This window comes from Oreochromis niloticus, linkage group LG3 (genome assembly GCF_001858045.2).
Source record: "Oreochromis niloticus isolate F11D_XX linkage group LG3, O_niloticus_UMD_NMBU, whole genome shotgun sequence".
In the NCBI taxonomy this organism is placed as follows: domain Eukaryota; kingdom Metazoa; phylum Chordata; class Actinopteri; order Cichliformes; family Cichlidae; genus Oreochromis; species Oreochromis niloticus.
Window position 1 is genome coordinate 31,151,713 of NC_031967.2, and position 72,089 is coordinate 31,223,801.

The 72,089-nt window shown below is 40.9% G+C and overlaps 3 protein-coding genes and 2 long non-coding RNA genes across 5 annotated transcripts; 4 read left to right on the plus strand and 1 right to left on the minus strand.

Annotated features, from left to right (window-relative positions):
* The first annotated feature begins 16,055 nt into the window (after window positions 1–16,055).
* On the plus strand, window positions 16,056–28,764 carry LOC100708410 (serine protease 27-like). The gene is made up of 8 exons (XM_019353330.2): window positions 16,056–16,162; window positions 16,583–16,603; window positions 16,810–16,830; window positions 17,225–17,387; window positions 18,089–18,351; window positions 18,439–18,587; window positions 19,180–19,482; window positions 28,423–28,764. Exons 1-8 carry the CDS (start codon window positions 16,105–16,107, stop codon window positions 28,432–28,434), a joined length of 990 nt encoding a protein of 329 aa, XP_019208875.1. The 5' UTR covers window positions 16,056–16,104; the 3' UTR covers window positions 28,435–28,764.
* LOC102076494 (serine protease 27-like) lies at window positions 24,076–28,764 on the plus strand. The gene is made up of 7 exons (XM_019353326.2): window positions 24,076–24,166; window positions 24,310–24,330; window positions 24,531–24,551; window positions 24,877–25,039; window positions 25,843–26,102; window positions 26,189–26,337; window positions 28,080–28,764. Exons 1-7 carry the CDS (start codon window positions 24,109–24,111, stop codon window positions 28,494–28,496), a joined length of 1,089 nt encoding a protein of 362 aa, XP_019208871.1. The 5' UTR covers window positions 24,076–24,108; the 3' UTR covers window positions 28,497–28,764.
* Window positions 28,765–36,984: 8,220 nt separating this feature from the next.
* On the plus strand, window positions 36,985–48,157 carry LOC100695805 (serine protease 27). Its single transcript, XR_002058781.2, has 6 exons — window positions 36,985–37,139; window positions 37,515–37,535; window positions 44,705–44,867; window positions 45,878–46,140; window positions 46,227–46,375; window positions 47,291–48,157. It is a non-coding gene; the product is annotated as a serine protease 27 (long non-coding RNA).
* On the minus strand, window positions 38,584–42,072 carry LOC109197673 (uncharacterized). The gene is made up of 3 exons (XR_002058782.2): window positions 41,685–42,072; window positions 40,497–40,586; window positions 38,584–40,101 (listed from the first exon to the last, which is right to left on the minus strand). It is a non-coding gene; the product is annotated as an uncharacterized LOC109197673 (long non-coding RNA).
* On the plus strand, window positions 46,178–60,721 carry LOC112846383 (uncharacterized). The gene is made up of 3 exons (XM_025905850.1): window positions 46,178–46,190; window positions 56,367–56,369; window positions 58,986–60,721. Exon 3 carries the CDS (start codon window positions 59,249–59,251, stop codon window positions 60,098–60,100), a length of 852 nt encoding a protein of 283 aa, XP_025761635.1. The 5' UTR covers window positions 46,178–46,190; window positions 56,367–56,369; window positions 58,986–59,248; the 3' UTR covers window positions 60,101–60,721.
* The last annotated feature ends 11,368 nt before the right edge of the window (window positions 60,722–72,089 follow it).

A 72,089-nucleotide genomic window follows, 5' to 3' on the forward strand; every position in this document is an offset into this window, starting at 1 on the left:
TAATATTATTGTGTTCATTTCACTTTTGTTAACGCTACACAACCTGCCAATCCCAACAGTCAACTACACCTGCACGTGTACCTTGCCTGTGTTGCAGTGGAGATGACTGCATAATATGCCCGCACACAATGGAGGCATTTTGATCTCCATTACAAAATAACACTGAACAGACGACATTCCACTCAATGTCAAAGTCAACAGCGGCCCGGGTGAGTGACAGCTCTGAGAATGAAAATGAGCTTCAGAATGTTGCTGAACTGGTTTGTGCCCTTTTTGTTTGTTTTTTCTTCCCACAGCTTCTTATACCTCACACGCATCGAAACACCAAGCCAGCATTTAAAGATTTACAATTTTAATTACCACGCTCATTTCTGAAGGGGCTCTTTTGGAGATCCAATTAAGGCTTACATGTGTCTGCATGGAAGGAGGGGTGCAACAAAGGCAAATGAGACAACGCCGGTAGAACTTACAAAACATATGAAATGTTTAAACCAAGCAATTTTAAATAAAAGTGAATAATTCTGATTTTAATGTCAGCAGCATGTTTTATTTTAACAGCAGTTCATAAATATCTGGGAAATGAGGAGACCAGCTGCCAGACTTTTGGGTGAGGCATGTTGTCTCATATCGGATTCTAGCAGTTCAGCAGTCCTGGCTCCTCTTTGTCCTATTATCAATTTGATAATGGGCCAAATATTTTAGACACTGAAAGGTCTGGACTGCATGCAGGGTCAGTTCAGCACCTGCACTCTATTATTACGAAGCCATGCTGATGTAATAGATGTAGTGTGCATTTATTTATTGAACTGTGTGGTAACAAGCCGGATGGCACATCTTCTCTTTCGTCTGTGCCTGTGCTTTCCAAAAGGAACTCCAAACTGACCACAAATTATTCCACAGTTTGCACACACAGTCTGTGGCCCATCTTTACTTCTGAGAAACTCTCCAAGATGCTCTTATTATACATAATCACATTACTCACCTGTTGCTAGTTACCTACTTAATATCTAATTAGTTGCTAATTAAGGCAACTTTTGTTGTTGTTTGGTGCTATGTAAATAACATGGAACTGAAATGAAAGTGTCCAGCAGCTGATTTATTTTCTTTTTTTATACCACTTTTATAGCCTTTTGTTATCTTTGCAATAAATTTTCTGAGACGTGTTGCTGTTATCAAATTAGGAATTAGCTACTGTTTTTCATGCCAAAATTTCTCAGAAAATAACCTATTAGTTTATACGTTAAAATGTATGGCTAACTATTTTCAGCTACCTAGATGTTTATTCATCATCATCATTGTGCACAGCACAATACAAACACCACAGCACCAATATTTTCTTGTATAAAAAGGCGTAGGCTTGAGCTACAGCCTATTATGCGTCCCCCTCTTATATTGCATAACATTTGTCTTTCAAAGTCAATAAAAGTTGTTTTATTCCACACTAATGCCAATAATTCATTAAGAACTAAATCACTTATTTTAGGTTTGAAGTTGTCCCCAGTTAAAACAACAAACAAAACCTCAATCTGTAATGTGGAGCAATCTAAAAGCGCTTGCAAATTGTAAATGTGGCAGGAAAGCCAGAGAGAGAGACAGAGAAACAAGAGTGAGAGTAAATATTACCAGTGAGAGAAACACAAAATCCCATCCATGTATTACTGGGTCCCCTGTGTAGGAACTTTGTGCAGCTTTTTAGCAGCAACAAGCAGGCAGAGCGGTCTTAAAAGAGATTATTTTGAATATGATTAATTAACCGTGAAAGGTCTCGAATGTCAACATATTCTGCGTGTGTATTTTAGAAAGCCAATGTGTGTGTGCCTTTGTGAGGCTGACAACCAAAAGCAGAATGAAGCAAATGTTTGATCTCTGTCTGGTTGGATTTTAAAGGTCAAAGGATACCTGTGGAGAATTTCTGCACTCTTTGCTAAATCTCACAAAATAAGGAAAATATAACAATTAATAGATCAAATTAAGTATAAAAGTCAAAAACAGAGTTTGGACAATTCTAATGAGCTTAAAAGTTATTATTTGTATGACCACCTTTATTCTCCAACACTTGTCATTTCTTTAAGTAGTCGTCAGGAATAGTTCTCCAGGCTTCTTGAAGGACATTCAAAGTTCCTCTTTGGATGTTGCTGCCCTTTGTTCTGCTCTCTGTCATGATGACCCCACGCTGCCTCAGTATTCCTGAGACCTGTGCTCTGGAGAGACCAATCCATGACTGATAAGGTTTGATTGAGAAATGCTTTCACTGCAGTGGCAGTGTGCTTGAGATCATGGTCATGCTGAAATGGAGCCCCAAACCATGACATTTACTGTTGTACCTCCTCAGTAAATCCTGATCACGATTTGAACCAAAACTTCCACATCTGAATTGATCCCTTTATAGCATCAGTTGACACTGGTCTTATAAGGGGATCAACTGGATTTTGGAGCTTTGTATGATTAATGGCCCCAAATAATCCTAATCACTTTCATGATGGGTCAGAGCTGTTTGTTCACAATCTTTTTGAGGAATTAAATAGTAGAAATGATTCAATTTAATTAACATGCCTAAAAGTGCTTGTTTTTTGTTTTTTTGTTTTTTTTAAGAATTAACCAAACATTCAGATTCTGCTGTGTACATGGACTCTGGCACTCTAACCTCTTCGGGGCTGTAGCTTCAGCTTTTATTGGCTGATTGACACCTCTTTTTAATCGTTTGAGGCAGCAAAATCATGGTAATGATTCTGCATTCTCATCACTTCAACCAATCAGAAGCTGCAAGATCAGACCCCACATGGCCCCAAATTTACAACATGCAGTGTAATCCAGTCACGTGTCTGTAACTGGGCCTAAAATCGTGATTGTTGACAGAAGTGGCTCTAATGCATTGTGTTGGTTCCGCCATTATCAGGAGCTACAGCGGCTGGTATGCAGATTTGTCTTACCGCATTTTCTCCGCTTGTATTGTTGTGGTCTTCTTTTGTGGCTGGTTCAGTGAATTTTAGTCGGAGTGTGGTGAAACTTGGTGTTAGCTTAACAGTTAGCTAACTTAGCTAATTGTTTACATCGGTACATGAAGTCTAGATATTTTTTGTCTCAGTTGTGTGTGTTAAGCGGACTTTTGCGCAATTACGTAATTGCTCTTTTAAGCATTGCTTGTCTTCGCTACATTTGGTGGTTATAGAAATGGTTTATACAAGCATTTAGCTGAGATTCTAAGGTTTCTGTATATACCACAGATGTTGATATTTGCATATTTGCATAAAAGACTTGATGTAATGGAGGGATGCATACCTCCTGAGCCCCATTGCCCCAGCTGGAGGTTCTCTCTCCCTTTAAGGCCAAACTACTGATAGCCACTTTTTGTTTCTGATTGGCTACCTCATTTATGATGTCCTGAGCACCCACATTGAACTACTGGAAAGAAAGGCAGCTCAGTGTTCAGGTGGGAATTTTTTTTAAGTTCAGTTCAATGATCAAAAAGAAGCAATTTTTTTTCTTTGAATCAGTAGATGTAGAATACATTTATTGCTGCTTAAGTAGTAAAATTAGCATTTAAGTGAAGTACCTGAGCATTTTAATACCACCGAGTGACTATGCGTTTGGATAAAAATGCATATGTACTCTGGTCTACATGAGTCATCTGTGCATACCAAGACAGTGAAACAAGAACAGACAGACTTGGCAAACAACAGTTTAACCTTCTGCTTACAAGCTTACCATTGTTTTGTCATGTTTATAGATTCACATACCAACACACACCTCACTTCCAGTGTATTACAGGTACACCCACATCTTTTTACTGCCAATCAAATCACACATTCTTACCTACCAACTCTTTCACTATGTATGTAAATATCTTTTGAAGAAGCCTGTACAAAATGAAGGGAGTTGTTCTTCTGCTAAGCTGATTGCATCTTGCCTCAAAAAGCCAAAAGAAATTGATCCAGAAACTTCCCCCACCAGCTTTTTGGTGACATATGTCGACTTTCTCTTCTCAGAAAAGCTCCCCAAACATCTGAAGCTTTGTGAGTAAGGAGAAAAATAGCTGCATTATGCTACTTATGCTATTGTATGTATGGAAGCCACACACTAATACACACCCTGCAGGGATTATGAGGGTTTACAGATGAAGAGGAGCCAAACGCAAGATACCAGGGAGCAAGACGATTTAGAAAAACACAGTCTAGTGGACAAAGGACAACGGCCCAAAACACAGGTTACATCACTAGAAAACAGTCAACATGAGAACAAAAGCTAAATAAGAAAGGAGGCAAAACTTCTGCAAGGAAAAAGGTTGAAAGCTTGACCTTAGTGGAAAAAGACAAGAGAAAAGAAAGGGTGGCGATAAAAGTAACGTAGATATGTGACAAACAAGGGTTGCAAAATAATGAATACCCCACCTTTTATATTTTTTCTGTATGACAAAGCATTAGTGTCCAGTCCAGCCGTTTGGTGTCCTTTGTTCAGACATCTAAGAGCAACCCTGAGAGGATCTTCTTATAAACCAATAATTCACATTTCAAAATTGTTTTGCCTGTCAGTTTTTACACTAGTCTCTGGTGACCTATCCTGTTTCAGTCATTTGTTGAAATAGCATGATTTATAAATACTTTTATTCTATCTGATTATTAGGCAGGTATATATCTGTCTAAAAAGGATCACCTCTTCATGTCTCCAGCCTCATAAAACAATTTGGGACATTTCATGATTATGTAATTTTTTCATGGCACTTACTGGTTACCAAATGGCGTCGAACATTCATGGACGATCTGAGAACTGTCGACATTGCCTGGGACGAAGCTGAAGCAGTCGCTGCTGACCGACATCGATGGAGATCACTAGCTGCCCGATGCGCCGCCCGGCGTAGGAGGAACTAAGTATAAGTAAGACTACAAGACATCTGGTCTTTGCAGAGTTAAAACTTATAAAGAAACAAAGTGAATGGAAAAAATCTCTTGTGTTGCCTGAAATTACACCTTTACATTAGCTGATGGAGAAATCTATGCTGTAAGGACCTGTGTTGTTTTGAACACAGGTCCTTACCTAAAAAGTGATAAAAAACTTCTTTTTTTTTTATGTAGGAGGAAAAACAGTTATATCTGTTTCCCTTGAAGTCTGCTTCAGTTTGCAAGCTTCTGCTGCTCATGGATGGTGCAGTTTATTTTCTTGGGGCAGAACAAATAACCACCTACTCTCTTCCTCACACCTGTCTCATTCACGCTCTGAGACCGCACTCCGAATACATGTGTTATCCCGAGGATTATCAGCGGGGCTGCTGTTTGCTCGGGTAAAAGGGTTGACAATATATTGACCAGCTAAATTTACATGCTAAGTTAAATGAGCCAAAGCTGCAGAAGTATAATGATGTTTCATGGGGCAATGTAATGGCTGGTTTTATCAGGTCAGAGTAAACAGTTGGAAGTTTTTTGAAAAATTGACCCTACTTCTTACTTGATGTATACCTCAGTAAACATTTACATTGCCTAGGTACCCAACAGTAAAGCAGAATACTGAATAAACAAGTCCTTCTCCTTCCATCACCTTAACATATTTATCCTGTCAATGACAAAAATGTATAGATAGATATTTTATTGACACTACAAGGGAAAATATTGTGTTACAGCAGCATGACAAAGAGTGAAAATAGTCCGCAATAAACAACAACAAAAAACCCCAACACATTAAAATAAAAGTGCCACAGGCATCTGGCGAGTATTATAAGTATTCACGTATTCATAATCAAGTCCTAAGCAGTGAAATCCCAGATGATTTTCAGTCTGACAGAACAACACTGAGATGTTCTGAGTTAATGAAGAGGGAGAAAAATATGGAATGTGGCCGTGGATGTGATTCATCAGCAGAAGAGGCTGATGTGTGGGTCCAGACGAATGGATGGGTTAAAAAAGCATCTGTAATGAATACATTACTGATATTATGATGAGAGCTCTATTAATTTGTGTTGTTTTTGTGGTTTGTAAAGCTGGGAACATACACATTTAAGAAAAAACAATATAAATATAATATAAACAATATAAAGCAACTCATTAAAGTGCGGAGCCACTCCAAGTCACAAGCACAACTTCAAGTTTTCTTATTATGGATTTATAGTCACTCTACAACACATCTGTGCAAATTTTCAGCTGGGCTGAGATCTAACGAACTGTGAATTCCACTGCATATGACTCCCGTCGTTTTTATACTTAGACCATTCATTCCCCCCTCCGTTGTGCTCTGTAGGGGGCATTGTCATCTTTGATTTCTCTCGATTTGCAGGGACCCTTTCCTGTAAGTTTACAAAAGAACACATCATAACAGACCCACCAAAACTGGGTGGGCAACAAAGAAAAAGCCTACATGAATGACCCTTACAGTGCTTCACTGCACAGTTTCCTCCGCTGGTATTTTACAATGATGTAAACTCTTGAAGAAGTTAAAAGCACAGCTAAGAAGTGAGTACGCGCTAAACAAACAAGTGAAAACAAAGTGACCCACAGAGTCCTGATTGGCTGACTTATGATTCCTGAAGTCCTTCGCACCTCCAATCTGGACTACAGCTACTGACCAAAATCTGTGCAGGGATGCTTTGTGCTTGTTTGTGCAATGCCAGTGGCACCTGGATGGGAGTGTTTGATTCTCTGGGATGACTACATGGTGGCAGATCAGTGCTCTGGTTGAGAGACTAAATCCAACATGTTTGTTATGTTAAAATACAGAAGATTAATGATAGCTAAAGTAATATGATTTATTTTTATGGAAACATGTACAGGTTCTTTCTATTGAATTAGACCTGTTCACTCAAAACCACAAATAGGAGGAGGGGGTGTCTGTCAACAAGAGTGGAGTCATGTAAATACATAATATTTGTTGATGAGTTGGTAGGACTGTCATTCACAAGCTTGAACTTCCCACCTAGACCTTTTCTGTCCTCCACTGTGAACAACTTGACAGGTTGAACAATTTAAAAAAAAAAAAAAAAACAGGTTCTAGTATCAGTGAGCTCACATTGTTTTTACGATAGCGTGCCTGGAAACTTATTGTGCAGCATAACTTTAGGTGTTATCCTTCTTTAAACATGACATGACTATTCAGCCAGAGTGACTTGTCGCTTTTACTACAAGGAAAATCACGTGAGCTGAGGCTTTGAGTGAATGCCAATGAAAATTTTGACTGTGAGACAGAAAAAAAAACATGGTGTTGAAATTAGAAAATAGAAAGTTCATTTGGTGAATGAATTATAAATCAAAATTTGTTATACATTTCTTCGATCTCACACACAAACACACATACAGGGAAAAATATTCCTTGTTCATTACTCATTACCAATCAGTGTTGTATCTTCGTGATTGAGAGGGAAGAGAGGGTTTCATGTGTTTACATCAAATAAGCAGAATCACTACTAGTGGTGTGCAGATCGATATTGAAATATCAATTACTATGATTCTAGTCATTTATGTTCTAGAATATTAATATTAAAATCTCATATTAAAATATCAATATTTTAGTAATTTGGGGTAAATATGTAGTTTATCACTAACAGGAACAGAGTGGAAAGAAGCTATATCATTCTGATTGTCTAACCTTAAAGGAACTACTTCCTCTTCCGCCTTTCATAGTCATATGCAAAATATGGCAGTATAAAGGTGTCACAGCCCTTTGGCTTGCACACTTATAACAATGTGCGGATGTATTTTACCTACAAAAACAGCCAAGATGTAGTTGATGTCATGGTCCTGGGCCATGTTGGCCCAGCATTCTTAGTTTTCGTGTGTTTTGTATTTTGGTTCTTTATTTATGCCCTGGTTTCTAGGTTGCTCTGTTAAGATGTTCCTTATTTGATTACCCCCTGTGTGCCCCTCTGTGTATCTGTGAACCCTTGTTTCCCCTCCTTGTGTTTTATTCCATGTTTTCCCCAGCCCGTTATGTTCGTGCGCTCCCCGTGCTCTCTCTCCTCCTGTCTGAACCTCTGTGTACTTCCTGTTTTACTTTGACAGTCTCTCGTCAGTATGCGTCATGTTGTGTTCACTCCTGCCCTGTCTTGTTACGATTATCTGCGTCAGCTGTGTTCCCCATGTGCTCCCACTTCCCTCGTTAACCCTCTGTGTATTTATGTCTCCCTCAGTTCAGTGTCGCGTTCTCCCTCATGACTGTGTGCCCCTCTGTGTGTTTCCTCGTGAGTCGGTTCCTTAGTACTTCCCAGTTTAGTTTCATATTATTTTGTATCGCCTTTATCTTTTTGTCAGCAATAAAGCTGTATTTATTACAGTCCTGTTTTCCTGTGAGTTTGCGTTTGGGTCCTCATCCTGCCTGCACACAGCCCTAATCATGACAGTTTGTGATACATGTAGCAAGACAGTGAGGTGTAGTGGCAACACCACTAACCTCGTCAAACACCTCAGAGTAAATCATATCACAGAATATGACGAGCTTATGTTGAGGTGAACTGAAGAGGAGGAGAGGGACAGGAACAGGTGCTGCTAGGACAGACATCTATCACGGAGTCCTTTAGTGCTGCAGGCGGACAATGTGTTCAAGTAGCGCACAACTTCAGTTTTTTTATTTCTATCTGATAATTCTGCATTTGTAAGCAACAAATATGTAGTTAATTTTATTTAATTTAATAACTGTACAGTACTCTGTTTATAGTAACCATTGACCTTGATGTAAATATGTAAGAAAAAAATTGCGTATGTTTCTGTTCTGTGTCCTGTGTACTGTTTGCAAATGTTTGTATATGTGTCTTTCTGGCTGCTGTTACAACCAGATTTCCCCTTGTGGGACATTTAAAGGATTATTCTATTCTATTCTAATAATAACAAGTAGTCTGATGGCCTGTAATCATTATGAAGCTATAAAACATTTTACTGGGTGGGACCAACTTTGAAAGCAAGGCGGTTCTTCCAGAAGAATAGTGAGAGAACTTTTGCATTTTTGTTGAGGACTTGACTTTTGGCTGTTTGTGAGCTACTTCGTCCTCACATCGAAGGCCAAACAACCACAATGAGCTTACCTGTCAGTGTTTTGAAAAAGTTTCATGCACACTGTTTTATGTAGTATAGAGTTAACATTTGATGTAGCTTTTTTTTCAGCTTGTGTATCAGAAACCAGTGTTGGGTAAGTTAACTTTAAATGAGTAACTTAGTTACATTACTAGTTACTTTTATCAAAAGTAACTCAGTTACTTCAAGTTACTTGTTACTTTCAGAGTAACTAGTTACTAGGGAAAGTAACTTTGGTTTTACTCGGAATTCTCTTGTTTATGTGCTGCTTCCATAACTGGATACCCAGCAAGATTGCCAGTCTTCTAGCTTGCTTACTTGCCACAAGTGCACTGTGCCACCTACCAATAGAAAGAAAAAAATTATGTGCACATTTCCACAAGAGAAATCCCACGCCTGGACCATCGTTACCCATCACCATGATTCTAGCCTACGTCACAGCATCATGTGCGCTTTTTACATCCAACACAAAAACTGCAGTCGTGGTGCTTTCGATTGGACTCAGAGCTCAGAAATTCTGCCTTCTGAATAGGAAGATGTAGGTAACACCAGACTGCAGATGAGCTGCATACAGGGCTGGACTGGGACAAAAAATCAGCCTGGGGATTTTCACTGGAGACTGGCCCACCATTATAGGAAAAATCATAAAGCCTTTGAATGAAAACAAATGCTGTTGTGACAGTGATGTACACTGTTCTGATGGTATATATGTATCAATCTATCAATCATTTGTTGAAAGATTCAGATATTTTTTTATTAAAAGCTAGATATTTTAAATGAGAATAAGAAAGAAAAGTATTTTTTTGTGCCCCCCTTTCCCTGTTAATGCCCTACCTGGCCCCCTGGCAAAACTTTCCTAGATCCGCCCCTGCACAGTTACCAGCTGTCAGCTACTTAGAAAAGGATCCTGGTGTTATTTGTCTCTCAGAAACAGTTCATAACTTCCCTTCAACTCATTCATGTCACCTAAAAGGTAAACCTGTTTCTCCATCACCTGTTCAGCTCTGATGATTCAGTAAGGACATCTCCTGGTTTCATCTGCATGTTTCCCTCTCACCAGATATACAAACCGACATCATGACCAGCAGCTTTTACAGCTGTGGCTCCAGCAAACATCAGCTGATACTAGAAATTAATGTTAAATAAATTATAACAACAGCTGATCAAGCTTAAACGTGCTGCTGTTGTTTAACACGACATCCGCTGGTTTCCTCTTTCTGGCACAAAGTGGGCGATAAACAAACAAGAGAGAAAAGCCGATCAGCTGATCGTTTATCAGTTTTATGATTGAAGTTGCAACAGGAGAGGGAGGGGGAGAGACTGAGAGAAGAAGAGGCAGCTGACAGTTTAAAGATGCAGAATAACTCCAGCTTTGTGTCTTTTTTCATTCTAGCTGAAGTCCGGGACAAACAGCATTCCTTTTCACCTCAATACCATTTTCTTCTCTTTGTCTGTGATGAGATTGCTTTCAGAGCTGTTTCGCAAGCAAGGGGGAGGGTGCATCTGACCTCCTCAGCTTACTTAATAACGCGTTAGTCCCAACACTGTCAGAAACACTGCTATTGTTTCTGATGCAGTGACAGAAGAAAAAAAACAAACTCGATGAAAAAAATGGAAAATGAAATGATGTGTGTATATATACATCCAGTGAAAAGTTTAAAAACACCTTCTCATTTAATGTTTGTTTTTTGCTTTTAATTTTCATGACTATTTAAGTTGTATATTCTCACTGAAGGGATCAAAACTAAGAATGAACACATATGGAATTCTGTAGTAAACAAAAAAGTGTGAAATAACTTAAAACATGTTTTATATTTTAGATTCTTCAGAATAGCCACCCTTTGCTTTGATTACTGTTTTACGCACTCTTGGCATTCTCTCAATGAGCCCCACGATGTAGTCACCTGAATTAGTTTTCAAACAGTTTGAAGGAGATCCCAGAGATGCTGAGCACTGTTTGGCCCTTTTGCCTTCACTGTGCAGTCCATCTCATCCCAAACCATCTTGATTTGGTTTTGATCAGGTGACACTGGAGGCCAGGCCATTGGGTGCAGCACTCCATCACTCCTCTTCTTTGTCAAATAGCCCTCACACATTCTGAAGGTGTGTTTGGTTCAAGGTTCAAGGTTCAAGGTTCTTTATTTGTCACATGCATAGTTATACAAGTATAACACACAGTGAAATGTATCCTGACACGATCCTCGACATGTGCAAAAACATGGGGAGGTGGGGGTAGAGGAATAACATTATAAATATATATATATATAGTATATACATTGGGAGAATGTGCAGTAGAAGCAGCAGCAGGTGAATTCTGTACATTAATATGAATAGACATCTGGCTATTTTACAGAATGGACAATATAAACATATTTAAAGTTAAAGGAAGTTAAAGGAATTGAGTGTCTGGAGGAGAGTCTCAGTCAATTATAGATGATGTGAGATGGCGTGTGTGTGTGTATGGGGGGGGGAGTGTTGGTTTAGGGTCCGGATGGCTTGAGGATAGAAGCTCTTCTTGAGTCTCTCTGTCCTTGCCCGGATGATGCGGAACCTTCTACCAGATTGTAGAAGTTGGAACAGTTTGTTGCCAGGATGGGACGGGTCCTTCAGTATCTGCGTTGCTCTAGTCCGGCATCTCCTGGTGTAGGTGTCCTGAAGTGGGGGGAGAGCAATCCTGCAGCAGCGTTCTGCTGTACGGATCACTCTCTGGAGAGCTTTTTGGTCCTTCACACAGCTGTTCCCGAACCACGCTGTCATGTTCTGTGTGAGGATACTCTCCACAGCGCCTGTATAGAAGATCCTGAGGATCTTTGGAGAGACCCTGAACTTCCTTAGTTGTCGGAGGTGATACAGGCGCTGCCTAGCCTTCTTGGTCTGGACCTGAATGTGAGCAGCCCATGTCAGGTCTGAGGAGATGTGGACACCAAGATATTTGAAGGACTGCACCCTCTCCACTGGAGCTCCATTGATGAAAATGGGTTTGTAGTCTCTGTGCTGACTCCTTCTGAAGTCCACCACCAGCTCCTTGGTCTTGCTGACGTTCAGCTGGAGGTGGTTGTCCTGGCACCATGATGCCAAATTCTTCACTTCGTCCATGTAGGCCGCCTCATCGCTGTTGGAGATGGCACCCAACACCACTGTGTCGTCAGCAAACTTCACAATGGTGTTGGAGCCGTGGGTGGCCACACAGTCCGAAGTGTAGAGGGAGTAGAGCAGTGGCGAGAGGACACACCCCTGTGGTGCTCCTGTGTTGATGGTGATGCTGTCGGAGACACACCCACCCACCCTCACCACCTGAGTTCTGCCGGTGAGGAAGTCCAACACCCATGCACACAGACGGCTGTTGAGTCCCAGGTCCCTCAGCTTTGTGAACAGTCTGCTGGGCACTATTGTGTTAAACACTGAACTGTAATCAACAAACAGCATTCTCACATAGTTACCCTGTTTCTTGTCCACGTGGCTGAGGGTGGTGTGCAGGACATGGGCGATGGCGTCTTCAGTGGATCTGTTGGGTCGGTAGGCGAACTGGAGCGGATCTGTGGAGTCTGGGATGGAGGAGGAGATGATGTTCTTCAGCAGCCTCTCAAACACCTTCATGACTACCGAGGTCAGCGCAACTGGCCGGTAATCGTTCAGGGATGAGGGTTTGCTGTTCTTGGGCACCGGGATGATGGTGGATCTTTTGAAGTATGTGGGGACCACAGACTTCGCCAGGGACTCGTTGAAGATGTAAGTGAACACACCTGCTAGCTGGTCAGCACAGCAGCGCAGCAGACGGCCGGTGATGCCATCTGGCCCCGCCGCTTTCCTTTTGTTCACTCTCCTCAATGCCGCTCGGACGTCATGCTCCGCGAAGCTGGTCACCGGTCTCTCGTTGATGACGTCATTGTCCTCGGTAGTCCAGCGGTAGATGGCATTAGCTGCCTGGCTAACCTCGAAACGGGCGTAGAACTGGTTCAGCTCATTGGTGAATGCAGAGTCGGCGTTGATCGGCGCAGTGTCCCTGGGTTTGTAGTCCGTAATGGTGCGTAGTCCGTGCCACATACTCCGTGTGTCGCCCTGGTGGAAGCGGGACTCCACACGCTCCCGGTACCGGTGTTTGGCATCTCTCACCGCGCGCCGCGCGCCGCACGCCGTATGATGCCGCTTTGTAGGCGCTCATATCGCCAGTGGCGAGACCCGCGTTGTAGGTGGCGGTCCTGGCGTTTACTGCAGCGCGGATCGATCTGTCCATCCACGGTTTCTGGTTAGGGAATGTGGTGACTCTCGCAGTGGGGATAATCTCCTCCGCTAGCATGTTGACGAAGCTTACTGCTACTTCCGTAAACTCGTTGATGTTGACAGTGCATGCTCTGAACATGTCCCAGTCGACGTCGTCGAGTGCGTCCTGTAGCGTAGCTTCTGATTGGGCAGACCACCGTTTCACCTCCCTTGTGGTTACTTCTTCCCTCCATATGTTTTGTTTATACTGGGGGATGAGGAAGATGGCGTTGTGGTCAGACTTCCCAAAAGCCGGGTGTGAGACGGCTTTGTAGCCCTGCTTGTATGGTGTGTAGCAGTGATCCAAAATTCGGTCCCCCCTCGTTGGACACGAGACATGCTGGTAAAAGTTTGGCATGACTTGTCTGAGGTTCGCTTTATTAAAGTCTCCTGCCACAATGAGGGCTGCGCCCGGATCTTTGTTTTGAAGCAAACTCAGCACATCATGTAGTTCGGACAAAGCCATACCTGTGTCCGCTTGGGGTGGGATGTAGACTGCCGTGGCGATGACCGAGTTGAACTCACGGGGCAGATAGAAAGGGCGGCACTTAATGCTCAGGAAATCCAGATGTGGCGAGCAGCTGCTGGAAAGAGTAGAAATGCTCCTGGCATCACACCACTTTCTGTTTACCATGAAGCACACTCCTCCACCTTTTGTTTTGTTCGACTCTGCCGTTCTGTCCGCGCGGAGCACAAAGAATGAATCCGACGGAGTTACGGCCTGGTCCGGCACGGTGGGGGTCAGCCATGTCTCCGTGAAGCACAGAATGTTGCAGTCCCTCATGTCACGTTGGAAGGTGACTCTTGCTCTTAGGTCATCGAGTTTGTTCTCCATGGATTGTACGTTGGCCAGTAGGATACTGGGCAGTGGTGCGCGATGCGCCTGCTGTCTCAGTCTGTTCCTAATGCCAGCGCGTTTCCCCCGGTGCTTCTTTGTTCTACGCCTCGGATGAGCGGCCCGTCCTTTGTTGTTCTCCGCGCCGCGTAGAATCTCTGGCGGCCAGGATGGGTCAGGTTTAAAAGTGTCCAAGATAAGATGTGCAACCTTGTCACCGATGTTTACAAGTGATCTGCCGTCGTATACTATAAGACTAGAGGATTTTGGAATGTAAACCAGTGCAAAAAATAAATAAAAAACAAGAAAAGTGGATAGTCGGAGCGGAGCGGTCAGGAAGCCGTCTGGACGTGACCGCGCCATCTTCATTTGGGGTCATTGTTCTGTTAAAAAATAAATGATGGTCCAACTAAATACAAATAAGATGCTGCAGGGTATGTGGTAGCTATGCTGGTTCAGTACGCCTTCAATTTTGAATAAATACTCAACAGTGTCACCAGCAAAGCACCCTCACACCATCACACCTTCTCCTCCATGATTCAAAGTTGGAACCGTGTAATGTCCATTCCTGTGTTTTTTGGCCCAAATAAATCTCTTCTGCTTGTTACTTTTCCGTACTAATGGATTCTTAGCAGCTATTTGAAGATTATGACCTGAGTCGTGCAGTCTCCTCTGAACAGTTGATGTAGAGATGTGTCTGCTACTGGAACTCTGTGTGGCGTTTATCTGGGCTCTAATCTGAGGTACTGTCAACTGATTCCTGAGGCTGGTAACTGAGATGAATTTATCCTCAGCAGCAGTGGTGACTCTTACTCTTCCTGTCCTGGGGCAGTCCTCATGTGAGCCAGTTTCACAGTTTCAGTGCTTGATGGTTTTTGCAATTTTCCAGACTGACTGACCTTTAGTTCTGAAAGTAGTGATGGACTGTCATTTCTCTTTACTTAGCTGATTGATTCTTTCCATAATATGAATTCTAACAGTTGTCAAATAGGGCTGTCAGCTGTGTAACAACCGGACTTCTTCACAACACAGCTGATGTTCCATGCCCCATTAAGAAGGCAAGAAATTCCAATAATGAATACGTGTGACGTTAAAACAATTTCAGGTGACTAGATCACGAAGCTCATTGAGAGAAGGCCAAGGGTTTGCAGCACTGTCAACAAAGGGTATCTACTTTCAGGAATCTATAATATAAGAAATTATTAGATTTAGATTTGTGGATAAATTGTTAAATAACTCTAAATCCAAAGATGCAGACTCTTTCATCAATATTTTTCTTTGCTAAATAATACCATAAGTCTTGGTTCATATATTTGATGTCTTCAGTATGTAACTAGAATGTAGAAAGTAGTAAAAATTGAGAAAACCCAATAAATAAGGTGTGCCCAAGCTTTTGATTGGTATGGTATCCAAGGCCTTTTGTTAATGCTCGAACCAAAACAGGTAAATGGGGCTTTTTTTTTTTTTTTTTTACCATAATTCAGTCCTTTTTTGAATACAGGGTTTGAAAGAAGTTCACAACAGTATGCTCTTTTCACTTGTGTCATGAATTGACTTTGTTCAGCATTACAATCAAACGTTAACTTAATGAAATTATTTGCCTCAATCACGCAATCGTCAAATGAAAACATTAAAAATTACTTATTTACTAGTTTTATTTAGTTACTAAGCACTTAATTCAATAAAGCCATAAATAATCCATGTTAAGGGGATTTTTATAGTAACGCCAACCTCCAACAACAGACTATTATATACCATAGACATAAAATAGTTTCTTCTCTTACATAATATTTCTGTGAATCCCAGGATGTATTTCAAAGAATATGCTAATCATTCCAGCTTTACTCAAACATAGGAACCAAGGCCAACTTGTTTGACTTCTAGATTTACCTTTTGTCACTTTTGTTATTTCAGTGGTCACTGAGGGGAAGGTCACATCTGGGTGCGACAGGCTCTGGGTGGAGCTGAACATAAGATTTACAGTATTTAATACCTGAAGCCGCATTAAAGCCAGCGTAGTCAACAATGGCCCTCCAACGGTTCCTGTGCTTTTTCTCTGTGATGATCATTCTTTTTGGCAAAGGTGAGAGAGAAGATTGTATTTCTCTTTGAATTAATAAATATTTGTACTAATTACATAGTTCACATGAAGTGTGGGAAGTTTAATTCCAGATGTTAAAGAGTTTTATGCTTAAAATATTTTTTCGATGAAATGTATCCTGCCTTTACATTTCTGTAAGATGTAAAAGATCATTTTTTAAATATAATTAAATTCTGCACTTCTCAGGCTGACATGTCTGTTTCATTCTCTAGTTTCTCTTTTAAATATGTAAGTAATAGTAATTAATAATACTAATTATGTAATTAAGTAAGTACTAATTACTTACATAATTATTTTTCTAAACAGTGAAGTAATGTCACATTAGTTGCATTTAAATAGTGAGTTGTAATGATGTGCAATATCACTGGTTTGATATATCTGTTCTTGTGTTCCAATTTTCAGATGTTCATTCACAGCTGCCTGGTAAGCATCCAAGAACAATTTGACACTTTCCCCACTCTCAGATATACTGTAAATACAGTTAACTACTAAGTACTAATTACTTACATAATTATATTTTTTTAAACAGTGAAGTAATTTCACATTAGTTGCATTTAAATAGTTACTCACAAGTAATGATGTGCAATATCACTGGTTTGATTTGTCTGTTCTTGTGTTCCAATTTTCAGGTGTTCCTTCACAGCAGCCTGGTAAGCATCACAAAACAATGTTGAAAGTTTTCACCCTTAACTTTAAAAAAAAAAATTGCCTTATTTTAGGCAATTGTATTCACTATTTAACTGTTGTGTCTTCTTCAGTCAGCACTATAAAGCACTCTGCATTGAATCCTTCATTCTTATTAACCTCTGGCTCACTTTATGTTCTTTCAACTTTTACTGTTTTGCACTAAAATATCAGGAGAGGCCAGTCCAATCACAAAATCCCTCTTTGTGGTTCATGATGTTACATCTGAAAATATCATCAACATGAAACATCTCTCACCAGAACATCGCATGAGATGTTATTCACTGAACATGTGAATGGTTTTATTGCTGAGGCTCATCAAAATACTCAGAATTTAACTGTTGTGTCTTCTTCTGTCAGCATGTGGCAGGGTTATTAAAAATGGCAGAATCGTAGGAGGGGAAGATGCAGCCCCTGGAAGTTGGCCCTGGCAGGCATCTTTATCCAAAGATGGCTCTTTTTTCTGTGGAGGGTCTCTAATCACCAACCAGTGGGTGCTGACAGCTGCTCACTGCATTACACCGTAAGTCAATGCTACAAGTGTTTCTGTGTGGTGGTGCAGTGCTTAGCACCTCTTAGAGATTTGAACCTCATGGTTGTACAGTTTTCATGTTCTCCCTGTCCCTGTGGGTTGTGTCCATAGACAACACCTTTTTAGGGCAATTAATGGTTTTAAATTGTGTTTATGGAAGTGACAGTGTTTGTCTCTCTGTCGGTCTCTGCATCACAGACTGGTGACCTGTTTGGGATGTAAGAGGATGAATGTTATTTCACAGTTATTTTAATAATTTCTTCATAACCAACTGTTGTTTTCATTTCTGAAAGCAGTGAAAGGAGATTGTTAAAGTCTTACGAAATCGATTGATTAATTTCTCCTCTGATAATTTTGGACTTCATTATTATTGTTACACTTCCAGCTGAAGAAGGCTGTGGTCATTAATGTTTTGTTTGTTTGTTTAAACAAGTTATAGTTAACATTGTTGTAGTTATCACACTGAGCCCATTTCATAGTTGGTAGTAACAGATATCTGGATATTGTAATGTTGTGATCAAACTGTGTCCATACTGAGTAACAGCCAGAGTCAGATGAGAACCTACAATCAGCGGCTTGCTAGTTTAGCATGAAGACTTAAAGTTGGGGGCCTGCTAACTTTGATCAGTCAAAATTTATAGTTATAATGATCAACATGCAATCCCATAAAAATAACTTCTCTTTCTATCAAGTGCTGATCTTCCCACCACAGCGGTGACTCTGGGCCACAACACTGCGTCTGGTCCAAACCCAAATTCAGTGACTGTGACTCTTGCAAACATCATCTGCCATCCCGACTATGACTCTACAACAATGAATAACGACATGTGCCTCCTGCAGCTGTCGGCTCCTGTGAATTTCACAGACTACATTCAGCCAGTCTGCTTAGCCTCAGCAGGCAGCACTTTCAACAATGGGACCAGCAGCTGGGTCACTGGCTTTGGTACCCTATCAAGTAAGTTATAAAATATTTATTTTTCTTTTATATTAGTGATACATGACTCAGTAAAAATCCTCTTACATTTTATAATTTCTCAATTAGGTGGTGGTTCCACCCCAGAGACTCTGCAGGAGGTGAATGTACCAATTGTCGGAAACAATGAGTGCAAATGCGACTTACAAAACTTCGTTGCAATCACAGATAACATGATCTGTGCTGGACTGCAAGAGGGTGGGAAGGATTCATGTCAGGTGACTACCACATTTTCCTTTTTTGTAATGTAGGGCCTTACTGATTATGATTAGTATCAGCTTTTAACCACCCACTGTTTTTCTGTAGTTGTGTTTATAATTATTAATATTATAGCCTTTTTCCATTAGCACCTGCTTGACTCAGTTGTGTTTTCAGTTTTCATTTGGTGATATTAACTAGTATCAGGTACTTTTAGTACCTAGTGAGCCAGGATTTACATACACAAATGTGACGTCAATAGACTGCATGTCCCCAATAGGCTAGTCAGTGGTGTAGCTCGATGAGTCATACATGTGACTCATTAACAACAATCAAAACCGCCAACAAGAGAAATGGCTAAACAGAAACCAATGCCTGGTCCCTTAGTCTGACTCAGTACCAGATGTACCATGTCCATCACCTTTTGTGATTGTGTTGTATCCAAATGACGTCACTTTGAATGATACTACAAATAATAAGCAAAAGTAGTGTGTCTGATTGACGATTAACACAAACAGCTCAGGAACCATTTGATGTATTTCGAAGAAATTACACACCATGAGATGTTCAGCTGATCTTAATCTGTTTTAACAAATTTTACGTTTTTCACAGGGAGACTCGGGGGGACCACTCGTGACAAAAAACAATATGGGCATCTGGATCCAGAGTGGAGTTGTGAGTTTTGGTGAGGCCTGCGCCCTGCCTAATAAACCTGGAGTCTACGCTCGTGTGTCCCAGTACCAAAACTGGATCAGCACCACCGTCACCGGAACACCACCAGGCTTTGTTGACTACACCTCCATGGGCTTTGACTTTGACTTATTCTTCTCCTGCCCCACATCAACACCAACCACTGGTCCCACCGATTACCCACCCCCCACCCCCCATGTGACAGTGAGAGTTTGTTTTGCAGTGGTGAAAACCTGATCCACTTCACTCACTTCACCTCTCTCTGTGTTCTTGTTGTGTTGCTCCAAGTGTTTTTTGGAAGTGGTGGAATGTAACTCAATGCATTTACAAGTCCTGTACTTAAGTACTATCTTGAAATAATTACTATTACTTCAACAGATTTATGGGGCAGCTTAAGTTTCTGAGCACTTCACAAATAGAAGAGAAACAGTTATTAGTACATATTACAACAGTACACATTAGACTAACAGTAGATTCTGAAAGAAATTAAGAAGTGGACTGTTTAAACATTCTGACATGAGATATTATTAAAAAAATATATTATTTCTTGTTTTCAATTATAGTGATTTGCTCATCTTTATCTGATATATTTTCATGACGTCAATGATCATTCAAAAATTCAGCCTGGCAAATTTGAAGACTAAATCAGAAAAATATTTAGTAATTCTCTTTAAATGTTATCATGTTACATATGGGCATATTTCTGTTGTATGGTCAAAATCTGTCATAGTTTGATAAAATTCTGTTCAGATCTTGTTTTGGTATTCTGACACTTTTGATGATTAAAACATGCAATTTTAAAATGCTGTTTAATTTTAAGTATTTTTTTTTTTTTTTTTTTGCATAAAACACTTTCACAGACCAAAATCTGTTGATGAAGTTAGTACAAAACTGCAAATGAGACATCCAGCATACAAACACCAACCTGAGACAGTGTATAAAAGTTAAAAAGAGAATGCAGGTCTGAAAAGTGTGGCCAATGGCTTAAACCTGCATTCTTTATAATGGCCAGCAAGGGCTGATAAAAGTGACTTCTGGAGTCCTTTCCACCTCCTACCTGGACTACAACTACTGTCTACTTTGCTTGTTTGTGCAATGCCAGTGGCACCTGGATGGGAGTGTTTGATTCTCTGGGATGACTACATGGTGGCAGATCAGTGCTGTGGGTGAGAGGTTAGATCCAACATGTTATAGTCAGTTAAAATACAGAAGATTAATGATAACTAAAGTAATATGACTCATTTTGATGGAAACATGTACAGGTTCTTTCTATTGAATTAGACCTGTTCACTCAAAACCACAAATGGGGGAGGGGGTGTCTGTCAACAAGAGTGGAGTCATGTAAAAAAAATCATATTTGTTGATGAGCTGGTAGGACTGTCATTCAATGCTTGAACTTCCCAGCTAGACCTTTTTTTTCTTATTTTGCACTGTGAGCAGCTTGACAGGTTAAACAAGTTTTCTTTTAACAGTTTATCGGTGTACTTACATTATCTTTTACATTGGCGTCCCTGGAAATCTGTTGTACAACATAACTTTTCCTCATAGAGGTGCCATTGCTAAACCAACATCATACATTTAACAGCATTCGTATCATTAGTTTTATCATTTACATTAAAGTGCCAGTGAGCTTCATGTATAATAGGGTCCAACATTTTAAACTTAAATCATATACTTTATTTTATCCTTTTGTATCAGATACAGTCTGTTATTGGTTCTGATGGAATGAGGGAAGAATGAGCAAAATCTAAGAAACTCAAAAGAGAAGATGTTTATATGTAAAATATCAAAGGACAAAAAAATCAGCCAGGGCATTTGGACTAGAGGCCGGCCCAACAGGTTTTATAGGAAAAGCCATAAAACGTTTGAATGAAAACAAACACTGTTGTGACAGAAATGTACGCTGTCTTGTTGGTACATATGTATGAGTTCTATACATTTTACATTGTAGATGACCACTTTGGTTGTAAGATTAAGATAGATATTTATTAAAGCGAGACATTTTAAATGAGAATAAGAAAGAAAAGTATTTCTTTGTGCCCCCCTTTCCCTGTTAATGCCCTACCTGGCCCCCCTTGGCAAAACTTTCCTAGACCCGCCCCTGCACAGTTACCAGCTGTCAGCTACTTAGAAAAGGATCCTGGTGTTATTTGTCTCTCAGAAACAGTTCATAACTTCCCTTCAACTCATTCATGTCACCTAAAAGGTAAACCTGTTTCTCCATCACCTGTTCAGCTCTGATGATTCAGTAAGGACATCTCCTGGTTTCATCTTCATGTTTCCCTCTCACCACATATACAAACCGATATCATGACCAGCAGCTTTACAGCTGTGGCTCCAGCAAACATCAGCTGATACTAGAAATTAATATTAAATAAATTCTAACAACAGCTGATCAAGCTTAAACGTGCTGCTGTTGTTTAGCGCGACATCCGCTGGTTTCTTTTTTCTGGCGCAAAGTGGGTGTCAATGGAAAATTGTACTTATTAGTCAGTATAATCTTTTAATGATATAAGTTTCCATATATGCTTAGAGGTGTATAATCGATTGTGTAGTGATATGATGTGTGATCTTTAGTAGGCTGCAAAAGGCTTTGTGTGCATTCCAGGGTGTTCTGGCATTCACACCCACATCCTGGGAGCATGGGAAAAGGGCATACCTTCTCTTACTGTTTTATGATAGGATAAACGTATCTATGTCTGTTTCACTCTAAGTGCCTTTTGTTTAGATGAACTGTTGGACTTCCAGACCAGCAGGTTTAGGGAAGTCTTTATGGGGTCACACTCTGACCCCCCTCCCCCCCCCCCCACACACACACACACACCCACACCCAATGATGTATAAATAAAGACCAGGGCAGTGGCACGGTGCGAGTCTCGGAGCCCTCACTTCTGTGCGAGTGCTCTGTGACTCCCCTTGCTGCAAGTAAAAACTGTGTGTTTCTCCTCTCTGATTAGAAGCTGAAGAAGTGTCTTAGAATACATCGCTTGACAGTGGGCGATAAACAAACAAGAGAGAAAAGCCGATCAGCTGATCATTGATCAGTTTCATGATTGAAGTAGCAACAGGAGAGGGAGGGGAGAGAATGAGAGAAGAAGAGGCAACTGACAGTTTAAAGATGCAGAATAACTCCAGCTTTGTGTCTTTTTTCATTCTAGCTGAAGTCCGGGACAAACTACATTCCTTTTCACCTTAATACCATTTTCTTCTCTTTGTCTGTGATGAGATTGCTTTCAGAGCTGTTTCGCAAGCAAGGGGGAGGGTGCATCTGACCTCCTCAGCTGTAATTGGTCCAGCGCAGAGTCAATCATGACCAATTGGCCTATCCACCACCTTTCATTGTTTATATTGTCACAAAAAAATGAAAAAAAAAAAACATCGGCCCATAAGAAGAAAAATCACAATTGGCCCACCTGGCAAATGCCCGGTATGCCCGATGGCGAGTCCAGCTGTGATCCAAGGCCTGTTGGTAGAGCCCAAACTAAAAAAGTCTATATGGTGCATTTTTTACCAAAATTCAGTCCTTTTATCAATACAGGTTTTGAAAGCAGTTCACAACATCTGTATATACAGTCCTGATCAAAAGTTTAAGACCACTTAAAAATAGCTAAAAATCACATTTTGCATTTTGGATCTTAATAAGGTTCCAAGTAGAGTTTCAACATGCAACAAGAAGAAATGGGAGTGAGACAAAATATTTTTTGAGCATGCAATTTATTGAAAAGAATGCTTGAACTGAAACTGGCTGTTTTTCAGCTAATCAAAATATCACATGCCTTTAAAAGGCCAAATCTGTGCAAAAATGTGGACCCATTGTCATTTTCTGTCAGGTAGTCACACTGTGATGATGTTCTGCTGACAAAGGTAAAAAAAAACATTCCCTTTTTGAACGTGGTCGGGTTGTTGAACTGCATTTAAAAAAAACTGTCTACAAAACTGGACATGTCCCAGACAGTACGTGCCCTTTGTGCGGCTGTCTTCACCACATGGAAAAACGTTCACACTCACCTAATGGAAACGCTTGCATCAAGCCATGCTGCAATGAATTTTTGAAGTGATCAACAATAAGAGTGGAGCTACACCTTACTGAGTTCATGTTTGGAACTTTGATTTCTGTTTTGGGTGTTGGGTTTTTTTGTAGGTGTGGTCCTAAACTTTTTTAGAAATTGCATGCTTAAAAAATGTTTTGTCTCACTCCCGTTTTTTGTTGTTGTTGTTGTTGTTGTTGTTGTTGTTGCATGTTAAAGCTCTACTTGGAATATTTTTAAGATCCAATCATGCGAAATATGATTTTTTCCCATTTTTCCCATGGTCTTAAAGTTTTGATAAGGACTGTATGTATGTGCAGTATGCTGTTTTCACTTGTGGCACCAATTGAGTTTGTTCAGTATTACAGTCATGCCAAGCCTTAATTAAATTATTTTGCATTAATCTCAAAAACATGAGATGAAAATATCAAAACGTCCTTGCTTACTTATTTTACTTACTACTTAACATTTTGAAGCCATAAATTATGTACGTTAAGTTGATAGATTTTATAGTAACACCAACATCCACCTCCAGGCTGGAGAAAACAACCTTTAGCCATAGCCTTGAGAATAGTTTATTCTCAAAAAAAAAAAATTTCTGTGAATCCCAGTGTGTATTTCAAAGAATATGCAAATCATTCCCTCCAACACAGGCACCAAGACCAACTTGTTTGACCTGTTGCTATATCTTTTGTTACTATTGTTATTTCAGTGGCCAGTGGGGGGAAGGTCAGATCTGGGTGCATCAGGCTGTGGGTGGAGTTTAACATAAGATTTACAGTATTTAACACCTGAAGCCGCATTAAAGCCAGCTTAGTCAACAATGGCCCTCCAACGGTTCCTGTGCTTTTTCTCTGTGATGATCATTCTTTTTGGCAAAGGTGAGAGAGAAGATTGAGTTGTATTTGCGTTGTTAAACATTTTTCTTATCACACTAGTTGCCTTTCAAAAAAAGTTAGTTACAGTAGTAATGATGTGCAATATCACTGGTTTGATATATTTGTCTTTGTTTTCCAATTTTCAGATGTTCATTCACAGCCACCTGGTAAGCATCCAAGAACAATTTGACACTTTCCCCACTCTCAGATTTACTGTAAATACAGTTAACTACTAAGTACTAAATACTTACATAATTATATTTTAAAACAGTGAAGTAATTTCACTTTAGTTGCATTTAAATAGTTACAAGTAATGATGTGCAATATCACTGGTTTGATATGTCTGTTCTTGTGTTCCAATTTTCAGGTGTTCCTCCACAGCAGCCTGGTAAGCATCACAAAACAATGTGGAAAGTTTTCACCCTTAACCTTTTTTTAAAAAATTGCCTTATTTTATTTTATTTTATTTTATTTTATTTTATTTTATTTTATTTTATTTTATTTTATTTTATTTAACCCACACCAGTGGGAGTGCCTGTTGTTGTCTGCGCTGGATATCTGCCAAGATGGCAACTAAAACATTGAAAAGCTTTTTGTCCAGTAGTTTCTCCTTCCCCTCATAATCTGTTGAAATTGTAAATGGTATTAGTAATTTACAGTTCCAGGCTGATCATCGTATTCACTATTTAACTGTTGTGTCTTCCTTCTGTCAGCATGTGGCAGGGTTATTAAAAATGGCAGAATCGTAGGAGGGGAAGCTGCAGCCCCTGGAAGTTGGCCCTGGCAGGCATCTTTATACAATTCTGGCTCTTTTGCGTGTGGAGGGTCCCTAATCACCGACCAGTGGGTGCTGACAGCTGCTCACTGCAGTACGCCGTAAGTCAACACTGCAAGTGTTTCTGTGGTGGTGCAATGGTTAGCACCTCTTGGAGGTTTGAACCTCATGGAGAACAGTTTACAGTTTCTCCCTGTGCCTGTGGGTTTCTTCCACAGACGACACTTTTTTTGGGTAATTAATGGTTTTAAATTGGCTGTGGAAGCGAGAGTGTGTGTCCCTGTCGGTCTCTGTGTAGCCTGTGAGAGACAGGTGACCTGTTTGGTGTGTAAAATTATGGATGTAATTTAACAGTTTTTGTAAATTCTTCACTGATAGCTTTGGACATTATTATTACTGTCACACTTCTAGTTGAAGAATGATGTGATCCTTAATGTTTTGTTTGTTTGTTTGTTTGTTTAAACTAGTTAGAGTTAACATTGTTGCAGTTATCACACTGAGCCCATTTCATAGTTGGTAGTAACAGATATCTGGATATTGTAATGTTGTGATCAAATTGTGTCCACACTGATCAACAGCCAGAGTCAGATGAGAACCTACAATCAGCAGCTTGCTAGTTTAGGATAAAGATTTCAAGTTGGGAGCCTGCTAACTTTTTTCTGTGAAAAGATCAAACACCAGCTATGCACAAATGTAAGCATCACCATTCAACTCACATGCAGGGATAGAGTAAATGTCCATTCATCAAAATTACTCTCTTTGACTACAATGGCTCGTCAGTGTTACAATATGTTCTCATCAAAATCACACAAGCATCTGCTTCCTTGTTGTGACCATAGTTAAATGGTAATGCTAAGCATGCAATGCTATAAAAATAACTATATATTTTTTTCTTTTTATTAAGTGATGAACCCATCACAGATGTGAAGCTGGGCCAAAACACCCAGAATGGTTCAAACCCAAATGAGGTTACTAGGACAGTTGCAGACACCATCTGCCATCCCGACTACAACAATTCAACATATGAGAACGACATATGCCTCCTGAAGCTGTCGGCTCCTGTGAATTTCACAGACTACATTCAGCCAGTCTGCTTAGCCTCAGCAGGCAGCACTTTCAACAATGGGACCAGCAGCTGGGTCACTGGCTTTGGTGCCCTATCAAGTAAGTTATAAAATATTTATTTTTCTTTTATATTAGTGATACATGACTCAGTGAACATGCTCTTTCTTTTAATATTTCCCAATTAGGTGATGGCCCCAGCCCAGACACTCTGCAGGAGGTGAATGTACCAATTGTGGGAAACAATGAGTGCAAATGCGACTTACAAAACTTCAAGGAAATCACAGATAACATGATCTGTGCTGGACTGAAAGAGGGTGGAAAGGATTCATGTCAGGTGACTACCACATTTTGCTTATTTGTAATGTAAGGCCTAATTGTTTGCAATTAGTATCTGCTTTTAACCACCGACTGTTTTTCTGTAGTAGTGTTTATAATTATTAATATTATAGCCTTTTCCATTAGCACTTAGTTGACCCATCTCAGTTTTGAGGGTTTTCATTAGGTGGTAGTACCTGGTACCAGGTTCTTTTTTCATTACTGCTCGGCAAATATTCCAAGCGAGCAAAATCAATATGTATATGTGACGTCAACAGACTACATATCACTGATAGTGACCATAATCATTGGTGTAGCTTGATGACTCATGAGAGTCACTCCTTAACAGTAATCAAAACCACCACTTTTGAAACCCAGCAACAAGAGAAATGGCTACACGGAGACCAAAACCATGGTCCCAGAGTCTCACAAAAAATAGACTGAGCAGCAGATATAGAATCCCATTTAGTACTCCACTGTTACTTTGTAATTGTGGCTCATACAAATGACATTACTAGTCTTTCTGTCATGTTGCTATAATGATCCAACACAGGTGGTGCTCAATTGTACGATAAAGCAACAGAAACTGAGTCAAATAGAGTCGAGTCTAGTAGAGTCAAGCTGAGGAGGTACTTGTGGAAAAGAGGCTTTTGCCTTTCCAAGCTCATTTATTCATAAATCTATTCACTTAGACTTATTTCATTTATTCAATAACACAAATGGCCTCCCAAAAGTTTTGTGATAATTTCATTCAGTGACATAACGGAACTAAATGGAGCAGCAGGTCAAACTGAAGAGATGTAGTGATGTGAGGGTAGGGATGGGTATTGTTTAGGTTTTATCCGATACCGGTGCCAAACCAGTACTTTTGAAACAGTGCCGGTGCTTAAACAGTGCTTGAACCGGTGCTTAAAAAATGGAGAACACAAACTTTGTCCAAAAACCTCTTATGTTTAGCTGTTTTCCACTTTTTCTTTGGTCATTTTAGCCTTTTTGGTTGCTAGTTCACCTTACATGCATTAATGTAATAATGTGGTTAGCCTACTCAACGTAAATTACACACGAACAACATGAAGCTACTCACGCAGAGAAGAACGGCTGCTGCTGCCATCATCATCCGTCATCATTTCTGCTACACTGGCAGGGCTAGGGGCCAGGACTCTACTCTTCGGGTTCTTGGGGGATGTTGCTAACTCGGTACATTTCTCGGCTTTTAAAAAAACGCTATGCGTCGCCAGGTTTGTCGTCAGATTCGAGGTGTTACCTCCTTTGCACAGTATCACAGTATCACCTTAAAGCACTTGTTCCAGGCTGCTGAGTTTGCATCTTGTGCTGTGAAGTACAGCCAGACTTTTGACCGCTTCGCCTTGGGCATTTTTAATCTGTAGCTCTAAAAGAACGTACGTACCTGGGCCTGCCTACTATCCTTGCAAAGGTAAAATGATTGGCTAGAATCCAAAGTGTATGACATCTCAGGAAAAAAAGAAAGCACAGAAATAAAGCACCGAAATGTGCGCTACTTTTCGGTCTGGTTACTACCGTTTATGTCAGAGCTGGTGCCATAATGGCACCGGATACCGGTACCCATCTCTATGTGAGGGTGAGGGTGTTAGATGATACTTTAACTATTGAGTAAAAGTTGTGTGTCTGACTGACGATTAACACAAACAGGTCCGGAATCATTTAATGCATTTAGTAGAAATTAAGCTCCATTTGATATTCAACTGATTTGTTGTAACAACTTTTACACATTTTTCACAGGGAGACTCGGGGGGACCACTCGTGACAAAAAACTATACTGACATCTGGATCCAGAGTGGAGTTGTGAGTTTTGGTGATGGCTGCGCTGAACCTCTGAAACCTGGAGTCTACGCTCGTGTGTCCCAGTACCAAAACTGGATCAAGGAGACTGTCACCGGAAGAGCACCAGGCTTTGTTCGCTACACCTCTTTGGGCCCTGACAGTGATTTAGACTTCATCTGCCCCACACCAGAGATTCTTACTACTTTCCCTACTGATTACCCTCCATTCACTTACCCTACCGGTGACCCTCCTTTCACTTACCCCACCATTGACCCTTTCTGTGGTGATTTGTTTTGCAGTGGTGAAAACCTGATCCACTTCACTCACTTCACCTCACTCTGTGTTCTTGTTGTGTTGCTGAAAGTGTTTGTTTGAAGTGGAGAAATTTAACTCCAAGTCTGAACTGGAAATTAGAGGTAAATGTTGCATTTTTGATTCACGCAATCGAGTTTCTCTTTTTTTTTTTTTTTACAAACTATCTGATAAAATTTTGATATGTGAAACTATCATTTTAATTAACAAATCAAAAAACATAATTAATTCTAAAGAAATGAGATGAAATGTTAATATTTTATTCTTGGGCTTCTTTCCATTGTTTGATCAAAATAAGATACAGCTTAAATAAAACATATCCAAATCTTGATTTGTTTTGGTATTCAACACACTGCTCAGTAGTCCATTTCACACTTTTATTCTTTTACAAAATCACTTCTAGAAGGGAGATGCGTCCTGCATGACACTCTGCCGCGAATCAAGGTCGCCACGAATCAAGGTCGAGGCTCGACCTTGCCCTACTGCCTTCTAGTGGTAGAATGCATTGACGGGGTGATCGCAGCTCAAGAGTTGGCAGTTCGTCTTGTAATTGGAAGGTTGCCCTTTGGAGTCTCGGCTCCAACAGTTTCGGTCATTATGTCCTTGGGCAAGACACTTCACCTGTTGCCTCCCGGTGGTGGTGGCGCCAGTGTCCGGCAGCCTCGCCTCTGTCAGTGCGCCCCAGGGCAGCTGTGGCTACAATGTAGCTTGCATCACCAGTGTGTGAATGGGTGCATGACTGAATGTAGTGCAAAGCGCTTTGGGGTCCTTAGGGGCTAGTAAAGCGCTATACAAATACAGGCCATTTACCATTTTTCTAGTAGATTTCCACTGGCAGATGGTTCCCTGTTATCAACTCCAAGTGTGACAAGACAAGACAAGTGTGGACGAGAGTGTTTCCAGACTATATAACACATCCTTATGGATTTTAAATTAGATCAGGGCTATGATGGTAGGTTGCAGTACCCATTCAGCATGGTGGTCAGTGGACCGAGTAACTGCGGCAAGACTTTTTTTTTGTCAAAAACGTAATAAAAAAGACAAAAAAACCCAATAATCAGACTGATTGCTGACAAAAAGATCAACACTTTGAAAAAGAGAAAGGCTTTTTTCTACCATTATTAGAGGCAGCAATCCCTTTCATAACCAGTCTGATAGCAAACAGGTGAAAATGGAACATGTGCATTAGATGTTTTTGGTGCCCCAACACCAGTTGGACTTATTAAAACAACAGCAGCAGCACACAGATACCATCAGACAACAGGCTCAGAATGAGTTGGACAAGGAGATGCTTCAGGTGTTACAAGAAACTGACACAGATGTGTTTGAGAAAGCTAAAAAATATGGTGACATCCTCCAAAGATACTTCACGCCTGCCAGACAAGGTGCCCGTGAAAAGAATGTGTTGTCTTTATCCCTGCCCGAACAATTTCACTGGTACGCACAACCCCTGCCGGCGGACGCCCAACCTGTTTACGGCAGGTGTGAAGGATTTTGTTGCGGAGAATGTTTTGACGCACATACCTAACAGGAGTAGGAGGAATGCAGAGCTTATTTTATCGCCACTGAACCGTTCGCCAGACTTGGTTTCTTAGAATGACAATGGTGAAATTGTTGTTGAACTTCCAGTGTTGTCTCCCTGGAAGATACCATAAAACAGTGTAAGTTATTCAGGGTAATTCAGCAGTATAATGTAATACAAATCAGTCTAATAAATCTAATAATTGTCACCTTCTTCTAAATCAGTAGTATAATGCAACCTAAAACTACTTAATGATTTCACAATCTTTAATCAGAGGTATAATGTGGCCTATAGCCGTGTAATGATTCAGCACCTGTTGACTAGAGGTATAGCATCGACCGTGGTTCAGGGGGTCGGCCGCCTACTGGTGTTGGCCAGAAGGGCAAAAATATGGCAGCCTCACTTCAGTCAGTCAGTCAGTGGCTACAACTGTGGTTTGCCTCCATCAATGTGTGAATGTGACAGTGAATGAATAGTGGAATTGTAATGCACTTTGAGTGTCTAGAAAAGCGCTATATAAATGCAATCCATTATTATCATTATAAGACAGTGTAATAATCTCACACCGCATTGCACACACACATAATTGCTGCATACGGCTGTATGTTGTTGACAACACGACACACAAAAGCATTATTACAAATTAAATTAGTACCATACATGTTAAGCAGACGTGAATAAGATACACCATTTTGTACATGAATTACAAAAAAATACACAATTTTGTGCGCATGTGACGGAGAAGTCATTTTGCACTTGTCTTCCTAAATAGAAAACAGTGGAACTGTTTTTTTAGAAGAAACCTCTGTAAGTTTAGGGAGTTGTCAAAACCATCAAAAAAATAACCGTGTCTGTCTCTCGAAATATAAACAGCAAGCCAATATTCCCTGGGCATTGTAGAAGGGTGGGTGTTCATAATAGCCATAGTCGGGAATCTTTGAAGCCGTCCAGAGGGTAGCTGATTGTATGCTAACACACCTAGAAAATGTGTGTTTTTATTGGTAATCCTAGTGATCACGGCTGTTAGCTCTATAGTGTTCATGACCGTTTTTGTTGTCTCAATAGTAGTCCAAGAGCACCTGTCTCATATAAGATATTTCAATGACTGAATCAAAAGCAGAGTAGCACACTATGTTCATAGTGCAAAGCAGCGGATTTCTGAAATGGGTTTCCAACCTCACGTTCCCAGTTTTAAATAATGATACATTCCCTGAATGTCTTTCATCAGCTTCCTGATCGAAACAGAAAGTGTAGCCGTTACCAAAGTCGTCACATGTTATGGCCAATGGTCTGTCCTTTAAATGTCTTCCCGTGGTTTGTATCAGCTGGTAGAACTCTCTGGTATAGTGTTTTCTCTGGAAATTTGGCTGGAATGTTTTAGCAGGATATGCATGACCATCAGCGTGTAAAAAAATGAATTCTATATCGCAAATTAAAAATTAATTTTTAATTTGCGATCCAGCGGTCATCGTCTGTTGTATTTATACAAGGTAAAAGAGGCACATGGGCGTCACCCGCAAACTGGTAATCAACGATATCTGTATAAATAAAGATGTTATATTTTCCCCCGTATATGTCTGCAGGATGTGGGGCGAATGTGTTTTTATAATGAAATACAAATGGGTCTTCTGTTTTGAATCCTAATATTTCTGCCAGCCTCCCTCTAAATGTGAGAACGCTAACGCAGTTACTAACTACATTGTATTGTGTTTTAATGTCGCCTGTGGCTTGATGCAGCTGGCATTTAAAATGACAATTTACAGATGTATGATGACCCACAGGCAACGGTTTCATCATTGACTGGGTCATAAATTTCCACTCGCGAATCTGGTTGTGGAAAAGACAACCATACTCTAGGATAATGAAACTTTATAACAACAACCTCATACAGTTGATTCAAACCATTAGGTTTTGCTAGCTTTGTTGTGAAATGAGATCTTCTTGTTAAATCTATCTTGTTGCCTGGATAAACATGCGCTCATGCATTTGAGAAAAGGCTCACATAAAATCTGGCGTTGTTGTTCATTTTATTCATCCTTCCTTCCTCGGTTTCTGCCCAGTTCGGAATGAAAGAATGCAAAGCAGGGTCGTCTGTGTTAATCACATCTCGACGATGTCTTTGTCTGGGATCCACGAATTGAAGCTGGTGGGCCATCCTACCCATTTCACTAGCACCACCTTTTTTCATCTCACTTTTTTTCTAGCCAATATGTTTTCAATTTTAAATGTTTTATATTTATCAACAACCACATGTTGTATCTCAGGATCATAAAATGTCCCTTTCAATACCTCTCCTGTGAGGTCCATTAGTTTCTACACTGGTGGCTGTCTCCCTATCCGTTCCTTCACGGTAAAGATCTCATCGGTATAGGTCTGCTTGTATCCTTTTCAAAACACTTTTCTCAGTTTTGATATTCGTACAGTGTCACCAACATTAAACTTAAAACGCGTTTTCTTCTGAGGCTTCGTCTTGTACAGCATGTTAAAGACCAACTTCTCATTATCCTTATTCACCTTTGCTGGGGCCATTTGGATAGATCTGTGATGAGCATTTGATAGGTTTGTAGCTTGAACCTATTCGCTGGAACGTTAAAGACAATGTAATTGTCATGGTCTCCGTGCCTACCCGGCCGGCCCCACAAGGCTACATAATAATGGATTGGATTGGATTTATATAGCGCTTTTCAAGGCACCCAAAGCGCTTTACAATGCCATTATTCATTCACGCTCACATTCACACACTGGTGGAGGCAAGCTACGGTTGTAGCCACAGCTGCCCTGCTTTGCATTCTTTCATTCCGAACTGGGCAGAAACCGAGGAAAGAAGGATGAATAAAATGAACAACATGTGCTATGTTGGTATGATATGTTTTATACAAGGTGTTTTCCATGATCAGTGCAAGACAGGAATGACTAAGATGTTGATGTTAACATGTCTTTTATTTGATTCACACACAGGCGCACACAGACAATGAATACTGAGCAGTAGCATACATTAAAACATGTTTCTCCCAGCCCAGTAGTTTCCAGACATGCAAGGCAGTGCTGGTTTAACACAAAGGGCATAACAACTTGCTTCTAGCAGGTATGCGATATACTCGTTAATGGCGCATACTATGTGTGGCACTGATCTCAATTCGCACACGAGGCATTCTGCAACACTGTGGATTTGTGCTCTAGTCTCACAGACGGTGTATGAGCATACAAACAGGCGGATGGCTGGGATGAATTGGTCCGTCTGGAGCCTTTGTATCACCTCATCATAGTAGGTCTCGAAGAAATACTCGGGCAATTCAAGCAAGCAGCTGTGCTGCACCTGACTGGGTTGGTCTGTTTAACATCCATAACATGTCTAGTGTAGATACTTATTCAGCTCCAACAACAACAGGTGGAGGGTTGCGAGCTTAATGTTGATTACTGTTTCCTCGCATGGGTCTTATCCTGTAAGGCCCTGCGAGCATTGTGGAGAGGAGGGAGGAGTCAGCGGGGTCTGGATCAGCAGCGCGGGTGGTGGTAACTCTAAGAGGTTCCACGACTGCATGTCGTGCTCTGTCAAATGAAAACCAAAAGGTCTTAATTTGTCACATAGTGTCATGATCCGGGGACATGTTGGCCCAGTATTCTTAGTTTTCGTGTATTTTGTTCTTTATTTATGCCAGGTTCTGTTAAGATGTCCCTTATTTGATTACCCCCTGTGTGCTCCTCTGTGTATCTGTAGACCCTCGTTTCCCCTCCTTGCGTTTTATTTCATGCTTTCCCCAGCCCGTTATGTCGTGCACTCGCTCCTCCTGTCTGAACCTCTGTACTTCCTGTTTTACTTTGACAGTCTCCCGTCAGTGTTGCGTTTACTCCTGCCATGTCTTGTTATGATTATCAGTGTCACCTGTGTTCCCCGTGTGCTCCCACTTCCCTCGTTAACCCTCTGTGTATTTAGGTCTGCATCTCCCTCAGTTCTGTGTCACGTTCTCCCTCATGCTGTGTGGATCTCCCTGTGTCTCCCTGTGAGTTTAGTTTGTCATTTTCCAGTTTAGTTTAGTTTGCTTTTGTATGCTTTTCCCAGCCAGCAAATAAAGCTGTGGTTTTGAGTTCATCCCTTGTGTCTACGAGTTTGCCTTTGGGTCCTCTCCTGCCTGCACACAGCCGAAACATGACACATAGACACACACACACGTGCGTTTAACCTACCATTTGGTTTATTTCGTTGTCAGACGGTCTTATGATTTCAGGATTGCACAGGGTAGAAGTCAAACCAGCCAAATCATCAAAAACAAGGCAGAAATGAAGCAAAACAATTGTGCTTTTAGAGTCCTGTGGTCTCAGCCTCAGATACTTATCAATTCACAAAAAAACTCATAAACAAACTCAGAAATGAACAAAAAGATTTTCTCCTTTATTTCTGTCAAACAATGCTGTATAAAAACGTTTCTAGTGGTGAGTATCAAGGTTGATAGGCAACCTCAGCAGGGCGACGGAGGCTTGACCGTCCCATTTCACAAGCCTTGCACTTCTGGCCTTCTCGGTTTTCGAGTACGCATCCCTTGTAGGCCGTTAAGATAAGATAAGATAAGATAAGATAAGATAAGATGACCTTTATTAGTCCCACAGGTGGGAAATTTGTTGGTAGAACATGGTTGCAGAGTCTAATTACTAATACGTTAGTTATAAAAATTACGAGAAGAAAAAAGATAAGAAAGAAAGAAACAACTCAACTCCTAACTACTGATAGAAACAACAAGAACTTAGCATGTCTTGTGACTTTACGTCTGACAATAACATCAACATCAATAACATCTCCTACCTCAGTGGTTCCCAAACTTTTTTGCCAGGCCCCACTTTTTTACAAGAAAAATGTTCACCCCCCCCCCCCCCCCCCCCCCCAAAAACATCCTCCAAACACACACAACCATTTTTTGCTCCATTGCGGTTTATTTCACACCTCAAACATTTAGTAAACAATTAAGCAAATACAAGTAAAGGGCAATAAATTACAGGTAGTAATAAAATACACTACTAACTCTTTTACGCTACGTCCACACCTACGCGGGTATTTTTGAAAACTCAGCTGTTTCTATGCGTTTGGGCCTTTCATCAACACGTAAACGGCGTTGCGATTCACCGAAAACGGAGATTATTTAAAACTCCTTTTTTGCATTTACGTGTGGACGAGGAATACAGAGTTCGTCACGCAACGTCAAAGGTATGTGCCTCTTTTCACGTCACGCTGTGCGCCACGTTATTGTTTACATGAGATGAATTGCAGAATGGCAGATAGAGACAAAATACTGTTACTGTTAATCTGACTATCTGCAGTTTTTACACGCTTACATATACACACGCAGTTACTGTCCCTCCATTTAGAAAGGCAGAGGCGTCACGGTGTCATTATTTTACGTGTAGTTGTTCTTTTCCTGTGTAATAATATTCAACATTGCTATCAATACATTTTTCAAAAAATGCCTCTCTGTGCAAAATGGGTTTAAACACATAAACAGCTGTGGGATACTGTTTGTCCGTGATTTGAACCGGGGGAACAAATTACGGCAGGATCAGCCTGATATTATTTGTATCCCACTGTAACTTTACTGTATAAAGAGCTAACATGTCCAAAATGTCAGGAGTAGTTAGTTATTACAAGAAGTGTTTGTGAACTAAAAATCAAGAATGTGGGATACTGTTTGTCCGTGATTTGGAGAGCCCAGCGCTGCTCCCGACGCAGGGAAACTAATTTTGCAGGGGAGACCTACGTCGGCACTTGTGCAGGTGAAGCCAAAGGGAAGATATGCTTCACCATATTTTCCTGTCTTTGGCTTGGAAGGAAGTTGGTTTGGAAACATATTTGGCGATGCTTCATCTCCTGCTTTGCGTTTATGTGGGAGCCCCGTCAAAAACCTGTCCACAGTGTCCAAGCGCTCTTTTTTTTTTTCTTTTCATACCGCGCCCCCCTGCAATGGCTCTGCGCCCCCCCTAGGGGGCGGGGCCCACACTTTGGGAACCTCTGTCCTACCAGAACTCTTCATGAGATGTTATTGACGTGTGAACGTGAATAATTTTAATGCTGAGGCGTATCAACACATTCAGTATTTAACTGTTGTGTCTTCTTCTATCAGGATGTGGCAGGGTTAATAAAAATTCCAAAATCATAGGAGGTGAAGCTGCAGCCCCTGGAAGTTGGCCCTGGCAGTCATCTTTATCCAATAATGGCTCTTTTTCCTGTGGAGGGTCTCTAATCACCGACCAGTGGGTGCTGACAGCTGCTCACTGTATTACGCCGTAAGTCAATGCTCCAAGTGTTTCTGTGTGGTGGTGCAGTGGTTAGAACCTCTTAGAGATTTGAACCTCATGGAGTACAGTTTTCATGTTCTCCCTGTGCCTGTGGGTTGCTTCCACAGACAACACTTTTTAGGGTAATTAACATTTTTAAATTGGCCGTGGAAGCGAGAGTGTGTGTCGCTGTCGCGCTCTGTGTAGCCTGTGATAGACAGGTGACCTGTTTGGGATGTAAGATGATGGATGTTATTTCACAGTTTTTCTACATTCTTGCCAATAGCTTTAGACATTATTATTACTGTTACAATTCCAGTTGAAGAATGCTGTGGTCATTAATGTTTTGCTTGTTTGTTTATACTGGTTATAGTTAACATTGTATTGATCATCACACTGAGACCCACAAAGAGGTGAGAAAAAAAGGTCTTTCTATTGAACTGGACTTCTTTACTCAAAACCACAAATGGGGGGAGGGGGTGTTTGTCAATAAGAATTGCAGTCATGTAAATAAATAGTATTTGTACTATTTATACTAGCACTATCATTCACGAGCTTGAACTTGCCAGCTAGACCTTCTTTTTTGCACTGTGAGCAACTTGACAGGTTAAACAAGTTTTTTAACAGTGCCTAAGTCAGTGCTTACATTACCTTTACATTAGCATGCCTCCAAACTTATCGTGCAACATAACTTTTCCTCATAGAGATTGCATTACTAATACCAACATCATACATTTAACAGCATTCATACCATCTGTTCAAACATTAACATTGAAGCGTCAGTGAGTCAGGCTGGGGGTGGAGCTGAACACAAGATTTACAGTATTTAACACCTAAAGCGAAATTATAGCCAGCGTAGTCAACAATGGCCCTCCAATGGTTCCTGTGCTTTTTCTCTGTGATGATCATTCTTTTTGGCAAAGGTGAGAGAGAAGAATGTATTTCTATTTGACTATTAAACACTTTTATTTTTACACATGAAATGTGGAATGTTTAACTACAAATACTAAATAATTAAAAAAAAAATCTATCTGCCTGTATTGTTCTGCAACACGGGAGATAATGTTTTGACATCATTCAATTCTGCTCTTCTCATCTCTGTTTCTTTCTTTATTTTCTCTTTAAAATTTCTAAGCAATATACTAATTATGTAATTAAGTCAATTATATGAGTACTTAGTAGTTATTTTTTAAACCGGTAAAGTAATTTCACATAAGTTGCAATTGAATAAAAATACCTACTCACTATGGACTAATCATGATGTTTTGATATATTTGTCTTTGTGTTCCAATTTTCAGATGTTCATTCACAGCAGCCTGGTAAGCATCCAAGAACAATTCTGAAAGTTTTTCATACTTAAAATAAGGTACTTTAAAAAAAAAAAGGTTATTTTGTTTTATTTTATTTTATTTAAACGTACACCAGTGGGAATGCCAGTTAATGTCTGACGTGGATATGTGCCAAGGTAGTCAAGGCAACTAAAACGATGAAAATCCCTTTTGTCTAGTAATCTGTTGAAATTTACAGTATAAATGGTATTAGTAATTTACTGTAAGGTTGAAAATGCTCAGTTCCAATGTCAACAAAACAAAATTTGCCATCTTATACAAAGTGAGAACAAAGTGCTGCAGAGGGGGTACAGCACTTTCTCCTCAGACTGCAGGCTTACTTGTGTCTTCTAGAGTATTTAAAAGCAAAGTGGGTGGCAGAGCCTTCTTTTATAGTACCTGCTCCTAGTTTTGATTGAGGAGAATGACATTCTCTCTAATTTTAAGATTAGTCTTCACACTTCCCTTTTTGACAAACTGTTTCTTCTTCCTTAACCGTTTATAAAGCACCTTGCATTTAATCCTTCGTTATTATTAACCAGTGTTGGGTAAGTTACTTTAAATTCAGAATCAGAATCAGAAAGGGTTTTATTGCCAAATGTTGAGCAGGTTTACAACATTAGGAAATTGCTGCGGTACTTAGTGCAAACATACTGTCAGTTAGTAACTTAGTAGTAACTTAGTTACATTAACTTAGTAACTTAGTTACATTACTAGTTACTTCTATCAAAAGTAACTCAGTTACTTCAAGCTACTCGTTACTTTCAAAGTAACTAGTTACTAGGGAAAGTAACTTTGGTTTTACTCAGAATTCTCTTGGTGATGTGCTGCTTGCATAACCCGGATACCCAGCCAGACTGCCAGTCTTCTAGCTTGCTTACTTGCCACAAGTGCACTGTGCCACCTACCAATAGAAAGAAAAAAATTATGTGCATATTTCCACGAGAGAAATCCCACGCCTGGACCATCGTCGACTGCCGCCATGATTCTAACCTACGTCACAGCATCATGTGCGCTTTTTACATCCAACACAAAAACTGCACTCTAAAAAAAGATCTGCTGGCTTAACGTAAAAAAATTAAGGTAACAATTTGCATGGATCTTTTTAAGTTACTTCAGCTTAGCCACTATAGCGTAAATGCCACAAGAGTTCTCTAGTTAGGTAAACTCTATTCCTTACGTACAAACAACATGATTTGCTTTGTCCTCTACAAGCTTAATTAAGTTGAACCAACTTATTTTTAATTGTTTAAAAATTACTCCATTTAGTTATTAAAACTTATTTTTTTACTTTTATTCTACTCAGAAATATCCATGCAAATTGTTACCTTAATTTTTTTGAGTACTAATAACTTACAATAACTTATAACTTACAATTATACAATAAATTACACATTGAAATTCCAGTTTTATGATCAAACTGTTTATTAGAACACCAGTCCACCATTCCAGAGTCATTGACATTTCAATAGCAGACAAAATTGTTGCCTCCATAAAATAAATGACACAAAACACCCCTGTAAATCTGTCTCAAAAAGACTGAACATTTTGACAGTCATGCTCTGATTCAAGTTTGTTTGTGTTAAAGTGATAGTTTAGGTTTTTTTAAGTATGAAGTACATTGTGAGTGTATTACACACAGTAGACAGCAGTCAGCACATTCCTGCCACCGACACGCACGATAGGTTCAGTTTGTTTGTGTGACTTTGGTAAATCTGAACTAACCCGAACTAACACCAAAGTCACCAAATAACACAATTACACTTACTGATCAAGGCAGCAGGAGACCAGCAACTCCTGTGTGCTGTCAGGTAAAATTGCTGTTTTTGTCCATGGACGCTGGTGGGCCAGAGCGATTGAAACAACAAGCAGTAGAACTTCTCTTTCCTCACAGAAAAGGCTGTCTGATAGCAAAATAAAGCAGTAAACATATTCTTGATATAATGTACATTTAAACTGACATCAGTTTTATTAGGATGGAGGCTCATCTTGCGTGCCGGTGGCCCCCGTCTGCTTCTCCGTAGGTGGAGCTTACTGCCTGCCATCTACTGTGTGTAATACACTCACTATACATATGTACCTCATACAGCCTCACTTCAAAAGACCCGAGCTATCCTTTTAAAGTGCATTATTTTGAACTAGGTGTACTTAATGCTCAACGCTCAACTTTACACCTACTGCCTACTGTACAGTATGTAACACAACACATTGCAAACAACAGTGGAACATTTCCCGTTTAATTTGAGGATAGCCTCACTCTTCACATTTTTTAGTACAACAGTTTACTTTTTAGTGACATTACCTTAGGACTGGCTTTCAGATCATCCAGCTCGAGGAATATCTTTTGAAACACTTCAAAAGTGTTTTTCAGTTCTTTTGGGTAGCTGAGGTTGAGTGCATATATCAGCCCCATTAGCAAGGCACAGGCTCTGGGTACATCCAGGTCTGCTAGGACTTCTGTTCCTTCAAGTATGATCCTTGCGCTGGCTGGATCAGACGTTGTGGCACCTCTGGTTACAATCTTCATCACTTCATTGGTAATATCCCCGCCACCATCCTGGTAGGTCAGAATCAATATAAATGTTTTAAGTAATCATACTTATACATGAGAGTAACATAAAATAGGGCTGCAACTAACAATTTTCTCGATTATCTGATTAGTTGTTTGGTCCAGAAAATGTCAGAAAATGGTGAAAAATGTCAATGTTTCTCAGAGCCCAATATGATGACCTCAAATGTCAAACATATTCAGTTTGCTGTCATAGAGGAGTAAAGAAACCAGAAACCATTCACATTTATGAAGCTGAAACCAGAGAATTTGGACTTCTTTTTCTAAAATAATTACTCAAACCGATCAATCAATTATCAAAATAGTTGCCGATTAATTTAGAAATCAATTAATAATAGATTAGATCGTAGCTCTAATACAAAGTATAGTCATGTCTGATATACCTGCTCTTTGAAGAGATCCTCCTCCTTTTCCCTGAGATACACCACTAAGCCACGGATAGCGACCTCTCGCCTTCTCTCCACAGAATCGTCCTGTGAATAAGAAAAAGAATGTCGAACTGCTCTTCGAGGAGGATGGGTTTTTGATAATTACATCCAAAAAAAAAAAAAAAAAAGGATTGACTTTATATGGCCTGAACGGTACCAGTTTAAATTACTTTAACTTGGGTGATTCAGAAGGCTGTAGTACAAACAACTTGTGCTACATCAGCATTACAGTAAATTTTAATTCATTGTTTTTGAATATTCAAGATGAAAAACAAGAAAAATGCTTGTAAACTACTGCAAAGAAATGGGCAAACTACACGCAATCAATATTCACGCTTTTTTAACTATAGTCTTTAGTCTAATCATTATCTCACAGGAAATCCTTATGACATTAAAAGTTGAAACTATGTATATTATTTTTAGTGTTGAGTTTCTCCTAAAAGTTGCTTTATGTTTCCAAATCAAAGATATTTTTTCTTAAGTGATACAACTGCGCTTATGTATCTGCAGTTAACACCCAAAAGAGCAAAATTATATTTTATGTGCTAATGCACACTCAATGTAATGTCATTAAAACAACTAGTTTATGAATGTTACTTGAGATCTTTCCTGTGGCGTTTCTACAACATGGCGTTCGCTTCCTCGCCCGCGTTTTTTGACTGAACTTTGACACAGGCTGTTCTTCAGCTAGGGCTCAATTAACAAACTTCAATCTCACATAAAAATAACTCTAGGACTTAAACATCAAAATGCATCGATGTTAAACCGAATGTATACTCAGTAACCTACATTTGTTTAGTCATGAATGTAAAACGGCCCAGCCTTTTGCTGGTCAAACCTTCATCAACGCTACAACGATTTCAAAGTAGAAAGAAGAAAAACGTGTATTACCCTGTCTTTGCAGAGTTAAAACTACTGCTACAGAAGCTCAGTGTCAATTAACACCATTTGGCTGCCACCGTAAAACAAAACTTAACAAAGACTAATGTTACGGTCGAATTACTTCACAAGTTAGCCAGAAGTGTAACGTTACTAGCTTATCACCACCACTCGCCGAGGAAGAGTTTAGTGTTGTGTAAAAAGGATTTTCTTGTTAGAGTTATTAGCTGCTGTGAATAAAACAAGGCAAAAAATTGTACTCACCACAAAGCTTTAACGTTTGATAACGTTCCGTACAAAATGGCGCTTCTCCGCTTTCTCTCTTTGCCTCCGTTTCTTTCGATCAGTAGTCTGAGAGCACAACATGTCCGGGCGAGTCAGCCTTGTACTCAGCTTTTAAAGGACGCTTACGAGATTTTTAAGTTGTGTTAACTGAATACACTTTCATGTTAAGTTAACACAGAAATGTCTGTTCAAAATCGATATATTACTGAACTAAGACTGTTTTCTTTATTTTCATTTCGACCAACTCATTAAATTAAGTTATCAACTGATTACAATGTGTACATGCAACAAACTTAATTTTTTATGCAGAAAAAGCTATTGATTTTAAGCTTTACTTACTAACCCCATGAATCATTTTTTAGAGTGTGCAGTCATGGTGCTTTCAATTGTACTCAGAACTCGGAAATTCTGCCTTCCGAATAGGAAAATGTAGGTAACACCAGACTGCAGATGAGCAGCATACAGAGCTGGACTGGGACAAAAAATCAGCCTGGGCGTTTTGACGAGAGACCGGCCCACCATTATAGGAAAAATCATAAAGCCTTTGAATGAAAACAAACGTTGTTGTGACAGTGATGTACACTAGTGATGTTCAATTCGTGAACGAATCGTTCAATACTCGAGAATCACTTTACTGACTCGTGAATCATGATTCACAAGCGCAACTGACTCACTGACTCATCAATGTTGCTGTTAGCAAACTAATTCCATTACTAGAAATATATCTAGCTTATAATTAAAATTGTGGGGGAAAAAACAACAGCCAGTTTATTAACAAAAAACATTTCTGCTCTGAACTGGAAGGAAAAACCCTGAGAAGAAGCTCACATCAAGACAATAGCTCCTCGGTTCACAGTAGCATCGTTCAGCTAGCATGCTAACAACACATTTGAGTTACTCACCCCCTCCCTTGCTGTGCTGAATCATAGCATAAGCGAATCACTCAGGACTCACTAACCCCCTCCCTCCTGGCTCACAGCTCAAACGAGTTGAACAAATCACTGACTCGCTCACCCCCTCCCTTCCTGCTACGAATCACTCACTCACTCACCCCCTCCCTCCTGGCTCACAGCTTCTTCTTCTTGGTTGGCAACCAATGTTAAGGCGCTTTACCGCCCCCTGGCTCACAGCTCAGTGGACATTTAGATGAGAAAATATATATTTGACACATTTGAGGAAAATACCAATAAAATAAAATAAAAATAAATAAATGTTCCCTTTAGAATTTTTTTTGCTCTTTTTTGCACTAAAAAACTAGTTGTTTTCTTTTACAATCATTCATCTTAGCAGTAGGATTTACATTAAAAGAGAAACAAATTAAGTTTGAGTGAAAATATACATTTTTGCACTCTCTGGTCAACTGACTGAGTGACTCAAATAACTCAAGAAACCCGATTCACTTTGGTGAGTGACTCATTAAAACTCGATTCAGTAAAAAGAATCGAATTTACCATCACTAATGTACACTGTTTTGATTGATGTATATGTATCAGTCTATCAATCGTTTGTTGTAAGATTCAGATAATTATTTTTTTAAAGCTATACATTTTTAATGAGATTAAGAAAGAAAAGTATTTCTTTGTGCCCCCCTTTCCCTGTTAATGCCCTACCTGCCCCCTGGCAAAACTTTGCACAGTTACCAGCTGTCAGCTACGTAAAAAAAAGGATGCTGGTGTTATTTGTCTCTCAGAAACAGCTCATAACTTCCCTTCAACTCATCCATGTCACCTAAAAGGTAAACCTGTTTCTCCATCACCTGTTCAGCTCTGATGATTTAGTAAGGACATCTCCTGGTTTCATCTTCATGTTTCCCTCTCACCACATATCCAAACTGATATCATGACCAGCAGCTTTTACAGCTGTGGCTCCAGCAAACATCAGCTGATACTAGAAAGTAATATTAAATAAATTCTAACAACAGCTAATCAAGGTTAAACGTGCTGCCATTGTTTAACGCGACCTCCGCTGGTTTCTTCTTTCTGACGCAAAGTGGGCGATAAACAAACGAGAGAGAAAAGCCGATCACTGATCACTGATCAGTTTCATTCTTGAAGTAGAAACAGGAGAGAGAGGGGAGAGAAGAAGAGAAGAAGAGACGCAGAATAACTCCAGCTTTGTGTCTTTTTCATTGTAGCTGAAGTCCGGGACAAACTGTTCCTTTTCACCTCAGTACGAAATGCGCAATATTTTCTCTGAATACGAGACGATTCCGTTTTTTACGGGACGGTTGGCAACTCTAATAATTAACCTTATGAACAAAATAAAGTTGAACATCAGTAACATCATAGCACCCACCCAGCAGCATATAAACTCTGCCATACTAGCTAGTACGCAGCACGAGTTATTGTAACTGACTGTAAAAACTCAGCACAAAGAAAATAAACTCCACCTAAACTTGGTTTATATCTGACTCAGATAGACTGCAGGTCATAACTTCTTACCTAAAGTTCAGTTCACCTGACACTCGGACCGGCGGCCACCTCGGGTCTCTTCTCCTCCTGCCTCCCCTTTCCTTCATCCACCTGCTGGCCTCCACCACTTGCTAATGTTACTGTGGAAGCTCCGCGATAGCCACCACAAGAAGTAACGAATAACGAGCCTATCTAAATCCCAGTAACAATTAACGCGTTCCTGATTTTGGCATAATAACTAGTTACCGTGCTCGTTACCACAATAATAACGTAGTTACTGTAACCCGTTACTTAATAACCCGTTAGTCCCAACACTGTTATTAACCTCTGGTTCTCTTATGTTCTTTCAACTTAACCTGAACAATTTTGCACTGAAATATCAGGAGAGGCCAGTCCAATCACAAAATACCTCTTTGTGGTTCATATGCAACAAAGTTTTTTTGAATTTACGTCTGAAAATAACATCAACGTGAAACATCACCTATCAGAACTCTTCATGAGATGTTATTCATGTGTGAATGTGTATAGTTTTAATGCTCAGGCTTATGAACACATTCAGTATTTAACTGCTGTGTTTTCTTCTGTCAGAATGTGGCAGGGTTAATAAAAATGGCAGAATCGTAGGAGGTGAAGCTGCAACCCCTGGAAGTTGGCCCTGGCAGGCATCTTTATCCAATAATGGCTTTTTTTTCTGTGGAGGGTCTCTAATCTCCAACCAGTGGGTGCTGACAGCTGCTCACTGCATTACACCGTAAGTCAATGCTCCAAGTGTTTCTGTGTGGTGGTGCAGTGCTTAACGCCTGTTGGAGGTTTCAACCTCTTTGAGTAGAATTTTCATATTCTTCCTGTGCCTGTGGGTTTCTTCTACAGGCAACACTTTTTTAGGCTAAATAATGTTTTTTTCTAAATTGGCCTTGGAAGCCAGATTTATGACCGTGTGTCGTTCTCTGTGTAGCCTGTGACAGACAGGTGACCTGTTCGGGATGTAAGACGATGGATGTAATTTCACAGTGATTTTAATAGTTTTTCTTCATAACAAAATGTTGTTTTCTTTTTCTGAAAGTAGTGAAAGGACATTTTTAAAGTCCCACAAAATTCATTGCATACATTTACTTAAAATAAGCCCCAACAGTGTAAAGTAATTTCTCCACTTAATTTTTGACTTTATTATTATTGTTATTAATATTATTACTGTTACATTTCCAGTTGAAAAATGCTGTGGAAGTTAATGTGTCATTTGGTTATTTAAACTAGTTATAGTTAACATTGTTGTGATAATCACAGTGAGACCCATTTCACAATTGGTAGTAACACATATCTGAATAATGAAATTTGATCAAACTGTGACCACACTGAGTAACAGCCAGAGTCAGGTGAGAAACTTAATACCAGTTACGTCTTTCTGTCAGATGTGAACCTACAATCAGCAGCTTGCTAGTTTAGGATAAAGGTGTAAAGTTGGGAGCCTACTAACTTTGTTCTGCGAAATTATATCAAACACCAGCGATGCACAAATGTAAGCATCACCATTCAACTCACATGCACACTCTCATGCAGGGATAGAGGAAATGCCTATCCATGAAAATTGTGTTCTTTGACTAAAACATGTTTTCAGTGTTTCAATAAAATGATTCAATTACAATATGTTCATTATCAAAATCACACAAGCATCTGTGACTACCTTGTTGTGCCCATAGTTCAATGATAATGATCACTATGCAATGCTATAAAAATAACTATATATTTTTTCTTTCACTCAAGTGCTGATCTTTCCACCACAGCCGTGACTCTGGGCCACAACACTGCGTCTGGTCCAAATCCAAATAAAGTGACTGTGGACCTTGCAGACATCATCTGCCATCCCGACTACAACAATTCAACATATGAGAACGACATGTGCCTCCTGAAGCTGTCGGCTCCTGTGAATTTCACAGACTACATTCAGCCAGTCTGCTTAGCCTCAGCAGGCAGCACTTTCAACAATGGGACCAGCAGCTGGGTCACTGGCTTTGGTACCCTATATAGTAAGTTATAAAATATTTATTTTTCTTTTATATTGGTGATACATGATTCAGTAAACGTGCCCTTTCTTTTAAAATTTCCCAATTAGGTGGTGGCCCCACCTCAGACACTCTGCAGGAGGTGAATGTACCAATTGTGGGAAACAATGAGTGCAAATGTGACTTACAAAACTTCAAGCAAATCACAGATAACATGATCTGTGCTGGACTGAAAGAGGGCGGGAAGGATTCATGTCAGGTGACTAATTTGTAATGTGGGCACTAATTGATTGCGATGAGTATCAGCTTTTAACCACTCACTGTTTTTCTGTAGTAGTGTTTATGATTATTAACATTATAGCCCTTTTCCACTAGCACCTAATTGACTCATCTCAGTTTTCAGGGTTTTCATTAGGTGGTATCACCTGGCACCAGATTCCTTTTTTTAATACCATGCCAGTACTCCAAGTGAACAAAATCAATACTAAAATGTGACATCAAGAGACTCCATGTCACTTATAGGCCAGTCAGTGGTGTAGCTTGATGACTCATGACAGTCACTCCTTAACAGTAATCGAAGTGCCATTTTTGAAACCCTGCAACAACGGATATGGATACACAGAAACCAACACCATGGTCCCAGAGTATGACAAAACACCATAGACCAAGTAGCAGGTAGAGAATCCTCTTGAAGCCTTCCATGGTTAGTTTGTGTTCAGGTCACTGGACTTTCTGCCATGTTGCTATAATGATCCAATGCAGATGATGCTCTATTGTAAGACAAAATGACAGAAACCGAGTAGAGACAAGGTAAGGAGGTACTGGTGGAAAAGAGGCTTTGCAATGAAGTTCATTTATTCGCAATTCTTTTCACTTAGATTTATTGAATTTATTCTATAACATAAAAACCTTCCCAAAAGTTTTATGATAATTTCTGTCAGTGACATCACAATACTAAATGCTCCGTGGAGCAGCAGGTCAAACTGAAGAGATGTAGTGATGTGTGGGTTAGAGTGTTGGGTGACACTGTAACTAATCAGCAAAAGTTGTGTGTCTGATTGACAATTAACACAAACAGCTCTGGAAACATTTTATACATTTAGTAGAAATTAAGCTCCATGAGATGTTCAACTTATCTTAATCTGTTTTAACAACTTTTACACTTTTTTCACAGGGAGACTCGGGGGGACCACTCGTGACAAAAAACGATATGGGCATCTGGATCCAGAGTGGAGTTGTGAGTTTTGGTGATGGCTGCGCCCTGCCTAATAAACCTGGAGTCTACGCTCGTGTGTCCCAGTACCAAAACTGGATCAGCACCACCGTCACCGGAACACCACCAGGCTTTGTTACCTACACCTCCATGGGCTTTGACTTTGACTTATTCTTCAACTGCCCCACATCAACACCAATCACTGGTTCTACCGATTACCCACCCCCCAACCCCCCATGTGACAGTGAGAGTTTGTTTTGCAGTGGTGAAAACCTGATCCACTTCACTCACTTCACCTCTCTCTGTGTTCTTGTTGTGTTGCTCCAAGTGTTTTTTGGCAGTGGTGGAATGTAACTCAACACATTTCAAGTCCTGTACTTAAGTACTAACTTGAAATAATCATTACTCCAATAGATTTATGGGGCAGCTTAAGTTTCTGGGCACTTCACAAGGGAAACGAAACAGTTATTAGTAAAAATTAGACTAATTGTTGATCATGTAAGAAGAAGAATTGGACGGTTTAAATATTCGGACATGAAAGATTTCTTTACAAATCTGAAAATAGCAACAATTTTTTATCTTCTGTTTCTCAATTACAGTGATTTGCTAATCTTTATCTGATGTATTTTCATGACTTCAGTAAAACTGCACCCTGGCAAATTTAAATTAATACATTTTAAACATTATTTAGTAATTCTCTTTAAATGTTATCATGTTACATATGGGCATTTGTCTGTGGTATGCTCACAGTTTGATTAAATTCTATTCAAATCTTGTTTTGGTATCCTGACACTTTTGATGATTAAAGCATGCAATTTTAAAATACAATTTATTGTGCCGTATTCTTTTACATTCGTTCTTATTTTTTGACATACAACACTTTCACAGACCAAAACCTGATGATGAAGTTTGCACAGAATTGCAAATCAAACATGCAACAGACAGGCACCAAACTGAGAAAGTATGTAAAAGATGGAAAAAGATTCCAGGTCTGGAAAGTGAAGTCAGTGTGGCCAATGGCATAAATCTGCATTCTTTATAATGGCCACCAGGGGCTGATAACGGTGATTTATGACGCTTGGAGTCTTTCCCACCTCCCACCTGGACTACAAGTACTGACCAAAGTCTGTGCAGGGATTGTTTGTGTAATGCCAATGACATCTGCATTTAAGTGTTTGATTCCCTGAGATCAGTACGTGGTGACAGATCAGAGCTCTGGGTGGGAGGATAATCCACATGTTTAAATCCGTTAAAATACACAAGTAAAGTAAAGTAATATGATTTATTTTGAAAATGTAAAGGTTCTTTCTATTGAAATAGACCTATTCATTCAAAACCACAAATGAGAAGAGGGGGTATTTGTCAACAAAATTTGGAGTCATATAAATAAATAGTATTTGTTGATGAGTTGGTAGGACTATCAATCAGTTTCTAAGTATCAGTGTTCTTACATTTTCTTTAAATTAGAATGCCTCGAAACGTATTGTGCAACATACCTTTTCCTCATAGAGAAGCAACCAATATTATACATTTAACAGCATTTGTACCATCAGTTCAAAAAGTAACATTCAAGCACCAGTGAGTTTGTTTAATAGGGTTCAACATTTCAAACTTAAATCACATAGTTTCATTTTTAATTTTGTATCAGAACCAGTCTGCTATTTTTTCTGATGCTATGATGAAAGAATAAGAGAAGATGAGAAACTTAAAAAAAAATGTACATATGTGTGTGGGGCATTAGAGACAGACCCGACCACAGGCTTATGCTTTTCAGCATTAATCCCAAAAAGTTGATTCTGTAACATTTTCAGTGGGAGAAACGTTTCGTCACTCATTAAAGTGACTCCTTCACTCTCAGCTGACTGTAGGTTTTCCAAATCTTATTAACAGCCACAGAAACAGCAATTCGAAAAACAATATTACAGACGTAGAAGCAGAGCAACTACGGACAAAAGTTTCAGCCGGTCCAAGCAATGCATCCAAAATCACCATGGAGGAGAGGAAAGCACTCACATCACTTAGTAATGGCAACAACATTATCATCCTTCCGGCAGACAAGGGTAGGTGCACAGTATTTCTAAACCAGAAAGACTATCATGAGAAAATTTTGTCACTGCTCAGTAATGAAAATACTTATGAGCCCCTGAAACGAGACCCAGGAAGTGGTTACAGGAAGAGGGTGATAGACTATCTGAAGCAGTTAGAACAAGACAAGGCTATTGACCGGACCTCATACCACAGGCTGTACCCAGGGGAGTCTACACCAAGTCTGTATGGTTTACCGAAGATACATAAACAGGGTGCACCTTTAAGACCGATTGTCTGCATGATCAACTCTGTCACTTATAACATCTCCAAGTTTCTGGATTCGATCCTCAACCTGCTGGTGGGCAGCTCTGAACACCACATCCAGAGCACTTTGGATTTTGTTGAGAAGGTGAGAGATGTCATGATGGAGGCAGATGAAACCATGGTTACGTTACATCTCTCTTCACTTCCGTCCCAGTCACGGAAGCGTTGAATGTAGTTCGTATGAGATTATAGGATGACCCCAACTGCCGCCTGCCCCCTATGTGTGGCCATCATTTTTACCAGCTCCTCCCTTTGCTGGCCTGGTCCTGTGTCTGACGCGCCCCCCTCATTACCACAGTAACATATCCATGGCAGACCCAACCACATTTTACTGCTTTTAAGCATATTTTATTCACGGTTGCTGTTTAGAAACACACACACAGCTGCAGCGTTTCAGCCACCAGCTGACCACATATCAACAACAACAACAACAACGACATGATAGGACCCAGTACAGATTTTAAGTAGATGGGGCATGATTATGGATACCATGCAGGTGTGCCCGCCTTCCCTGCATGGCACTGCAGACCACTCCCTGCCACAAGAATATAAGCAGATAAGAGGAGGAACATGCACAAAATTGTTTTATTAAGTAAATACAAAGAGGCAGCACACCAAATCATCAAGCAATTAAAGTAGAATTATTCAATACAGACAATTTATATTAATGTTTTTGACTTTATACCTACCCTTGCTTTATTGTGCAGACTCATCACAGAAAATCCTGTAGCCCAAATTCAAGAGTGGAGAATAGATTTGTAGTAGGAACCATTCTGTTCAAGCCATGCTTAGAGTAATATGTAACCTGTTAAATGCGCTTTCATATCATAAGCTACTGGAAAGCACAAAAATCATCCATGAAGTGCATGGATGCAGGCTGGAGTTTCATATTTTAATATCAGTCTAACACACTGTTTTATAATGTGAAATCACCATCAGGGAATGCAGGCAAACAGAAGCTACATTGGCTTTTTTTTTCTTTTTTTTTTTACTTTGACTGGATGTCCACTATATGTTTTTGCTCTCTATCTCTCGCTCTCTCTCTTGCTGTCATCATCCCTGCTTATTTGCTAAAACAAAAGCAGGGACAGACTTATCAACTTATTACATCTGGAGTCTGTGTGTTATCTTTTATCAAAATATATGTATTAATATAAGTATTATACTAGTATTATAATTATTTCCACTGTATATTAATAGTGCATAAGACTGCAAAGTGAATGGTAGCTCTAAAATAAACAAATATTTTCTAAACTTCAGTTATACCAAATAGTTTTTAAAAATCCAACCATATATGCTTAATCATCTCCAACACCCTGGAGAATTTAGATGCTCTCCAAGACTACATCTACCAGTGCGTTACGGCTATAGTTATGAGCAGGGGTGATTCTAGGATCAAAGCTTTGGGGGTGCTGAGCACCCAGAGAGCTGCCCAGCCAGGCAAGATAAACTTTACTCGTCACGATGAGACTTCTTCCCTGTCTCTGTCAGTCCCTGCATCCTTAAATGTCTCCAGTTGTCCCGAGTTCTCTATGACTGTCTCCTTGGTGCATTTAAACCCCTGTTCCTCCCTGTCCTCGTCCTCTGTTGTCTTCATCTCTGTTATCAGTCATCATAATTTTACCATCTCTGTGCAAGTCTGCAAATTTCTTTATTAAATCATAAGATTCTTAAATTCATCAAGTCTCTCTGTGCCTGGGTCCTCATCACAAAACATGACATCACTGTTTTGTACATTTTAACACAATTTAATCCCCACATTTGTGAAAGAAAAGCAAAACACTTTTTTGAAAAGTCTGTAACAAAACCATCAAATCAGATCAAGGTTATTTAAATGCTGCAAACGAAGAATAGATTGGAATTTTAAAAAAAATACATATCCTAACCTTAATTACTGGGGGAAAATGATGAATGATGATCATAGTGAGTAAAAAGTAAACTGAGTGCATTTTTTGGACAGAGATTCACTTTTAATGTGTGTGTATGTATAATATAATACAGATACATAAAAATACACTCCAAAAATAGAGTCCTTGAAATATACAAATGTACAAAATATTGATAAAGAAAATTATAAAAATGGAGGCAACTTTGCCTATGGTACAATGTATACAATGTATGAAAAGATCTTTACTGCAGATACTACTATGCCTCTGCAGATTTTTTCTTTTATTTTAACCTATGTCACCTCACCTTGAGGTTGGGAAATCTGTCTATCACTTTTTGGTGGTCAACTCTCTCAAGCAGTTTAACAGTTTGTTTTGCCTGTCACTGTTCCCTGTCTGTTTTCTTACCTGGTTCTTCCTGACCTTGTACTTTCTCCTCACGTTCCCCTCTTTCCTCTCTCCTTCTTTGGACTGACAATCATACACAAATAGATTGTATTCAATTAGATGAAAAAATTACATTAATATGAAAAAAAATATTATTAAGATCACTAATAAGAAAAGTCCTCTCTCAGTGTACTTTCAACCAAAAGGCAAATAACCAAACCACATGAACATCTAATAAAAGATATAAATATTGAAACACTGATCCAACATTATCCTTTATTGACGGATCATTCGTTCTTACACTTTTACCTGAATGTTGCTCCTGGGGTTAATATCGGCACATATGACAAAATAAGCAGCTTCTCTCATTCCATTTCAAACAGCACAGTGGTAACAACAGCAGGCTACGGACAATTTTAAGTTTTAGATTTTAAATAGGCTGTATAAATTTCACTGGGAGCAACAGGACGGTCAAATGTCGCTGATTTTACTACAGAGCAGGACGGATTGTAGGGCAGCAAACATCGTCGGAAAACACGTTTCCAACACTGCAGGTTACCTGGGTGTAATGTTTTTCAGCTAAAAAGAAACTCCTACCTAACTATATACAGAGTAACTGAAGGTTAAATGCAGCTAATATGTCCTGTTTTAAGCCAGGCGCTTCCACCTCCGCTCCACTGCATCTCAGCCACCATCGCTCTGGCAGCAATGGCGCTAGAGCTAGAGCAGGGGAGAGGCGAGCTGGAACAAACCATTTGAGGGGGGGGTATCTATACTTTTGTTGTTAAAATGTTACGTCTCAACCAAGTACTGAATGCTTTTTATATTTTTAGTAGTGTGTCACACAAACAGCAAATATTGTCAAAAAAAGTAAGAAATCTTTGGGGGTGCTTTGATTCATTTTGGGGGTGCTGAAGCACCCCCAAAAATGGGCTAAAATCGCCCCTGGTTATGAGAAAGGCCCAGCGCACTTCCTCCCTGGCCAAAAATGAGATGCCGTCCTGTAAAAGAAGTTGCCCGGCACACTCCCCTGGTATAACATCACCGTCCGGCAAAGACTTTGCCGTCATCCTGGAGTCAATCGATAAGCAATTGTCCAGCTTCGACGCAAGGTTTTCCCTGGTGGAGATTCTACAACAGGAATTTAAATCCCTGAGAGAATTTTAAGGTCTACATTTACAAGGGATATTGGACGATAGCTTGAGGGATATACAGGGTCTTTGCCTGGTTTTAGCAGGAGATTAATGTTTGCAGAATTCATATTTGATGGAAGTCTCCCCTTTTCTTTGATTTCCAACAACGTTCTGTAAAAAATTGGTGCTAGAATTGTCCAGAATTCTTTGTAGAATTCTGCAGGAAAGCCGTCTGGACCTGGAGCCTTATTATTGAGCACACTTATCAGTGCTTCTTGGAGTTCTCCTGGCATCAGTGGTGAATCCAGTGCCATTGCTTGAGTGTCTAATAGTTTTGGAAGAGTTATGTTGTCCAAAAACTGATCAATTTCGTTTTTAGATGAGTTTTTACTTTGCGTAATGTTCTTCTTATGTATCAGTGTTAAAGATACAGGAGCATGATCGCTGACAGCTATAGGGTGAATCTCAGTGTCTGAAATATCACTCACTAGTGAGCTGCTGACCAAAAAATAATCCAGACGAGAAAAAAGTATATTCCTTACTGTTGGGGTGAAGGGAGCGCCATGCAAAGACCAAAGTCGCTCATATACTGTTTGATCATATTTGTGGACTGCCAATTACGCTGAGTTCCTGCTGTATTGAGCCTATCCATTTCTTCATTTAGTCCAAGGTTGAGGTCGCCCCCAAGAACAAGTGTGCCATCTAAGTGTTCAGAGAGTGCACTGAAAAAAACCGTGAAAGAATGAGGGATCATCAACATTTGGACCGTATACACTTACAATACATAGCTTTTTATCAAGTATAGATAGTTTAATGATTAAGAATCTGCCCTCTGGATCTATAACTGTATCAAGTACTGTGAAATTAATATTTTTATGGATTAAAATTGCTACCCCCCTTTGTCTAGAATTATAACAAGCTGAGAACACATTAGGAAACTCAGGTGTTTTAAGTTCTTTTAAACCTCTAAGAGGTCTGTGGGTCTCTTGTAAAAGGACAACATCTGCCTGTAGTTTTTTGAGTTGGTAAAATATTTTTAACCTCTTTTCTCTGGAGCCAGCTCCATTTACATTCCATGTAACAAACCTTAGTGCGCCCACAGATGTGTTTGTATAACTAGGGATGCTAGGAAAAAAAAAAAATGTCTGGCAAGATGCTCCCTGAATCTGACTATGTGTGTGCATATTTACTAATATGAGTACGCTTGACTTAAGTGTGTGTATCCTATACGTCCCTGTGTCTGATTGATGTAAATGTGCTTACGTTGAGCGCGTGACTGTGCGCGATCGTGCTGTGCGTATGTGTCAAAATAAAGGATGTTGTTTGTGGATGAGTCTGGAAGCAGGTGATCGAAGCAGTGAAAGAAAATAAAAAGAAAGACACCAAGGACAAGGGTGAGCAGCATAAAAAAGAGGGGGGGGGGAGAGAAAAAAAAACGAGAAGAAAAAAACCCGGAAACATTCCAATTAAACCACTGACGAATAGTGACGGTGTTAATGATGCTATGATATCACACTTAAGTTGTTATTTGATATTGGTAAGTTAAACAGATGTTAATACAAGTTAGTGTGAGTGGATAGAAGAGTGTAGTGGATTCTTATCTGGTGTGAAGTTAATACAGCCACGGAGTGATGCCGGGGTCGTGGTAAAGCTGTCCATCCACGTAGAGCCGGTCCACGGCGATGACAGCGCGGGAGCCCTTCTGGATGAAGCTGCATCGGGTTGGGAAGAGGACCCTGCGTCGTTCCAGGATCTCTTTTGGGAACTGGTCATTTACGCTGAAGTCTGTTCCTTTTAATTCCCTGCCCCGACTTTTCAACTGTTCCTTTTGTTTGAAGTGGTAGGACTAGTTCTCCCGACCGCTGACCGCATGGGGCCGATGTGATGCACTCTATCAAACACGATATTCTTTACGGTGTCCTCCGGCAGCTTCAGGAGGGTTTTGATGAAGCTTTTCACCATAGTCTCCGCGTCTTCTCCAGCGGATTCTGGAATACCAGAAAACACAATACAATTATCTCACATGCCACAAGATTGTAGATCAATAACTGTCTCTTTTATTTTTTTATTTTCTCTATTTAGCTGGGTAACGTTTTCAGTGAGACATTTGACCGACTTCCTTAGCGTGGCATTTTCAGCAGCAAGCGTTTCCACCTGCTGATGGCTGAACTCCAGGGTTTCTCGCAAAGATTTAAATTCCCGGTGTAGAATCTCCACCAAGGACAGCCTTGCATCGAAACTGGACAAATTTGTCGATTGACTCTAGGATGTCTGCTTTTTTTTTTTTTTTTTTTTTTTTTTTTAACCTGTCCCGTTTGGTTCTTTTGCCATCAGAATTATTGTCTAAAGGCGAAGAAAGATGCCCAACGGATTTACTTTACCAAATGGACCATCCCAGCCTTGCCGTAATGGTCCATCTGATTCACCTTTTATTGTTTATTTTATTTTCACTTGCTGAATATGGGACAGACTTGACTGGTGGAAAGAAAGGGGAGAAAGAAAGAGGGAAAGAAAATAAAAAAAAAACACCTGAGAAGAGGGACGGGGAAAAAGGGCAAAAAACAAAAACCAACAGAATAAGCAGACAAAAAAAAAAATACATATCGATCACCTGGATCACCTGTTGAGAAAGAAAAAAGAAAGCAAGCAGAAGAAGACAAGAGTAATAAACAAGATCACAATGATATATGGGAATATGACAGTAAATACTAAATATTAAACATTATGGTGCAGCACGTGAGATCGACAGCGCACAGTGTGCTTTGAGGTAGGAGCCCAAAAGGGTGTAGTTTGTGTGTGTGATCACCCGTGTGTACACCTGTGAGCATGAACGCGCTTGTTTTTAAGAGGTTCCTTCATGTAATGATCTGCTAGAGGGTGTGGGGGGCCACTGCCCCGACCTCCAGGGCATGAAGCAGGTATGGAGGAGATCAAAACTCCAGACATCCAGAGGTCCCCAGAACACAAGAGACCAAGGAAGACCAACAGAGGGGCAGCCGCGCCACTATCCCAGAAAGAGCTGAGGAGAGTCCCAGATGAGGGGTCACTCAGCAGCCGCGGAGCAGAAGCCAGGGGGGTTGCAGTGACGTGCCCGTGAGCTCCGCCGGCAGCCAGCTGTGCCTGAGTGACCGAGCCCCGGGCCGAGGGCACCCCATCCCGAAGTGGCCCGAGCGAGCCCCAGGCTCCAGGCCCCGATAAGCAGCCGCCAAGGAGTGAGCCGGTGGGTACCTGGACCCCCACCCCCGGACACAAAGAACCACCAACGCACCGATGTCTGAGGGCGTCTGCCACCGGCAGGGGAAGTGGTGGGGGGAGATGGGCCTCCAAACCTTGGAGGGCCTGAGATGTCCCCAGAGAGGTGGGGTCTGATACCCAACCTGACATATAGACACAGACAAACAGGCACACACAGATAGGATGTCTGCTATATCTTTGCCAGCTGGCGATGTTATGCTGGAGGACTCTGCCTGGCGACATCTTTTCGATGATGGCGTCTCAGTTTTGGCCGGGGAAGATGCACTCTGACTTTTCTTCATTACGAGATCCTGGAAGCACTGATCAATGTAATCTTGGAGATCCTCTAAACTCTCCCCGTTGTTCTCCAGGGTGTTGGAGATGATTTAGACAAATGTTTTTAGTTATAAGACAATTGATAAGTGTATTTGGTAAAATTGAAGCTTAAAGAAATTTGTTCAATTCTAAGCTACCATTCGCTTTAATTTTCTGCCAAAATCTCCGGCGCCTGACGTCAGTTACAACATGAGTCGCTTACCTTGTCCGTCACTTACCTGGTCCATCACTTACCTGTCCCCCTTATTATTTTTTCTCAATGATTCCAAGTAATCCATCACCAGACTGGTTTAGATCTCTGGAATTGTCAGTAACTAAATTCCTTTGGAAAGATAAACCTGCACGTTTTAGTTTAAAAATGTGACAAACGACCAAGGATAAAGGAGGACTAGATCTGCCTAACACTACTTCTTAGCCAACAGGCTACGATTTATCTCAGGATGGTTAAAACATACTGTGGCAGGGTGTGGTTTGTTGGTCAGCTGCAGATGAGGCATGGAACAGTGGGTTCAGGTGTGGTGTTAGGGCAGGCCAACACACACCTGAGTCCATGAGCTGATCATGTTTTCCCTATAAAAGATGACAACACATCACATCAGCTCCTCTCTCGAAGCATGCTGGGAGTTTCCTTGACTGAGTTTTCAATTATCCCGTACAAACATACACCCATTTTGAACTAGGGGTGGGTTTTGATAATCGATTTATCGATTAAAATCGATTCTGGCTTGGATAACGTGATATCGATTCATTAAAATCCTGAATCGATTTTTTAATATAAATTTATTTTGCCCCAAATGCCAGAATCTCAGGTTAAACCTCAAAAAATTTCGAAAACCACCAAACAGCTAAAACAGTAAATGAGAGCAGGTACACGGATTCTGCACAAAGATGTAAACACAAAAGCGCTGACCCGCCGACGGATCACAATCAGTGAGCTTATTTCACCCGATGGCATGCACACGGTCGGGGCTGAATGTTTCGGCGGGTCCGCGCTTTGTGTTTACGCTTTTTTTGCGCTCGATTCTGAAGCTTTAGGTTTTATCTCTCTCCAAACAATATTGACCGAACCAGCAGCAAAAAATCCAAACTACGCTTCACATAAACATCGTCATGGATTCCCTCTTACTTTTGCTGTTTTGCTTCCACCACGATAAAATGACACTTCATGCACAGCTCTCTCTCTCTCTCTCTCTCGCACTGCATGCTGGGAGTTTGATGGTGGTGAATTTGGTGTGTCTGAGTGCGAGTGTGTGATTTTTTTTAGCTGAATGTTTTTTTTCCCCCCGTTTTCTTGCTGTGTTTATTGTATGATCGTTTCATAGCTGTTTGTGGTTGTGTAGTTTGTATTTCAGTTTGACAGGGATGGCGTCCAGTGGGACACTATCCCTGTCTTTGAAGCGTGGAGTCAGGGTGGTGCCGCAGCCGAGCACCACTGTCGAGCAGGTGTTGTTGGCTGTAGGTGAGCGGGTGGGGCATGGAAACATTTCGTATGCTTCACGTATGAATAAAGCGGTTGTCATATTTTTGAAAGAGCAGGGGTTTGTCAATCAGCTTATAGAGAGTGGCCTGTATTTGAATGATGAATTTATTGCAGGTTTCACCCCTCGCAGTGCCCTCCACTCGGATCACTGTGTCGGGGGTACCTCCGTTTATTCCCAATACGGCTTTGGAGCAAGTACTGAAGCGCTTTGGGAAATTTGCAAGTGGCTTCCGGACAGTGAGTCTGGGCTGTAAGGATGCCAAGTTAAAGCATGTTCAGTCCCTTCGGAGGCAAGTGTTCATGTTTTTAGACTCCCCCACACAGACACTGGATGTCTCCTTCCGTGTCAAACATGAAGAAGGGTTCTACATGGCGTATGCTTGTTCTGGGAACATGAAATGTTTTGAGTGTGGAGATGTGGGTCATAAGAAAATAATGTGTCCTCACAGGCAGCTTGCAGCGGGACCTGCTGTGGATGAGGGGGTTAGCAGGCAGCAGGCGCTAAACGTGGCTGCGCCTCCGGCGCGGGGTGAGACTGCTGCTGCCCCGGCTGAGGCTGTGCCTCTAGTGCGGGACGAAGCTGCTCTTGTCCCGGCTGAGGCTGTGTCTATAGTGCGGGGCAAGGCCACCATTGACCCGGCTGGAGCTGTGCCTCCAGTGCGTGGTGAAACTGCCCTATCTAAAGAGGACGCTGCACCCTTGGTGCGAGGTGAGGTCGGCTTTCCTCCCGTGGACGCTACGGCATTGGTGTGGAGTGAGGTGAGTGATTGCATGACTACAACCAAGTCGAAAGAGAGGGTGGGGCAGCTACAAACTGTGTTCCTGAGGAGTTTGGAAGGGGAGGTAAGTGGTAAGTGACGGAAGTGACGGACAAGGTAAGCGACTCATGTTGTAACTGACGTCAGACGCCGGAGATTTTGGCGGAAAATTAAAGCAAATGGTAGTTTAGATTTGAACAAATTCCTTTAAGCTTCAGTATTACCAAATACACTTATCAATTGTCTTATAACTAACAATATTTGTCTAAATAATCTCCAACACCCTGGAGAACAACGGGGAGAGTTTAGAGGCTCTCCAAGATTACATTGATCAGTGCTTTCAGGAACTCGTGATGAAGAAGGCCCAGTGTGCAGCTTCCCCGGCCAAATCTGAGACGCCATCGTCGAAAAGACTTCGCCCGGCAGATTCCCACGGCACAACATCGCCAGCCGGCAAAGATATTGCCGACATACTGGAGTCAATCGACAGGCGATTGTCCAGCTTCGACGCAAGGTTGTCCTTGGTGGAGATTCTACACCGGGAATTTAAATGCTTGCGAGAATCCCTGGAGTTCAGCCAGCAGCAGGTGGAAACGCTCGCTGCTGAAAATGCCACGCTAAGAGAGTCGGTGAAATGTCTCACAGAAAATGTGACCCAGCTCAATAGAGAAAATAAAAAAATAAAAGAAACAGTTATTGATCTACAAGCTCGTAGCATGCGTGATAATCTGGTATTTTCTGGTATTCCAGAAGCCGCTGGAGAGGACGTGGAGACCACGGTAAAAAACTTCATCAAAACCCACCTGAAGCTGCCGGAGGACATGGTGAAGAACATCGTCTTCGATAGGGTGCATCGCCTCGGCCCTATTCGGGCTGCGGGCCGGGAGACCACGTCCTATCGTGGCCAAATTCGGCCACTTCAAACAAAAGGAACATGTGAAAAGCCGCGGCAGGGAATTAAAAGAAACGGACTTCAGCGTGAACGACCAGTTCCCCAAAGAGATCCTGGAATGACGCAGGGTCCTCTTCCCAATCCGATGCAGCTTCATCCAGAAGGGCTCCCGCGCTGTCATCGCTGTGGACCGGCTGTACGTGGACGGACAGCTCCACCGCGACCCCGACATCACTCCGTGGCTGTATTAACTTCACACCAGATAAGAATCCGCTACACCCTTTCCCCATCCACTCACACTAACTTGCATTAACATCTGTTTAACTTACCAGTATCAAATCGCATCTTAGGTGTGATATCATAGCAGAATTAACACCGTCACTCTCCGTCAATGGTTTGATTGGAATGTTTCCGGGGTTTTTTTGTTTTTTGTTTTTTTCTCGTTTTTTCTTCTCTCTTTTTTCTCCTCTTGTTTTTATGCTGCTCACCCTTGTCCTTGGTTTCTTTCTTTCTTATTTCTTTCTTTCACTGCTTCGATCACCTGCTTCCACACTCATCCACAAACAACATCCTTTATTTCGACACATACGCACAGCACGATCACGCACAGTCATGCGCTCAACGGCAGCACATTTACATCAGTCAGACAGCGCACACAGACCTACAGGATACACACACTGAAGCCAAGCGTACTCATATTAGTAAATATGCACACACATAGTCAGACTCGGGGAGCATCTCGCCACACACTTTTTCTCTCTCTCCCTCTCTTTATTTATGAACAAGTGATGTTTTCTCTCCACCTGTCTAAGCGACACACACAGCATACACCCCTAGTTATACACAGACATCTATGGGTGCACTAAGGTTTGTTACATGGAATGTAAATGGAGCTGGCTCCAGAGAAAAGAGGTTAAAAATATTTTACCAACTCAAAAAACTACAGGCAGATGTTGTCCTTTTACAAGAGACCCACAGACCTCTTAGAGGTTCGAATGAACTTAAAACACCTGAGTTTCCTAATGTGTTCTCAGCTTGTTATAATTCTAGACAAAGGGGAGTAGCAATTTTAATCCATAAAAAAATTAATTTCACAGTACTCGATACAGTTATAGATCCAGAGGGCAGATTCTTAATCATTAAACTATCTATACTTGATAAAAAGCTATGTATTGTAAGTGTATACGGTCCAAATGTTGATGATCCCTCATTCTTTCACGGTTTTTTCAGTGCACTCTCTGAACACTTAGATGGCACACTTGTTCTTGGAGACGACCTCAACCTTGGACTAAATGAAGAAATGGATAGGCTCAATACAGCAGGAACTCAGCGTAATTGGCAGTCCACAAATATAATCAAACAGTATATGAGCGACTTTGGCCTTTGCGATGCATGGCGCTCCCTTCACCCCAACAGTAAGGAATATACTTTTTTCTCACATGTCCATCACTCCTACTCTCGTCTGGATTATTTTTTGGTCAGCAGCTCACTGCTGAGTGACATTTCAGACACTGAGATTCATCCTATAGCTGTCAGCGATCATGCTCCTGTATCTTTAACACTAATGCACAAGAATAATACTACGCCAAGTAAAAACTGGAGATTTAATACATCACTGCTTAAAGATGAAGACTTTATTAAATATTTTAAAAAAGAGTGGACTTCATATTTAGACTTTAATGACACTCCCGGAACATCAGCTTCTGTTTTATGGGAAGCAGGAAAAGCTGTGATGAGAGGTAAAATAATTTCTTTCTCATCACATAAAAAGAAAAAAGAAAACAAAAATATTCAGGAATTAGAAAAAACCATCAAATCACTAGAAGAAGCCTACGCGTCCCACCAAGATCAGGAAACACTGAACAAAATACGCAAAACAAAACTAGAATTAAATGAGATAATTGATAAACAAACAAAATTCTTAGTACAAAGACTACGCTTACAAAATTATGAACATAGTAATAAATCCGGTCAATTTCTAGCAAACCAGCTAAAAATAAATAAATAAAAAACAACTATATGTGCTGTTCAAGATTCATCTGGGAACACAATATATGAACCGAAACAAATAAACAACATTTTCAGGGATTTCTATAAAACGTTGTATTCACCACAAATAAACCCATCTAAAAAGGAAATTGATCAGTTTTTAGACAACATAACTCTCCCAAAATTATTAGACACTCAAGCAATGGCACTGGATTCGCCACTGACATCAGGTGAACTCCAGGAAGCCCTGATAAGTATGCCCAATAATAAGGCTCCAGGTCCAGACGGCTTTCCTGCAGAATTCTACAAAGAATTCTGGACGATTCTAGCACCAGTTTTTTACAGAACGTTGTTGGAAATCAAAGAAAAGGGGAGACTTCCATCAAATATGAATTCTGCAAACATTAATCTCCTGCTAAAACCAGGCAAAGACCCTGTATATCCCTCAAGCTATCGTCCAATATCCCTTATAAATGTAGACCTTAAAATAATCTGCAAAGCTCTCTCGAAGAGACTAGAGAAAATAACCCCCCTCTTAATTCATCCTGACCAAACTGGTTTCATTAAAGGTAGGCACTCATCAACAAATACACGTAGATTACTGAATTTGATAGACTACTCATACAGTAAAAACCTTGAAACTACTATATTTTCTTTAGATGCAGAAAAAGCATTTGACAGAGTTAACTGGAAATTTCTATTTGCAACTTTACACAAATTCGGTTTTGGATCTTCTTTCATCAACTGGTTAAAAATATTATATAATTCCCCAACAGCTTGTGTCAGAACAAATGACCAGACATCCTCCAGCTTCTGTCTGCTGAGGGGCACCAGGCAGGGATGCCCACTCTCCCCTTCACTGTTTGCAATTTTTATCGAACCACTAGCAGCAGCAATTAGACAGAATTCAGTAATTAAGGGCTTAAAATGCAAGAACGTGGAACATAAAATCAGCCTTTATGCGGATGATGTGTTACTCTTTCTCCAAAATTCACAAACCAATATCTCTGGGGTGATTGAACTGATAAACTCTTTTGCAAGAATATCAGATTACTCAATTAACTGGTCAAAATCTACAGTCCTTCCGATTAATTGCTCCTTCCATAATTCCTCTTCTACTCCACTGCAATCGGGAAATATAAAATATTTAGGTATTAATGTTTCTCCCAAGCTTGCAGATCTAACTAAATTAAACCATATCCCACTTTTAAAGAAAGTAGAAGGTGATCTGGCTAGGTGGAAATGTCTACCCATATCACTCATGGGAAGGGTTGCCGCTATAAAAATGATGGTATTACCAAAAATAAATTATTTATTCTCAATGATCCCAACTAAACCGCCGCAAGATTGGTTCAGATCTCTAGATTCATATATGTCCAAATTCCTCTGGAAAAATAAGCCCCCACGTATAAGCTTAAAAACACTACAAAAGACCAAGGATAAAGGAGGATTAGAACTACCTAACTTTCAGCACTACTTCTTAGCCAACAGGCTTCAATTTATCTCAGGATGGCTAAAACATACCCTCTTAGATGAACCTTGGCTAGATGTAGAACAAGCACTTTGCAATAATCTAGAGATTTCAGATCTACCATTTATCAGCTCAAACATCCAACGACATGAATGCTTCAAAAGCATCAACATCAGCTCTTCTCTGACAGCATGGTGGGAGTTTCTGAAGTTGACAGTCTTCATTAATCCCATGCAAACGTACACCTATCTGGAACAACCCTGACATACTACAAAACAATAATATGATAAACTTTTCAGATTGGAGTGGTAAAGGAATCAAATATTTAGAACATATACTAGAAGGAACAGAATTTATTTCATTTGACAGACTAGTTACACAATATGGGATCAACAAGAAAAGATTTTTAGAATATCAGCAAATTAAATCCATAGTAAAAAAGAGATTTAATCCAGGTCAAGTTGAACTACAAACACCACCAAGTGTGGTTCAATTTCTTACTCTTAAAACCCCCAAATTACTATCCAAAATATACAGAATGCTTTCTAAAACAGATGAATCAATATCACTTCCTATTGCAAAATGGGAAGCGGATTTATCAGTTAACTTAGACCAAAACTTCTGGTCTCAGATTTGCTTAAAAACCTTTCATCTAATTAGAAATCCCAGTCTTCAATTAATTCAATACAAAATACTACATAGCGTGCACTATACAGGTCATTGGATGTTCAAGATGGGCTTTACGTCTACCAACAACTGCTCACACTGCCAAACCAATTCACCGGACAATTATATCCACGCACTTTGGTTCTGTCCACCAGTTCAGAAGTTTTGGCGCGAGATATGTGAAGACTTATCAAAGTGTCTGAAATGTAACATTCCAACTTCCCCTTTAGTATGTTTGTTGGGCAGCTTAGATAATGTCACTACGGAAAAGAATATAGCCCATATAGTTTTCACTGCCCTATGCATAGCCAAGAAAACAGTCCTCATGAACTGGAAAAATAAAAATAATCTTAATTCTAACCAATATAGAAATTATCTATTAGATTACATTAGTCTTGATACAGCCTCTGCCACCACATCAGATCAATTGCTCTGGGCTCCTTTGATCAGCTCCATCACCTAGTGGGGGTGGGGGTCTTAGTTTGGTCCCACCTTCACTGTTGTGATTGGTGTGGGGTAGGACAGGCTTAGGGCATCGGGGGTTCCCCGGGAGCATCTTCCTTGGGGGGCTGAACCCGGGGTAGCAGTCATGGCCAATTAGGGGCTCTGTTGGCTCTTAGGTGACGGTTTCCTCGTGGCTGCGTGCAGCAGGGCTAGGGGAGGGTCTGTGCTGACGGACGTGGGTTACTGACCTGGTAGCCTGGCTGCCCCTGGGTGGGTCCGGGATGGGCGTGAGGTTCTAGGGGCACTCCGTCTCTGGGCTGGGGTCCTGGTTGGTGTATAAAAGGCTCTGGGATTTTATGTCTATGTTCTTTCGGTCCTGATGTTTGCCGCGGCTTTAGTTACTTTCTACCGCGTTATAGCAGCAAGTTTTCATCTCGTGATTAGAGGCATGCGCCGCTGGCCGCCGCCATTATGTAGTAATTTTATTCGGCCACACGATGGCGCCAAAGTCCTTATGTTCACAGTTAGAGTGGATGTTTCAGCTATGTATGACATTCTCACTGTGTTTAATTGTGTCTTTCTGTGTTTAGAGCAAGAGATGTAAGATTGGCATAGTTCAAATCATATGTTATGTTATGTGTATATTCAGATGGATGTGTTGGTTTATTTCATTTACTACTTTATGTTTATCTTAGTGAAGCTGTTTCTGTATATATTTATATACTCATGGCAATTTGTTTGTTACCACAGACTGCTGGCAACACTGAGCATCTAGGTGGCAATAAAACCGCTGGTGGTGACTTCCAGCAAAGTGGAAGCCTGTTGTCCTCCTTCCTGTATCCTGACCGATACACCATCTTGTTAACTGCTGAACCTAAAAGAACTAGCCCTCAGCAATTACTTCTCAATAGTTGGTGTGTTGCTGGGGTTGTGGGCGGGTGGGTGTATGGGGGCCCAGTCCTGGCGCAGGGTGCTGCCTGTGCATCGAGCCACCTGGGGGGCTCTTCAACTGGTGGGGGAGGTTGTCACATCTTGCAGGAGCTTTCCTCTCTTCAGGAACTCTCTCTGCAGGAGGGGGAGATACAGGAGAGGTGGAGGAAGATCTCAGCCTGGGCGTCTATTGTCTTGTGTAGTCTGGAAGATGAGTGGATGATGGGGTGGGTGCAGTTTTCTGTGTGGTGGGGTCAGGTGGACTGTCCCGGGCTCTGTGGGGCCGGGCGGCGCTGCTGCACTGGGCCCCGGTCCGGATGGGCCTGGGCCCCCCTTTCCCTGGCGGGTTGCAGAGTATGGGGGTGCCTACTGGGGTCAGCGGGGGAGCTGGCCCCAGGGAGGGGTCACTTGCCCCTCCCTTCCTTCCCTCCCCATCTCCAGCTGCCTCCCTCTTCCCGCTCCACCACAATCACCCACACATGCAGGGCCTTGGGGTAGGGGTGTGTCACCAGGGTGCAGAGGAGGCATCCCCCCCCTCTGTCCCCTTCTGGCTGCCTCTGCCTCAATTTTATCCCACAACTTAGACATTCTCATTACACATACACATAGGATCTTGGGGGTGGGCACGCCACACAGAATCCAAATTACCATCAGGGTGTACACCTCACCCCTGGCGTCGTTGCCCACCTCTCAATTTTAAATACACGTAGACATTGAGGGCTAGCAGGAGGGGCTATGCGCCTACCTGCTGCTCTGGCAGGTAGCTCCATGCCCTCCTGGGTTTTAAATGCACCTTAGAACACACATACATCAACACTACATATGAGCGGGTGGAGGGAGGTTTGGAGTCTTCACACACCCCCGTTCTCTGCGGCCTGCTGGAGCGGGGGGGCTAGGAGGAGGAGTTGGCCGTCCGACTGGGGTCTGGAATGTGGGCCCTCCCTGCTGCTGCGGAGTCGGGGCGGTCTGCTTCTCCCCACCGCAGGGAAAAGGGTAACACCACCTGGGTCTGGGTGCTGTTTCCCCCTCCAGGGGCAGGGGTACCTAGACCCGGTTCTTAGAGTACGCTTGGGGAGAGTGATTGTGTGTACAGCGTCTCTTTATGTCTGTCTCCACGTTGGTTGAGTGTGGAGTAATTGCTTATGAGAGCATGAGGGTGGGAATGGATGTTTGTATCTGTGTGTGCCTATATGTCTGTGTCCATATGTCAGGTTGGGTATCAGACGCCACCTCTCTGGGGACATCTCAGGCCCTCCAAGGTTTGGAGGCCTATCTCCCCCACCACTTCCCTGCCGGTGGCGGACGCCCTCAGACATCGGTGCGTTGGTGGTTCTTTGTGTCCGGGGGTGGGCGCCCAGGTACACACTGGCTCACTCCTTGGCGGCTGCTTATCGGGACCTGGAGCCTGGGGCTCGCTCGGGCCACTTCGGAGGTGGGGTGCCCCTCGGCCTCTCGGCCCGGGGCTCGGTCACTCAGGCACAGCTGGCTGCCGGCGGAGCTCACGGGCACGTCACTGCAACCCCAACCCCCCACTTCTGCTCCGCCGCTGTTGAGTGACCCCTCATCTGGGACTCTCCTCAGCTCTTTCTGGGATAGTGGCGCGGCTGCCCCTCTGTTGGTCTTCCTTGGTCTCTTGTGTTCTGGGGGCCTCTGGATGTCTGGAGTTTTGATCTCCTCCATACCTGCGTCATCCCCTGGAGGACGGGGCAGTGGCCCCCCACACCCTCTAGCAGATCATTACATGAAGGAACCTTTAAAAAAAAAAAAAAAAAACAAGCGCGTCCATGCTCACAGGTGTACACACGGGTGATCACACACACAAACTACACCCTTTTTGGCTCCTACCTCAAAGCACACTGTGCGCTGTCGATCTTACGTGCTGCACAATAATGTCTAATATTTAGTATTTACTGTCATATTCCCATATATCATTGTGATCTTGTTTATTACTCTCGTTTTCTTCTGCTTGCTTTCTTTTTTCTTTCTCAACAGGTGATCCAGGTGATCGATATATGTATTTTTTGTGTGCTTATTCTGTTGGTTTTTGTTTTTTGCCCTTTTTCCCCCGTCCCTCTTCTCAGCTGTTTTTCTTTCCCTCTTTCTTTCTCCCCTTTCTTTCCCCCAGTCAAGTCTGTCCCGTATTCAGCAAGTGAAAATAAAATAAACAATAAAAGGTGAATCAAATGGACCATTACGGCAAGGCTGGGATGGTCAATTTGGTAAAGTAAATCCGTTGGGCATCTTTCTTCGCCTTTAGACAATAATTCTGATGGCAAAAGAACCAAACGGGACAGGTTAAAAAAAAAAGAAAAAAAAAAAAAAAAAGACTTGTTTGACATCAGAAAGTAAAAACACTGCACAAAAGCTACACGTGTTACCATATTATATGACCCTTGCTATTACAGAAATGTTTTAACCCCTTGATATTTTTTGTGTTGCTTTTTTTTTCAGAATGGCTTTGACAAAGCTTCTGAACAACCGCCCTGACACGCCATATTTCCGGCCACCCCCACTGCACATGAAAATTTTAAAGTCCTGTGACCAGCTAAGGGTCACTAGCTGGGACTTCAAAGATGGAACAGCAACACCCCTAATAACGAAGAAGAACACCATTGCGGCGATCACCGATGGCCAGACTGTGACAAAGATCACAATGTTTGAAGAATATGCCTCTAAAGTCCAGCAGGGGGGGTCATACATTATGAGAGGCCATGAACTCAGGGGCACAGCCCCCCCTTACAAAATCAGTGTCACGGCAAGAACGCAGTTTTTTTAGGGCACCCACCCTAAGTGTGAGGGAAGATCTTGTCAAAGAAGCAGAGGATCTTCTGCATCCTCCTGCTCCTCTCACCCCACTCAAGATGAGCTCCACAAATGGGGGACTCATGACAGTTCAAGGGGAGGTGGTGGAGTTTTCTGCTGTAAAGAAGGTGCTGTCGGGAAAACAACATGTTCCCCTTAAAAATCTCCAGCTGAAGGAGGATGGTTTTACCATGAGAGTCTGCCTCTGGAGGGAGGCAGCTGCTAACAACTTGAACGTGGGAGACCACATCAGCCTCTCTCACGTTAAGCAGAAACAGTCCTCATATGGCTTACAGCTTCACAGTACAGCATTTACACAGATTGAAACAAAAGTCGAGGACAGAGCTGGCATCATCATCATTGGTGTGGCCACGGCAGAAATGCCAAACCAGCTGGAGGTGTTGCTGGAGGATGGAAAGAGCCTGTACATTCAAAGTGAGCTGTGGAGTCCGTTTGATATGGAGCTGGAGGAGGCAGTAATCAAAGTTACTGTTAAAATAAAGGGAAAGCAAATTGTACATATTCAAAAATATCAGTGCGAATAATTTAAACAAAATGTACAGTTCCTTTGTTCACTTGTTCAAAAATGTGACAGATTGTATTTTATAACTTAAAAAGAATGATTTTTTTTTTTCCTATCAGTATTTAGAATTTTTAATGACATTTTGTTAAGTTCTGTACTATAGTTAACAGTTTTAGTCAGGGGCGATTCTAGGATCAGAGCTTTGGGGGTGCTGAGCACCCAGAGAGCTGCCCAGCCAGGCAAGATAAACTTTACACGTCACGATGAGACTTCTTCCCTGTCTCTGTCAGTCCCTGCATCCTTAAATGTCTCCAGTTGTCCCGAGTTCCCTCTGACTGTCTCCTTGGTGCATTTAAACCCCTGTTCCTCCCTGTCCTCATCGTCTGTTGTCTTCGTCTCCGTTATTAGTCATCATAATTTTACCATCTCTGTGCAAGTCTGCAAATTTCTTTCATAAATCATATGATTCTTAAATTCAACAAGTCTCTCTGTGCCTGGGTCCTCGTCTCAAAACATGACATCACTGTTTTGTACATTTTAACACAATTTAATCCCCACATTTGAGAAAGAAAGGCAAAACACTTTTTTTGAAAAGTCTGTAACAAAACCATCAAATCAGATAAAGGTTATTTAAATGCTCCAAAAGAAGAATGGATTGGAATAAAAAAAAAATACATATCCTAACCTTAATTACTGGGGGAGAATAATGAATGATGCTCATAGTGAGTAAAAAGTAAACTGAGTGCATTTTTTGGACAGAGATTCACTTTTAATGTGTGTGTATAATATAATACAGATACATAAAAAAAACTCCCAAAACAGAATAAATTATTACAACTAAAAATCTTTACTGCAGATACTAATTTTACTAATTTAATAATACTAATTGTGTGTTGTAAGATTTATGAGTTTCATGCTTTCATAGTGGTACTTGGGAGAGCTTGACATTTTTATCAGGTGGTACACACTATAAAAAGTTTGAGAAACACTGATAAGTGTATGTGTGCTTTTGGAAAACATTTAAAGCTGCTGTACAGAATCTTTGAAACAAGCTTAAAACACTTTTAGAATATAAACAGAGCACTCTGCTTCTCTTTACAGCTCCTCACTCCACCAGGGCTCTGTTTGGCACTTTCTGATACTGTACTGTGGCAGTCATACAGACAACTGGACGGTCCAAAAGTTGGCCTACCTATTACTGGCTGAGGTTTTAGTAGAGTTGTGGCTGAACCACATACAAATATATCATTAAGTTTAATCTCCCCAATCAATGATAATGTTATGTTGGAATGTTGTTAAAGAGGGTCAAAAATGTTTCAACCCAGTTTGTTTTGCAGATTCTGTATAGCAGCTTTAATATAGGGAGGACACAACTTCCAGACTGTGTGAGTAAAATCAGGTTTTTTCTCTTTGTCAGTTTAACAGTTTCTGTTTTGCCTGTCACTGTTCCCTGTCTGTTTTCTTACCTGGTTCTTCCTGACCTTGTACTTTCTCCTCACATTCCCCTCTTTCCTCTCTCCCTCTTTGGACTGACAATCATACACAAATAGATTGTATTCAATTAGATGAAAAATTACATTAATATGAAAAAATACTATTAAGATCACTAACAAAAAGTCCTCTCTCAGTCTACTTTCAACCAAAAGGCAAATAACCAAACCACATGAACATCTAATAAAAGATATAAATATTGAAACACTGATCCAACATTATTTTTGATTGACGGATCATTTGATTTTACACTTTTACCTGAATGTGGCTCCTTTTTTTGAAAAAACTTCCTTATATCCATTATGAACCTGGCTGTCTCTCTGTACACAAACACACACACAACCGGAGTTTTAAGGTTAATGGGCATTCGGTCAGTTAGCTAGTTAGTATCCATTTCAAACAGGACAGTGGTAACAACAATAGGCTACGGACAATTTTAAGTTTTAGATTTTAAATAGGCTGTATACATTTCAGTGGGAGCAACAGGACGGTCAAATGTGCTGATTTTACTACAGAGCAGGACGGATTGTAGGGTAGCAAACATCATTGGAAAACATGTTTTCAACACTGCAGGTTACCTGGGTGTAATGTTTTTCAGCTAAAAAGAAACATGTTATGACTCCTACCTAACTATATAAAGAGTAACTGAAGGTTAAATGCAGCTAATATGTCCTGTTTTAAGCCGGGCACTTACACCTCCGCTCCGCTACGTCTGCTGCCGCTCTGGCAGCAATGAAGCTAGAGCCAGAGTAGGGGAGAGCCGAGCTGGAACAAACCATTTTGGGAGGGGGGGGTGTTATCTATACTTTTGTTGTTAAAATGTTCCGTCTCAACCAAGTACTGTATGGTTTTTATATTTTTAGCAGTGTGTCACACAGACAGCAAATATTGTCCAAAAAAAGTAAGAAATCTTTGGGGGTGCTTTGATTCATTTTGGGGGTGCTTCAGCACCCCCAGAAATGGGCTAAAATCGCCCCTGGTTTTAGTATTTTCCAGTGTTAAGTATTTATATATTAAAAATTCTACATAATAATCTTTAAAAAAAAAAAAAAAAAAAAAAAAAAAAAGAGGGTGGAGGCTGGACCTGCGGTCAGTATGGCACGGAATGGGGATGATATGAGGAGCTCTGAGTTGGGTGTCGAGTGTGTTGTTGCCTTGGGGGAAGGAGGGGTGGAGGAGCAGCAGAGCAGGACGCCTGCTGGTTGTTATGGTAACGACGCAAATGACATGGAGTGTGATTCTGACTCTGATAATGTTTCTGTAGCAGACAGTGTCTCTCAAAATGCAGATTTGTATTCTTTGGAGGAAATTGTTGCTTTTCTGGATGATACCTTTGGTAAAAAGGTGAATGTTAGGGAATATTTCCCTGATGTTGAGAAATTCATTCGGTCAGCGATGACTCTTCAGAAAGTTGTGGGGTTGGACTTACTGGATGGTAAAAAGCGTTATCGCCTGAAGAAACATGTTACTGGTCTGAGGAAACAGATGAAGTGTCTGAATCGATAGAGACAATGAAGTTTTTATGATAAAACGTTATGATCATACAACACTAAGTGTTTCATCTCTGCTGGGTTTTTCTGTTGGCTTTCTTGATGGCTTCCTCTTATGTGCAGGGGTTGAAGGTGGCCTCCTTGAATGTGAATGGGTGCAGGGATGCAAATAAAAGAGCCTTATTAGCTGAGGTGATCAAACAGAAGAGATTAGATATAGTCTTTCTCCAAGAAACACATACTGACAGTTCAAATGAGATAGACTGGGATCTGTGGTGGTGGGGGGGGGGGGGGGGGGGGGGGCAGACGTTTCTTAGCCATGGGACAAATTTTAGCGCAGGAGTTGCTATTTTATTTTCTCCTTCTCTAAATGCGAATATTATTTTCGCATTTAGATCTGAACGTTTGAATAGGAAGAACTACACAACATGTTGTTGCGAACGGTTGCAAAATGAGTTTCTCCAAAATTAAAATGGGCTCAGGAGAAAGCCACTTA

Coding starts and splice junctions, on each gene's coding strand:
- LOC100708410 (XM_019353330.2), top strand. CDS start 16,105: ATGGCCCTCCAACGGTTCCTGTGCTTTTTCTCTGTGATGATCATTCTT. Junction 16,831..17,224: donor TGTTCCTTCACAGCAGCCTG/GTAAGCATCACA, acceptor TTCTTCTGTCAG/CATGTGGCAGGGTTATTAAA. Junction 18,588..19,179: donor GTGGGAAGGATTCATGTCAG/GTGACTACCACA, acceptor CGTTTTTCACAG/GGAGACTCGGGGGGACCACT.
- LOC102076494 (XM_019353326.2), top strand. CDS start 24,109: ATGGCCCTCCAACGGTTCCTGTGCTTTTTCTCTGTGATGATCATTCTT. Junction 24,167..24,309: donor GATCATTCTTTTTGGCAAAG/GTGAGAGAGAAG, acceptor TCCAATTTTCAG/ATGTTCATTCACAGCCACCT. Junction 26,338..28,079: donor GTGGAAAGGATTCATGTCAG/GTGACTACCACA, acceptor CATTTTTCACAG/GGAGACTCGGGGGGACCACT.
- LOC112846383 (XM_025905850.1), top strand. CDS start 59,249: ATGAAGAAGGCCCAGTGTGCAGCTTCCCCGGCCAAATCTGAGACGCCA.